Source organism: Anoplophora glabripennis, unplaced genomic scaffold, assembly GCF_000390285.2.
Source record: "Anoplophora glabripennis isolate ALB-LARVAE unplaced genomic scaffold, Agla_2.0 scaffold559, whole genome shotgun sequence".
NCBI lineage: Eukaryota > Metazoa > Arthropoda > Insecta > Coleoptera > Cerambycidae > Anoplophora > Anoplophora glabripennis.
In genome coordinates this window covers 238,528-310,616 of record NW_019416643.1, presented here as the reverse complement: position 1 = coordinate 310,616, position 72,089 = coordinate 238,528, and the positions used below count along the sequence as shown (strand labels likewise).

At 33.1% G+C, this 72,089-nt stretch overlaps 3 protein-coding genes across 8 annotated transcripts; 2 read left to right on the top strand and 1 right to left on the bottom strand.

Moving 5' to 3' along the window:
• Positions 1–16,574: 16,574 nt before the first annotated feature.
• Positions 16,575–41,397, top strand: LOC108911174 (protein obstructor-E). Of its 3 annotated transcripts, none has more exons than XM_018716041.1 (5): positions 16,575–16,683; positions 29,083–29,292; positions 29,351–29,539; positions 32,680–32,887; positions 40,678–41,397. In XM_018716041.1, exons 1-5 carry the CDS (start codon positions 16,635–16,637, stop codon positions 40,730–40,732), a joined length of 711 nt encoding a protein of 236 aa, XP_018571557.1. In that variant the 5' UTR covers positions 16,575–16,634; the 3' UTR covers positions 40,733–41,397. The 3 variants fall into 3 exon arrangements, with proteins under 3 accessions (XP_018571557.1, XP_018571556.1, XP_018571555.1); XM_018716040.1 differs by lacking the exon at positions 40,678–41,397 and adding an exon at positions 35,672–36,146 and having other exon boundaries at positions 32,689–32,887; XM_018716039.1 differs by lacking the exon at positions 40,678–41,397 and adding an exon at positions 35,672–36,146.
• A 580-nt stretch (positions 41,398–41,977) lies between these two features.
• On the top strand, positions 41,978–70,519 carry LOC108911173 (protein transport protein Sec16B). 4 transcript variants are annotated; one of them, XM_018716035.1, is made up of 20 exons: positions 41,978–42,259; positions 42,588–42,691; positions 46,226–46,670; positions 47,795–48,896; positions 48,993–50,058; positions 50,708–50,916; positions 51,379–51,489; positions 53,624–54,017; positions 54,068–54,305; positions 54,359–54,528; positions 54,583–54,918; positions 54,983–55,258; positions 55,314–55,536; positions 60,036–60,178; positions 66,876–67,106; positions 67,164–67,299; positions 67,369–67,512; positions 68,110–68,303; positions 70,135–70,261; positions 70,328–70,519. In XM_018716035.1, the coding sequence occupies exons 2-19, from the start codon at positions 42,596–42,598 to the stop codon at positions 70,210–70,212; spliced, it is 5,592 nt and encodes a 1,863-aa protein (XP_018571551.1). In that variant the 5' UTR covers positions 41,978–42,259; positions 42,588–42,595; the 3' UTR covers positions 70,213–70,261; positions 70,328–70,519. The 4 variants fall into 4 exon arrangements, with proteins under 4 accessions (XP_018571551.1, XP_018571550.1, XP_018571554.1 ...); XM_018716034.1 differs by having other exon boundaries at positions 67,164–67,512; XM_018716038.1 differs by lacking the exon at positions 51,379–51,489 and having other exon boundaries at positions 41,979–42,259; positions 67,164–67,512.
• On the bottom strand, positions 43,324–44,695 carry LOC108911175 (phosphoglycerate mutase 2). The gene is made up of 3 exons (XM_018716042.2): positions 44,642–44,695; positions 44,187–44,499; positions 43,324–43,880 (listed from the first exon to the last, which is right to left on the bottom strand). Exons 1-3 carry the CDS (start codon positions 44,651–44,653, stop codon positions 43,396–43,398), a joined length of 810 nt encoding a protein of 269 aa, XP_018571558.1. The 5' UTR covers positions 44,654–44,695; the 3' UTR covers positions 43,324–43,395.
• Positions 70,520–72,089: the final 1,570 nt, after the last annotated feature.

The following is a 72,089-nucleotide window of genomic DNA, read 5'->3' as shown; positions in this document are numbered from 1 at the left end:
AATATTACATCCTCTCCAAAGATCAAGTCCCATACTGTTGTTAAGTAATAAACAATAATATTGTCCATATAAAGTAGAAATTTGGTTTCGAAATACCTATATATTATCTATTCATTTGCAAAATACAGATTCCACCAATTCCACATATTGCCCAACCGACATTTACAACTCCAACATATTCCTATGATAATTAACAGTGCGGCCACCATCATAGGTCAAATTTGATGACATTTTAATTCGACACAAATTATTTAGGACCGTAGTATTATGTAATTCGAGTGTACGCATAGATTTCTCCGGCAAAAGTTGCAGTTTGCACTTAGATAATCAACCTGCACCGGCCAAAGGTTAAACGAAATAGATATTCATCGAAGCATCGGTGATATATTAATAATATATTAATATTTAATATGTGTGAAATTTCAAACTAATTGATATTATAATTGGCTGTTATGTAATTCATAAAAACTCGTCCATTTGCTATTACATATACACCACCTTTATTTAATATGTTTTAAATACAGTAAATTATTGAGAAAAAATTTATAAAAAGTACTAGTTAATGTAATTTTACAATTATCTTACAGTAAATATGATTTATATATGTAATTTCCCTTAAATTGAATATTTATACATTCAGTATATATTTTTCTGTAAGTTTGACATAGCTTCTATGTAATTTTACACTAGATACGGTTTATGTTGTAAATTTAAATAATTTCCATTAAATTTGTCTTGGAATACATTTTCTTGTAAGTTTAATGTAATTTCACAGAAATTTTACACTAGTGTGATATTACAGTCATTTATTATATCGTCACAATTGCAAGAGATGTTTTCTCTTTTTCTGCATTTAGGCAAGTTTTATTATTGCCACTGTAATATTTTTGACATTGCCAATGTAATGTTTTAAGTTGTAATTGTAATTTTACCTGCGTCAAATTTGTCAAACTGCAATTTATCTGTGAAATTACAATGTATATGTAAATTTACATTTTAACTGTAATTTTACAACGCATATTTGTGACAATAAATAATGCATTTTGTTGCAAGTTTACTGAATCCGCCACTAATATAAATTATTTGAAGAAATTTTTTCAATATCGATATAAATAACAGTAAAAACAAACAAACAGTAAACACAACTGAAATTTTACAGATAATTTGCATTTTTGGTATAATTGTCAAAGTCCATATTAAATGTGAAATTACAGTGTCATTGTAAACAAAACTTTAATTGAAATTTCAGAAGTATATTACTGACAGCAAATAATGTATTTTAATTGATGTAATTTTACTGTATTCCTTTTCACAGTGTACTGCAACTCTTATAACCTTTTGCCAAACGACTACGGTGTAATTTTACTTGGCACTGATTCAATTTCAAAAAGAAATAATTTCATCATTGATTCGAACAGAGTAGCATATACTTATACAAATGTAATTTTTAACTTAGGTAAATTGTAATTGTAATTTCTTTCACAACGTACATTGCTGGCAACAAATTACATTTAAAATTGTTGTAATTATAATTAATTATTTTATTAATTCATTTTCATATTTCTTAAAACATTCTGAAGAATTACTGCAATTTCGTGTACCATTACCACAAATTATTCAAAAAATTTTTTCGTTACCGATTCAAAGAACAGAGAAGGGTATATATAAATGTAATTTTACATTGAATCTTTTGTAAATTTACCGAAGTTCACCTTAAATGTCAAATTACAATGTAATTGAGAATTTACAGTTTAATTGTAATTTGACAACAGATGCTGCTGGAAACAAATAATCTATTTTAATTGTTGTAATTTTATTGTATTATGACACACTACTAGAACTCGCGAAACCGACTACCTGATAATTTCATCTACCATGAAAATAAATTTCTAAGACTATATATATATTATCGATACATATATACCTACAAATGTAATTTTATATTTATAATCTTTAGTAAATTTACCAAAGTCAAATTACAATGTAATTGAGAATTTACAGTTTAATTGTAATTTGACAACAGATGCTGCTGGAAACAAATAATCTATTTTAATTGATGTAATTTTACTGTATTCCTTTTCACAGTGTACTGCAACTCTTAAAACCTTTTGCCAAACGACTATGGTGTAATTTTACTTGACACTAACTCAGTTTCATAAAGAAATAATTTCATCATTGATTCGAACAGAGTAGCATATACTTATACAAATGTAATTTTTAACTTAGGTAAATTGTAATTGTAATTTCACAACGTACATTGCTAGCAACAAATAACATTTAAAATTATAATTAATTATTATTAATTCATTTTCATATTTCTTAAAATATTCTGAAGAATTACTGCAATTTCGTGTACCATTACCACAAATTATTCAAAAAATTTTTTCGTTACCGATTCAAAGAACAGAGAAGGGTATATATAAATGTAATTTTACATTGAATCTTTTGTAAATTTACCGAAGTTCACCTTAAATGTCAAATTACAATGTAATTGAGAATTTACAGTTTAATTGTAATTTGACAACAGATGCTGCTGGAAACAAATAATCTATTTTAATTGTTGTAATTTTATTGTATTATGACACACTACTAGAACTCGCGAAACCGACTACCTGATAATTTCATCTACCATGAAAATAAATTTTTAAGGACTATATCATTATCGATACATACATATATACCTACAAATGTAATTTTATATTTATAATCTTTAGTAAATTTACCAAAGTTAAATTAAATGTCAAATTACAATGTAATTGTGAATTTACATTTTAATTGTAATTTGACAACCTACACGGCTCGAAACAAATAACATTAAAATTGTTGTAATTACATTGTATTTATTTTCATAGTGTATTGCAGTTCTTAAAACATTCTGAAGAATTACTGCAATTTCGTGTACCATTAACATAAGTTCCTCAAAAAATTATTTCATTATCGATTCAAACAGAGGATACAAATGTAATTTTACATATAATCTTTAGTAAATTTACCGAAGTTAACTTCAAATGTCAAATTACAGTGTAATTGTGAATGTACATTTTAATTGTAATTTGACAACCTACACTGCTGGAAACAAATAATCTACCTTAAATGTTGTAATTTTACTGTATTCTTTTCACAATGCCTTACAACTCGCAATACCTCATAATTACATATGTCATTAACATAAATTCTTGAAGATATTATACCATGATCGATTCAAAGAACGGAATACAAATATACAAATGTAAATTTATCAAAGTTCAATTTAAATTACAATGTAATTTACATTTTAATTGTAATTACATTGCAACAAATAAATTTTAATTTTACTGTATTCCTGTTCACAGTACACTACAACCCACAAAGTCGACTATCTCTTCTGCCAATGACATACATGCTTAAAGAAATTATATCATCAATACGAAAAATAGAGAAGCATATATACAAATGTAATTTTACATTTAATCTTAGGTAAATTTCCAAAGTTCGCCTTAAATTTTAAATTACAATGTAACTGTGAACTTACATTTTAATTGTAATTTGACAAGCTACATTGTTGGAAACAAATACATTTTAAATTGTTGTAATTTTACTGTATTTTTACACTACAACTCGCTAATCCAACTACCACACAATTCCATCTACTACTAGAATAAATTCTTTTGATGAATTCGTACAACGAAGAAGCTAACAAACGACGACCCCTGGAGTAATGCATATCGCATATCGGCGTCATTTGAAGTACTCATTTCCTCGTACGTACAGACACAAGGTAGTACGTACAGGCCACCGTACCACACCCAAATCTAGACTGCCTTGATCCGATTCCTTCACATCTGCATTCCTCGGTCACTGCTTGTATTTACGGACGACCATTGCAGAAATCGACGTACCTACGATGGAACCGATTGCGGACGCATTTGTCGCAAACTTGCTGGATAATGAATGAATACATTAAGCTATCGTAGAGGCTGGCATTTTTCGAATTGTTGCTGGATGATGAAATAGCCAGTATGCACTCTACCGTTTTATTTCTATTGAAGCCAGTGGATGCATGTAAATGCATAACCGTTAATTCAGTTAATTTAACACACTTTTGATTTTTAACGTATATGTGTTAGAAATCTTGTGCATTTTAATGTGTTCTATTGTAGTATAACAACCCCGGGTTCGATAAAAAAAATAAACATAGTTGTGGCCAAAAATATGTGATCGTCATGAGGGATACCTACGTTGTATACATCTATTTTTAATTGACCGGAAGGCGCTGGCTACTAACTTTAAAGAGGGGAAGTATGGTTTAATTTTATAAAACAAAAGCAGAATAAATGCACCTAACTTTATTATTTACGTACAACAGTCTTCAAATTAAACATATAACAATTAGAAAGAACAACAAAAACATTAACAACCATTTAACATAAAATGAGAGTGCCAGGCTCACCTAGAGCTCCTGTGGGGAAAGAGCATGGCAGACAAACCCACGATCGTTGCTCTAACTACCCAAATATAAATACAAAACAACCGCTAACCAAAAGGCATAAACTAGCTATAAGTTGCGATTTCGGAAGATCTGTTTTAGCAATTCTTTTTTTGTATTTAATTATTCTTTTTACAGATTCATTCCTCACGGGCGAAAATGTTAGTAAATTCAACAAGGCTGTTATATGCGTATGACAAAGTGAGCACAAAAAATGCTTTATTATTTGTTTTTCGAACAACGTATTCATGATAAAACAAGTTAAACGTGAAACAAAGGAGTTGTTATTGCAATATCTGGGCAGTCACGACAATATGTATATATTTTAACATGTAATAAATAATGAACAATCTTTAACAATAATTGTAAAAATTTTACCTTAAAAAAATGTATGCCCTTGATCATAAAGCAATGGTGGCTAAACATACAAAGAATTATTATCATTAAACATCTGTAACTATCACAATCATAAGATTACACAGAACAATTAACAACAAAATACTTAAAGAATAATTACCTGCTAATTAATACAGGTTAAACACTTTGATTTTTCACTATTTTGCCACACTGCCCGCCGATCGTCTTACTCCCATCTCCACACCGTTCTAACTTCAACTATTTAAGCTTCCTTCTAGAATTCCCCACCTAAGCGTTTGTTTTTGTGCTTCCTTCTACCAACTGTCAATATTACGTTTTCATTATTATACAACACCCACGTAATAGGTGACGTCGAAGTTGATACGATAAGTATGGTTTTGCACAAGTTCATGTAAACTGTGATTCGAAACGACATTGTTATTGTTTCCAACTATTGTTATTATATCTGCATACAATTTGCTATACCTTCGAATGTTCTGGCGACTGTGCAGAATCCCTGTGGACATTGCGGTTGAGAGAAATGCTGAATAACTTTTCCATTTGCAGGAAGTGAGAATCGTATTTGGTTAAAGTTTTTGTTGCAATGTACACAATCACAATAAACTTGGTGGTTTTTCTTGTCTAACAGATAAAATTAAATAGATACGTAAGTTTTTGCGTTAACTTCAGTAACAAATGAAATTATATGGACTTACCATTATACAGACAGGAAACCTAACTGTAACTTAATAAATAAAGGTTTTTTTTGTCTATCATCTATTAAGGTTGGGATATATTGAAGATAATCAATCAATCGTACACATCGTAAACTTTGCATTAGATCATCATAATAACCTAACCAGTACAAATATGTACTTAAAAAAGAACCAATCAATTACAAAGTCCTGATACTTAATAAGTCTGTTGACCAACTTCATTATAGGATGCAATTTACTGTCTACTCTCTTCATCATTTAAGGTTAAAGCATGTTGAAGACGACCGACCATAATCACAAGTCGCTCATTACCTTAATAAAAAATCGTTATGTACAAGTAATTACTTTTTCTAATAAATAACTGCACATACATGCCATTGACATTTGGTAGGTAACATTTAGAATGTTGTGTACTTGAAATTGGCCTCCAAAAAATTACATTGACTGGACAGCATTTACTTCAAGTAGTTACGCTGTTTGAAGTAAGTGTAAGTGCTAGACACCAAAAAACGTCCATAAATTTTGTACAGGGTGATTCCAAAATGCGTAGCCTTTATACAGCGGACATAGAGATGAAAATAGATTTGGAGTCTATGTCCTTATGTATATCCCAAAATGCACTCCTAACGAATTACAGGTAAATTTACACTGAAATGCAAACAGATTTGAGATGTTTCTTTCAAATTTGGCATATTGCTAATAACTAACCAAGAGTATAATGCAGGTGGAGTATTTTTTTATATAACATATTTTCATGGCTTGTACAGGGTGTCCCATTAAACACGCAGCGAAGGTTAAATTCCTGCATTGGAAATTGGTATGCATTTCGAGCATTTTTTGTTAAAATTTAATTGTTCTTTCTTTACATAATAATCAATATATGTTTGTTATTGTTTTCTTTTGTTATTATGTTCAAGATTGTCATTTGCGTGGGTTTAGGTAGGTTCTTTTATAAACGCATTTTGTATGGATTAAATGTCTTTTCGTTAGCGTCGTGTTCCTCAATTCATTATCATTATTGATACATTATTATTGAATGAAATTTTAATTTAAACAAGTTTATCCACGACTATTGTATAATGTACCCATTATACGTCTGTTTGCTCGACCTTATTAATACCCATTAATCACGGCAGTGATTAATGAGTCATTAATCACTACTGTCAGATGCTTCCTTGATTTAGCTATAATATTATATTGTTCTGCTACAAACAATCGGTTTTTTAAATTTTATCGTGTAAACCACTAAATATTTTCAATTCAGTGCTGTACATAAAAAAAAAAATTAAAAAAGTGAATTTTCCTAGACCAGATTCGAACCCGGGACCAGCGGTTGGAAGGGAAGGAGCATCTACACTGAGCCATCAGCGACTTCGTTTGTGCGTGTCGTATATCTGTTGCTTAACATACCATGTTTTTCGAAACATTTCATAAATCTAAGTAGCTTTTAAAACAAAACAAATTTGACTCAAACCTGTCAACATTATTGTTTGTGTGCATAGATTTCTCAGTGTTTTGATATTTTGTGTTAAATTGTGTTAAAAAACGAACTAAAAACAAAAAAAACTTCAACAAAAATATTTAGTAGTCGTGGATAAAGTATAGTATTCTACTCCCGTATAATGGCTATTATCCACTCGGTGATTTAGGCCACTCGCCTGCGGCTCGTAAACTTCACCTCGTGAATAATACCCATCATTATACGCTCGTTGAATAATATACTATTAGCTACACATTTTATAACCACCCTGTATATAAGATGCTTATTTTATATTTCCATCAGTTTGATATAACATATCTTATTTCTGCGATTTGTTTCCATAAATATAAGAAATTATTTGCTTATATTTCACTTTTACATCCTTTATAAGGATATGCCTAACCGTTGTCATATAAATATTTAATTACTGTGAAACTTTTAGAATGGAATGCGCACCTTCAGATAATATCCTTAGTCGACTCTACGACACAGTGCGATAGAATTGCGCGTTTCTGTTATAAAAATTTAATATATCGCAATTAGAGTCGTATTACCCACTGAGGAACGAGCTGCAATGCTTGTCTGTGGCTTTAATAAATACAATTATTGTGGAAGCAACCTACTTACATGTGATACCCAGTAAACGCACATATGTTAGAAAGACGTTTTAATGTTCAAACATCATTAGAGAAACGTGTCGTTTTTACGTACAATCAACTTAAAATTGCTGCTGTTTTACAAATTTCATATAACGAACGAATAAACGTTTAATATTTCTAGTAATAATATTCTTTAACTTTTACGTTTCAAAATAACGTTTGATTTTGGTTGTTTGAATAACCGCAATTTAAATCTGGAAAGGAAGGCTTAAATAACGTGTTTTTCAACCATACTGTTAGAATTCATAATAATTTTCATTGCAAATTACAAATATCTGATTAAGAACTATATTGCTGTAATTCCAGTAGCAGTTTATTAAAAATATAAAAGGAAAAGATACATTATTAAAATTGCTAGACTTAAAAGTAGACCTTTTTTATAGAATGTAAGTTTCTAGTGAAGCCGAAAAAACAAATTAAATACTAACATGAACATATTAAACAGAAATAGATAATAAATACTAATATGAATTTAAACATGGAAAATACTAGAACCAAATTAATGTCTTTCATAAAAAAATATTAAGATATTAAATTAAAACTGAATTTAGTATAATACTGTACTGTAATACTGTGCTAATAATATTGTGTTTCAAAACTCATATTTTTTTCTACTTCAGATTTTAAAAAATTGCTGAAACAGGTCAGATAGAAACTGTCAATATTTTCTATTTTTTTTTAGCCATGTTTGACAGACCTATAACATTACCGACATTTTTTTTAATAGGACGCTCTATACCTATTTTATAGTCTAAATAGATAGCCCTCTAAAGATGAATTCAGCGATATAAGGTCAAAAAAATTTTCAAAATTGTCTTTTTTGTCGAACTGACAATTATTTCAAATAATCATTCTGTACATTAAAAAACCTACTCTTTAAACGTGCATTCATATTAAATAAACATTTATTCCTTTATTATAATATAGTATAGTACTGGTTTATTCGAATATACACATACTAAATACGTATATATACAAAAAAGACCTAAATGCTTCAAAATTTTCCTAAAATTATCACCTATACACGTGTTTATTTTTTTGACGATAACGTTCTTACTTTTTACGATTTTTAATCCCACAATGGCTCATTTTGCAGGGGATTGTAAGGGCTACGTGAACTGTTGAGTTGATCTTTTTTAAGCCCTTCATTTTTAAGTTTGAAGGGTTTAAAGGGCTCGAAGAGGGTGGTTCTCTCATTCATATGATAACTTAAAATGGCGATATCTCGATTAATATTAATTTTAGAGGAATAATAAAAATAAGCAAAATCATCAGCAAAAATAAAGCTAAATTTTTTTACTCTTGTATTTTTTCGTACACCCTTTAATTTTTAAGTTACAACGTAAAAATCGATTTTTTTTTTAAAATTTGAATAATTAACATTTTCAAAAATTAAGTTTTTTTTCGAAATCATGCTTTGTAAGTCAGCCAAAGACCCAGAACATATTCTTAGAACATAAATGAAGAAATCTGTAAATGGATTGCATTTAATTTTAATTCTGTCACCAAAGGCACTGATTTGTTTATTAATTTTTTCTTAAAAAAAATGAGACTATCATGTTATTTCGATCATATTTCCGTTAATTTTGATTCTAAAGACTTTTAAAACAGCTCATTTTAAAGGTTTTTCAAAGTACTTTAAAAAAGGTTCAAATAGTTTTTTTCCTAATATTTATGGTTTTGGCGTTATTTAACGTTAACTGGTTCCAATTTAGTTTTTAGCTAACATATAATAATGTTTAAAAATCCATAACTCGGTTTATATTGCAATTAGAGAAAAACAAAATAATGCCATTAGATTTGTTTTTTATTACCTTTCTCTTTGTTCATTACAACTTTTTCGTTAAATCCAATGGTTATTTGCAAAAAACTGTCCGAAAACGAGCACTTTTTCAGTAAAAAATCAACATTTTCAATGACGAATTACTCGGAAAGTATTGGATTATCCAAAAAACTTTATATAACATTTGTTACTTAAAATTGAGTTGTCTATCGGTTCCTGTGGTTATTTTGGGCGTACAAATTTCCACCCCCAAGAAGGGGTGGGAACCACTCCCAAGGCAAAAGCACACTTCGGCACTATGTAACTTTTGTTCCTTGAGGCATTCCCCACATTCAGTCAAAATTTCGCGTCAATCGGTTATAAATAATTCGGAGGTAAAAATCCTGACTAACTGGACTATTAGCTGTATCTCGGTCAACTTCAACTTGTCGAAGTCCTCAGTTCACATAATTCTGAAGTCTCAAAAGTGGCATCCTTACAAAGTTAACATCTTATAAGAACTATGGGCAGATGACACAGACAGAAGAGTATGGTTGTGCGAGGAAATTAGAAATTCCTTTGAACTTAAAAAAATCTCATAATTTTCACTGACGAAGCAACTGACTATGAAATAGTGTTTCTATTTATGTTTGCTTTGATTGATTCTTGTGGATCAATGTTTGAGCTATTGTTTTAGGTTCCTCATCGTTATTTCCGGTTGTCGAAATTAAAATTTATTATTTATTAACTTAAATCATTTATTACATTTATTATTAAAATTTTATATCTAAAATGTCTTGTAAATGGTTTTTATATTATTAATTTCCTTTTATTAGAAATTTAAGTTTTACTAGTGCTAAAAAGTTGTCCGTTATATGATTATGTAGTACAGATTACAGTAGAGATATGTAATAGCAAACACATTTTTATAAGAATGCGAAAACTACATATCGCTACCACAGTCACTGAATTGCCAGTTTGCAGTACGAAACTGAAAGACTGAGGTGTTATCCTAAATAATTTCCTTGACACATGACTTGGCAATTCGAACATACGCCGCTACATGTAAGAAGATCAAAGAGAAGATACAAATTCGGTGAGGACTACAGATGGACGTCAAAAACAAGCTGTTATATTCAAGTTATATGAAACCTGTCCAATTAAAGATATAAACAAATTAATCGATCGTAAAATGAAGCTTGAATGCTGTTAAGATACACATAAAATTCAATTATGCAGTGTTACTTTCACTGAACGACATGTCAGTGGTTGTTTATTTTAAATGATATATAAACAAAGTTGCTTTATATAAACCTACTCCGTTACGATTATCTAAAATTCATATAACTATGTTTTATGTAGCTCGTTCAAGTATGAGGAAGTACTGATTACGTAATAAACAAATAGATACTTATAACATTTTCTGTATTTAATATTCTTCTGATGCTAGAATAGTGACCACCAAATGACCTTTGCAGATGGTAAAATATGCATGATTGTTTGTAGGTACTATTTAAAAGGTACACTTACATAACTACTCGATATACTTCAGTTATTTTGATGGTCGTTTTACAATATCCATTAGATATAGTAGCTTTTAGGAAGCAGCGTCCATTTTGATCGAAAAAAATTGAATTCATTAACAAAAAGTTTGAAAAATTATTAGATCCTCTGGACTATTTCTATCGCAACATATTATCCATTTACTTTTTACAAATGAAAGTATTTTTGTCGATTTGATAAAAGCAACAAATAAAAAAAAAATTTTCACAATGACATTGGCGCATCCACCAAAAATTCGAAAGTGGACAATTCGAAATAATTAAAATGTTTAAGCCTGTTTAAGACAATAAAGTAAATAAATATTGTCAAGTTAAACGTAACATCAAATAGCAATGCCTTTTTAAAAAAACATATATTCTATTATTAGCTGTCGGCCAAGCAAATTGAAAAATATTTCTTTATTATTATTATCTTCTTTATTACATTATTTTTAGTTATCAAATTCAATATATCAGGTACGTTTTTTGTATTAATTATAATTACATATGCTATTTAACTCAGTTTTTATTTTTTATAAAAAACTCTGATTTATTGCAATTTTCGTAATAATTAATAATAAATTAATATACAGGGTGTCCCGTTGATACATGTTAATGTATGGGCAGGAATAGTGGGTAAAAATTTAATAGGTCCATACGTTTTTGAGGAACGTCTGAATGGACATCGACATTTGGAGTGTTTACAAAATAATTTGAAACCACTATTAGACGATGTTCCATTAGACACCCAAGGAAACGTTTGGTTCATGCACGATCCATTTCAATATTGATGTACGAAATATGGATTGGGAAAGGAGGCCCAATTTCATGGCCACCACGTTATCCAGACTTTAACCCGATGGACTTCCTCCGGTGGGGATACCTGAAAAGATTAGTATACCCACAGTACAGATAAGGGACGAATTCACAAAGAATTAATTTCCATTGTGATAATATCAGACATACCCCGGAAATGCTTTTTCGTTTACAAACAAATAACAATCGTAGACTTAGGATGTGTGTGGAGGACCCGTAATTTGTTAACGAAGGCCTGTATGAAAAAAAATTATATGAAGAACTGATATTATTTGGACCTCGTCTATTTGTACTCGACTTTTTTGTACCGGGACACCCAGTATATAACATCTGCGTATAAGACAAGTATGAAAATTTGAAGCATACAATCTGTACTAGGCAGAATCCGACACTGGTTATTGAATGCATGGTGCCTGGGCTGACGTTCGCTGCACAGACGGTTCTAAAGTAAAGTCCGTGCCATTTTTGAATTGGTATTAAAGATTTTAATTATTTCTGGGTGATGATGGGCATGCGTGGTAAGTGGCGTCTGATTACTTTTAGTGACAATCATGGCTTTGTAACGAAATGGCGGGAAATTTTGGAAACATGCGTGAAAATTTTAGCGCTCTCCCGAGTGGTCGGTTTAGTTTGGTACGCTCGATGGCAGTTGGCGGTAATTGTGACTTTGCGGGGGAAATTCCAGAAATTTTCGAAACTGTAACGAAAATGTATTTTCCAGCCCTGCGCCTTCCGATTTACGTAGTAGGACGTCTATCGTCGTTTGTCTACAGTTTCGGGAGGTTTGGCAGAAACTGCGCTTTGAATGGAGAATTATTTTCGAAAGATGGGCAAATTTCGAACATTTTTTATGAATTTTAATTCATTATTAAAAATTTTCTTTCTAAAGAATTGCTATTTTTTTAATTAACATATCTAGAAAGTTAAAAAATAACGACTGTTCATCACACTTCGGTGATTTAAAGAAAAGCCAAAGAAATTTGTATGTTAAAGTGTGTATAAAATTTTTATTCAAATCTTAGCTGAGCGCTTTCGACTGCATAGTCATCATCGGAGCTATTCCTAAAATATCAACAAGAGGTTGAAATGACATTATATAAAGCAACAAATTTTTACTTACGTTAAATTTTAGATACCAAAAAATATTTAGGAAACGTTGAAAATCTTAATAAGTTCGACATAACAATATACAACATTAAATATAACATCAATTACTGGTAAATAACAAGAGAAAGAAACAGAAATTGACTAACAATGTCGAACACGTGGAGTGAAATAAAGTGAGGTTAAATGTTAAATGAAATTGAAAATTGACATTCTACAATTCTAAGGATTACCAACTAAGTGAAAACAAAAATTTTTAAAGTTAAACTACCAATATACTAATAACAAACTATCAGCTGTGAATTAATGAGATTCCCAAAGATACTTGAATAAAGGTTTAAAATTACAATTTAAATTGACTTGAGTATTAACACAGTTATTAGGGTTCCTTTTAATTTCTCTTAGAATTTCTAAGTCTTCCAATAAATTAATTTTATGAAAATCAAAATTATTATGAATATTATGAAGAATTTTGCTATTGTTTAAAGGTGAAAATGAATGGTTAGTAAAATTAATATGATGCCCAAAAGCTGACTTTTCAGGTCTTTTTAAATGTTCATTAATACGAATATTTAATGATCTAATGGTTCTACCAACATAGGTGACGGGACAATCATTACAAGATAACAAATATATACCGCTATTTGACAATTTATCCTGTGAATCTTTAACTTTAGAAAATTTTGAACGAATTGACTTATTTACTTTAAAGGAAATTTTGAGATTAGGAATACTTTTAGTTAAAATTTTTGAAATATTATCCGAAATACTACCTAAATAAGATAAAGATCTAAAATTGTAATTATTATCAATGTTAACATTTTGTGAACGAAAAGCTAAATTTCTATTTTTCTGAAACAAAATTCTATTAATAGTTCTCTGTACAATATCAGGAGAAAAATCATTATTAATACATAATTGTTGCAATATCTGCACTTCCTTATTGAAATTTAAATTTGACATTGGTATATTTAACAATCTATGAACGTAGCAGCGAATGGCTGCCATTTTATGTTGAAAAGGATGATTGGAATGCCTTGAAATTAAATGATCAGTTTGAGTTGGTTTTCTATATATGGAAAATTCTAAAGAGCAATTATGTTTGAAAATTTTTAAATCTAAGAAATTTAATTCATTATTATGTTCAATTTCTAATGTAAAACTAATAGAGGAATGAAGTTTATTAAGATCAGTAAGAATATTATCAATGACTGTAGGAGGACCTGTCACAAATGCAAGAATATCATCTACATATCTAGACCAATGAAAAATATTATTAAAGCTCAAATTACCATTATTACTAAAAATCTGCTTTTCTAAATTGTCTAAAAATAAATCAGCTAGCAAAGGTGACAAAGGATGTCCCATTGCTAAACCGTTTGATTGTCTATAAATTTTATTATTAAATTTAAAAATATCTTGTGACAAACACAGTTTTAACAAGGCCGAAACAAAAGCAATTTTATTAATACATACTTTTTTAGACTCTAAAATATCCAAAACAACCTTTACTGCCTCATCTCTCGGAACATTAGTGAAAAGATTACTTACATCAAATGAAACCATATGGAAATTATCCGGTAGATCAACAGATAGCAACCTATTGACCAACTCTGATGAATTTTTAATGACATAAACTGGTTTATAATCTAAAATATCTTGAATAAAAGAATTAGCAAATTTAGAAATTAAAGAAAAATGAGTATTTGTAAAACTAACTACCGGTCTAATAGGAAAATTGATTTTATGGATTTTTGGTAAACCGTATAATCTAGGGAGAGAAGGGTTAGATAATAAAATTTTTTTAAAATTAATGTCACCAAAGGAGGACTTATGAACAGACAAAAATTTTTTCAAATCTAATATCAATTATTTAATGGGTTTCTATCCAAAATTGTGAAGTTATTATCAATTAAAAAATGTTCTGTTTTACTAATATAATCGTTTCTATACATAATAATCAAACAATTACCCTTGTCAGCCTTGACAATAACAAGATTGTTCACTTTAACATTATTCAAAATCTTATTAACAATTGACTTTTGTTTATAATAATTAATCTTACAATTATTTTTATTTTGTTTAAATTGTAAGATATCTTTTTTGAGAGACAAAAAACAACTATTCTTAATAACAATTTTAACATCATCATTAAGTCTTACACTTTCCAGAATAGAATCAATTTCGACTGCAAATTCATCTAACAATTTATTATCCAAATTAACTTTCAAACCAAACTTCAAGCCATTACCCAAAAAGTCCAATTCATTTCGGATAATATTTCAAAAATTTTAACTAAAAGTATTCCTAATCTCAAAATTTCCTTTAAAGTAAATAAGTTAATTCGTTCAAAATTTTCAAAAGTTAAAGATTCACAGGATAAATTGTCAAATAGCGGTATATATTTGTTATCTTGTAATGATTGTCCCGTCACCTATGTTGGTAGAACCATTAGATCATTAAATATTCGTATTAATGAACATTTAAAAAGACCTGAAAAGTCAGCTTTTGGGCATCATATTAATTTTACTAACCATTCATTTTCACCTTTAAACAATAGCAAAATTCTTCATAATATTCATAATAATTTTGATTTTCATAAAATTAATTTATTGGAAGACTTAGAAATTCTAAGAGAAATTAAAAGGAACCCTAATAACTGTGTTAATACTCAAGTCAATTTAAATTGTAATTTTAAACCTTTATTCAAGTATCTTTGGGAATCTCATTAATTCACAGCTGATAGTTTGTTATTAGTATATTGGTAGTTTAACTTTAAAAATTTTTGTTTTCACTTAGTTGGTAATCCTTAGAATTGTAGAATGTCAATTTTCAATTTCATTTAACATTTAACCTCACTTTATTTCACTCCACGTGTTCGACATTGTTAGTCAATTTCTGTTTCTTTCTCTTGTTATTTACCAGTAATTGATGTTATATTTAATGTTGTATATTGTTATGTCGAACTTATTAAGATTTTCAACGTTTCCTAAATATTTTTTGGTATCTAAAATTTAACGTAAGTAAAAATTTTTTGCTTTATATAATGTCATTTCAACCTCTTGTTGATATTTTAGGAATAGCTCCGATGATGACTATGTAGTCGAAAGCGCTCAGCTAAGATTTTAATAAAAATTGTATACACACTTTAACATACAAATTTCTTTGGCTTTTCTTTAAATATCTAGAAAGGGTATTATTGTTTTGTATTTCCAAAGTAAATGGTTCCTATTATCTAGAAGATTTAAATTCCTAATGTTAAAATTGCAAAAATATCGTTTTTTATTTCAATTATTAATACGGTTTTCTTCAAAAACATCATATTAGAGTGCGCGATATAGAGTGACGTGTATTTTGTATTTGTCTGATTTTTGTTTTGTTAAAATATTCAATAAATAAAGACAAAAACAAAAGAAGACTATGCCGCAAATGGATCCAACTCCAGACAATATAAACAACTACCTCGACAATCACGTAGGCACCTGTCAAAGCGACAATCAAGACGTCCGAAAAACAACCGCAATCTCGAACAAATCAGACAACCGAAGCGCAGACAATTTTCATCTTGGCACGCCGTGGAACGCCGCCAAGCGGCGAAGGCGGCACGTCCACAGTGGCGTGCGCTGCAAGCAGATCCGAGCGGGTCGCGAAAGAACTCCCAGCGGGGGGACAGCCGCTATAAAGGCCAAGCGCCGTCCGCGAGCCTCCAGTGATCCGTACCTCAGTGAACAGAAATGAAGAGCTTCGCGTGTTTGTTGGTGCTCAGTGCACTCACTATCTCTGGTATGTACTGGTGCATTTTTCAACGCCTGGTGGATTAATATGTGTGACTGTGGTCGCGGCTAGCGGTGATCTCTCGGAGAAGTTCTGGTATTCCTAACAGAGATGCAGGGGTGTACAGTGAAATGTGCCCGAGAACTAGATCAGATCGTCCCCAGGAAAGCCGGAGGCTTTTCTGATTATCGGGAGCTGAAAGTAGAGTAAATTCGATTTCGCTTGTTGTTTTCGTATTTTTTCGCTTTCCACTCAATTTGTTGTACAAGTTCGTGGTGTTCCACGCTGATCGACCTTCGACATTTGAAAGTAACTTCCAGTTCTTTCGACGTAGTTATGCACAAAAAAAGGACAAGTTTCGTTAAAAAAAATCGCAGAAAAAAACGCCGTTAGCTTGTCTTGTTGCTTTTTTTAAGTCAGTTAGTTTTCTGCATCTCTGTTAGAAATAAGGGCAAACGATCGCACAATCGAACCATAATTAGTTATAAGTTGAGAATGTGTCAAATTTCAGGAACGTATTGTTTTTTCTTCAAATTGCGGAAAAAAATCGTAATAGCTGCTTTTTCTAATCTTGTTCTTGCACATTTTTGGAAACTTTAAGGATTAAACGAATTAAATCAAAATAGCTCAGACCATTTAGTTTATTTTGACATCTTTTAGAAGAAGATTCTTAAAATTATATAAAAAGAAATATAAGCTTTATTTATGTCCATTTTAAAAAAGTATTTGCAAGGATTTGAACAAAAAAGTTTGACAAAATGACAAAATATTTGCAAGACTGAAATTTTTGCGGAATATAACTAACAACCATGAAATGAAATATCGTAAAAATATATATTATGGCAAACTCAATTCTTTTCATTATTATGTGCCTTCATTTCCAGCAACATTAAAAAAAGACTTGTAAAAATATTTTCAGAATAAAAAATTGCATTTTAATAATCCATTTAATGTAAACACCCAGTGTATTTAATCATTCCTATACATTCTTTTGTATTAAAATCATTTGAAGTAGCAAATAACCAGATATTGAGAACAAAATATTTTTACCACACTGAAAAAAAAACTAAAAATTGATGACATCTTGTTTCAAAACTTGTAGGTTCTGTTTAATTTATCAAGTAAGGCTTCATTTCACTTTCTAAGGTTCGTAGAATTTATCTTTTAATTAAAGACTTAAATTTTATAAATCTGTGTTTATATTCTAAATAAAACATTATTTTTTATAAAATTTTGAACACCAAATTCGACTTTCATGTAATGACAAAATATTTCTTGTTGCAAAACTGAAATGACTGACCACAAAAAGAATCTGTAAAAAATAGATACTATGACAAAACTATCTCCCAACAATGATAGAATAACTTAATTTTTCTGTCAATAATATCCCATATATTGATGACTAAATTTGACTTTGAATATGACAAAATATTTCATGATGCAAAACTCATGAAATAGCGAAAAAAAATATCTAAAAAAATAGATATTATGGCACAAAAATATTTTACGAAAATTATGGAATTATTAAAATTTTTTATTATTATGTACCACCATCTTTAGACATGTATTATCAAAAAAAAAACAGAGCTTATACAAATATGTAGTCTAAAAAAAAGTATTTTGGCAATTCATTTAATGTATAACACCCCGTATATTTGATTATGTTTGTACTTTTCTTGTATTAAAATCACCTAAATCAGTAAATAACTATATAGCTTTAAAAACAAGAACATTTTTACCATCACATTAAAAACTCAATATGTATGACACCTTATATTTTTAGTCACATTTTCAAAAAAAAATTAAAATAACTTCAGATAAAAAAATGCATTTTGACATTTCATTTAATGTAAACACTACACTTTTTCGTGTTAAAATTAAACATTACGTTTTAATTAAACATACAAAAAAAACTCAAAATATATGACACCTTGTTTCAAAACTACTTGTATATTTGTCAAATATGGCTTTTACTTTTTAAGATTCGTGGAATTTATCTTTTGAAGAATTGTTAATTAAAAATTTCTCTATATTAAAGTGGGTTTAGGAAACTTATGTTAACATGAACACCTGGTATATTCAACTTTTTTTTTGTTATAAAATCATTAAAATAACAGCAAACAACTAAATGCTAATCTAGAAGACTAAATTTGACTTTGAATATAACAAAATATTTCATGATGCAAAACGCCTGAAATAGCGAAAATAAATATCTAAAAAATAGTTATTTTGGTACAAAATTATTTCTCAAAAATTATAGAATCCATAATATTTTCTATTATTATTATGTACCACCATTTTTAGACATACCTGTGTATATTTAAAAAAACAAAAAGGCTTATAAAAATATCCCCAGTCTAACAAAACGCATTTTGGTAATTCATTTAACATAAATATAACACCCCGTATATTTGTTTATGTATATACTTTTTCTTCAATTAAAATCGCCTAAATCAGCAAATAACTAGGTAGGTTTAAAAACAAGAACATTTTTAGTACCACATTTAAAAAACTCAAAATGTATGGCACCTTGCTCCAAAACAACCTATATATTTTGACCAAAAATGAAATTTCAATTTGCCAAATAAGACTTTGTTATAAAATAAATAAATAAATAAGTTTAAGATTTGTAGAATTTATCTTCTAAAAATTCGTTAAAAATTTCTTTAAATTAAAAAAGTGGGTTTATCCTTATCCTGTATATTCAACAAAACTTTTTATTATTAAAAAAACATTAAAATCAACAAATAACTAATTGTTAAGAACAAGAATAAATTTTTACCAACACATTTTCCAAAGAAAAAATTTCTTCAATTTTTAAAAAAGTATATTTAAGGAAGATTAATTACAACTTTTATACCTTTTCATCATTTATGTAAGCAAATCACCAGGCATTCCTTTAATACGAATAACGCTCCCAACAGTGTGCACGCTCCTTAACGAGAATTTTCGCCCCGATCAGCCCCGCCTATGAATTTAAATATATAGATCTTTCGCTCGCCAAACGAGACTAGTACGACTGCAGTCCACTAAATCAATTTTTTTATTTCTCGCGACTTTCAACCGCCGATTTCTATATGTCGTTTTGTGAAATGCAAAATTCCACTCCGCCTCGGTTTGCTCGGTGCAACATTGCGTTGTGACACACAATCCGCACCAACGTAACTTTCATGTGGAAACATGGTCTTTCTCGAACGGATTCTGCTGTCCATATGTTATACGATTTTTGGTGATTTGTCGACAGGCTTTCTTCTGCGACTGTTGTTTACCTCATTGTTTCATTTTTAGAGTACAGTTTGCTGTACAACTAAAAAAAGATCGGAATCCGATACCGCTTTTTGAATTTTTAGTATTTTTTCTAGGACTAACAACTCCGCAACAAAATTTCTCAAGATTTCTCAACTAACAAAACACAATTTTAGCTATGTGAAAAACGTTATAGTTGCACAAGTGACAGTAAACCTATTGTTAAAGTTACGTTGTTAAATTGACTTTTTTTTAATGAAGTTATTGTAAGCCACTCCCGAGCGTTTTGTACAGAGGTAAAAGTGGTGTTGAATTATTTGGCCTTCTAGAAAAAATGTATGAAACTCGAGCATATGATTCGTTTCAAGGCGAGCACATTTTCCTCAATTCTAAACACTTACAAACGTATGACGCGGACTAAGCGGAGCTTGAAGTAAACAGTGTTTTGTTCCCAAAACAAAAGAAGGGAAGATATTCAATGACAACTAGACAGCTCTTCAAATGCGACGATCCCTTTCAAGCAATGTTTAACCGAGCTTGTTTTGCGACATTTTTTCTACCAGTTACGATAGTAAGTCAACCATTACCTCTCAATATTTACATCTTTTACCCAAGAAATATTCCTCTACTGTTCGAAAAAAAATGTCTGCACCTTCAACAGGCTCTAATTATGATCTACAGTTTGTTCGATTGCCGAGTGCTTGTTTGGAAAACATGATAATGACCTTTTGTATCAGGAACTGCCACATTTCAGTTATTTTGCAGCGAAAAAAAATCGTACCAGTTAACCTTCGGTACCCGGTGGAATTTGTTGAGCAACTTACCGTTTAGTTATTCATTTGTTTTATTTATCACGCAGATATTTATGCCTACAATGTGCAACAACGGAAAAGAAATGCGTATGGAGTGGTTACAGGATAACCTTGTTTAGTGAGTTCAGCAGGGGATAGTCCATACGAGGCGTTTTCTCCGTGCAACTTCAGGAAGTTGGTGCTAGCATTTTTTTGGGTTAAAAATATTAGAAATATTCTTCAAATATACACAAATGAATGAAACCTCGTATTCTTTGGTGAATTTTAAGTGGAGTCTTTCCTATAAATTTTTTATCTAGGACGCCTTGTTTAAAAGATACAGTGTTAAACTTCAAAAAATATTTTTAATTCTTTTAAATAATTTAAAAACTAGTCAATGAAATATTTTGAAATTGGGCACATGTACTTATGTAAACATTGTCCAAAATCTGAGGGCTTTTCCTAAAATTTACATGCTCCAGTAGCGGAGGTACAGGATATCGGTGGCATATTTTTCTAAATAGACCATGATATTTTCGGATTCTTCTTTCAATTTTCTACAAATTACTACTCTCTTACGTTTTTCGAAAAACGCCTGATTTTCGAATAAAACTTAAGAAACCAACTGAGAACACACTTAAAATTCGCCAGAGAATACGAGGTTTCATTTTTGGTCACCATTTGTGAATCACCCTGTATAAAAAGTGATGTGGTGTGAAACTTAAGCTTATGCAAAAATTTACCAAAGTATCTGTCCACCGGTGACTCGATGTAAGTAAAACATGGAGTTTTGGAACAAAATTACGTACTTTGTTTATTGCATAATATAAAAATCGGTTAGTTTTATGCGTCAGATATTGATTTATAAAACCGAAAGTTGTATGCAGCGTTACATAACAAATTGTCGGGTACCAAAATATTTCCTAATAATCTGCCTACATATGTCTGTGTTTACAATTTCTCCAGTGATTTAATTAGCGGTAATAATAACACCGAGTCAATATTTACAGATTTTCTATTTACTTTTACCTAAAAAGTAGGAATATTTTCTTTTTAATTGGCATATATTTAAAGTGAAATATTGTTATTTGTTTGTTTAAATTAATAACTTCAGTTAATAAATATGTTTCTACATGTTTGTAAGGAATATGACGATGATATACAAAATAAACCTATGTTTTTGTTTAAATATTTATTACAAATTCATACTTTTACTAAATTTTTCCAAAAATCAACGATTACTTGAAAAATATTAGTAAAGTAAAGCTTTTTCCTATTTCTAGTGTTATTCCTAGATATTAAAAATGAAATAAAAAAACCTCTTTTTAGTACGTGTTTTCAGTGAATTTTCTGTCTCAATCTGGCATACATATAAGAAATAACAATAACAACTTTGAACACTTTACGCTTTCTTTGAACAGAAAAAATATTTCACACGTGAAATATGCGCAATTGTTTAAATAATAGCGTTCAATTAAAGCAAAGCTATTTCTTACCTCGGTGGTTTCTAGACTGCACAAAATTGCTTTCTATTCCACCTATTCAAGGTTGGTATTTACTGAAACGACAGCTTACATACAGGCAACCGCTTAATCTAATTTATTTCAAACGTAATTTCCACATTTTTGGCCGTAAGTGCGTTTTTTAGCGAATGTACTTTTCTCCAAACAAATCGGCGGTGTCGAATTCTTAAGTAGACAACACAATTTTTTACAATAATTGCCCAAACGGATTGGGTTAATAGCCGCTTTGACCCATGGCTAATTGCTTTGCCTCACCAAGTCAGTCACTATTCAAAAAACGGATTGATGTAAATAAAACATTATTTGTTTTTTTGTTAAAAATATTTTTCCAATGATGTCAAAATATAAGTAAATGTTTCTTCTTATTCCAGACATCAAATTTAAGGTTAAATTCACCTTATCATAGACAATTTTTGGCTATGCTTGACACAAATGAAATTAATTATGCTTTAGGTACTGCATAATACTAATATACTGGATGTTGGCATACTTGGGAAGGATATTTGAAGAGAAAGCTCAGTTGGCAGAAAAATTTTTTGCAAATAGAACCTTTTTTAAACACTTATCACACTGATACGTTGAAAACTTTTTTGGAACCGCTTGTTCCGCCACACCTGTTTCAACGCAGTTGAAAGGAAAAACCTCGAGAAATAAACGACTTAATCTAAACATTTATTCATTAATAATATTCACAATAAAAGACATATGTTTCTGTAACGAAAACCAAACATTTTCTGGCCACAACTATCTGTCACTGTTTATGTAGTATGTAGGTCATATACGATTCCAGGGGTTCTGAAAAAGTTTTAACAATTTTTGTTTCGACGATTCTGATTATTGAAAATTCTTATATTAATGCATGCAGTTTTTGAGAAAATATATGATTTTGACTACACTTATGCGTGATTTTAGTTTTTCATGTACAAAGAAACATGCATAACCTAAATACTACCTAAGTAGAGACACCAGAAACGTCTTAAATATCATAAACATTTCGCGGCACACTTTCCAAACACCTGCAGCAACGGCAAATAATTCAAATCTTACAATCAGGTAATGAGTTGCGTGAGTAACATAACCTGCGACAACACATTTTAAATATTTCAAAAATCGCACTCGGAATTACATCATTGCCGCAACTTTCTCACTTCTAGAAAGCAAGGAACCAGAATATTTAAGTACTGTACCCCAGTTATCGGCTAATGTCGCTACAGAAAATTCGTGTGTCATTTGGTAATTGTCAATGCTAATGCAAGACATTCCTCTGGTGCTCGATGCTGATGTAATCAAAATAACAGAGCGACTTGTAGGTGCGCCAAATCCCAGCGACCTTCAGCGACAAAGGTAATGGTGCACATTATACATAATTTAATTGGAATATGATTTCTTTGACATTCCTGAAAGCCTGACTTAACTTTTTCAGAGGTGTCGGTGGCCGAAGGTCGGTAATGGGTCTTTCACGCCGATGCTTTGGGTCAGGAATGTAATTTACGTGAATTAGTAGAAGATTTAAAAAAAATGTTTACTGCATAAGGCGAAAATGACACAGACAACCGAAATAAAAAATACGCGTGGTCATATAGAAGAAGTATTTCATATTTGTAATCCGTAAAAGCGATACCAGAAATACCACATGGGCGTCGTTAACACGGAATCCAAAAGGGGGCAAATTCATTCAAAATACATAATCTCCTGCAGACGGTATATTTTAAATAGCGACTGGTTTATTACTGTTTGTTTTGCCACCAGTCGTAGATAGTTTCTAGTTCAAATGTTACATTTTAGTATTGATTTTCTTAATTATCAATAAAAAATGTTCGATTTCCTTAATTACATGTCGTTTTTGTGTACAAAATTAATTTTCTATAAATACGTCTATTTTTCGTCACGTTGTGTAAAAATCAAGTACGACACTGGAATGTACGATTTACATTCGGACATTACAGAAAAACGTAAATACTTTTTATGAATATTTCGAATAAATAACACATTTTTAATGTAACTTTTGACTAAAAATTGAAAATTCACTATCTCAAACTATACATTTAAGAGAAAATATGAAGGTATGGAAAGCGTTAGACGAAATGTGAAACATATATTTTCAATAGTTCTCCAGTAAACCAAAACTTGTGTTTCCTTCATTGAAGAATCATAGAATCGTCAGAAACTACTTCGGGAAATAATAACTTACTTTTTTTACTTGTTTAATAAAAGTTTGTCGCATTATTCGCCCTGTATGTCCTTGAAAAATTCGTTTAACGTTAAACTTATTTTCCCACAGCAACAATTTAGACCCCAACAGACATTTGCACTCTTCGTTGCTGATAAGGTCACAGCAGGCCGAAATGCAAGCACGTAAAGTAATAAATTTTCATAAAAATTACACCCAGTCAGTTCTTATGCGGTTATATTTCTAGTGCGCGGACCCTTCCGAGTATTATCTTGTTGCAAGCAAGAAGTAAATGGTACTTGGAAAAGATTTACTCGTTGGAAGTAATCAAAGAGCAATAAATGTCTAAGTAATGTTTATATTCTTCAGACGACGTGTCGCTTCATGGGCGATAGTCATCCTTATATATCTTCTCAGTAATAAATATGGCCATTAAAGTATTTTTTGGAATTTTACAGTACGATTATCGGAACGACTCTGAATCTTTAGAAATGACTGACACACCTACACATGCAAATGTTGTAATAACAATGTAATTGCTTTTAATAGCGCTTTATACATTCAGGACAAATAAGTGAAAAGGACGTGGTTATAACTGTACATGCAATTAAATTATTATATCCAAAACGTTTCCTTGATTTTTTCCCAAGGTGACTAGTCTTAATATCTCAATTTCTTTCTATCAGTTAATTATTTTATGTTAAGCGCACATTGTTTTGAAATATAATCTTTTATAATAATAATGTTATCAATAATACAAATCAATTAAGTCCTAGGGTCCTTTTACTTCAAGTTTGAACAAGGAGTATTTTCAGAATTGTAAATGTGCAAATAATGATATCTGCTATACATATAGGCGACAGTTTGTCATATGTTCTGCCAATGTTTGCCTGTCTGTTACAATTCAATATAGTCCGTACTCATAAAAGATTTCAAATCGTTTATAAAAATTAAAACATTAGAGGTCCTAGTGCGGAACTTTGAGGAATCCCCAAATTAACTTATGTTCTGTGGAGTTGGTCTGATTTACCCTTACAAAAACTTCGCTTTGCTCAAGGTACATGGTTCTAGATCTAGAGGATATTCTTCCATGCAGGTTCAAATAGTCTAATAAAATCGAAGAAAAGAGATCCAATCTGCATTAAGATTTCGTACAGATTCACTAAACGTCGATCTTTCAAAATAGAAACCATTCTGGTATGCTATTGTTAACCTATAATTTTGTAAATAATCGATAATTCTGTTATACGTATAATTTTCAATAATCTTATATGTCTATAAATATTCGTTAATAAAAGGTCGCATTTTTTTGTAAATAGGTGTTACAAGACCTAATTTTAATTCCTGGGGATATTTTCAGAGCTGCACCGTTCACAGTCTTTGTAGATATGCAGTAAATTCCCACTACTTTAGTATTTTTCATGTTGTTATTTCTTTCACTCCCTAATCTCTTACAGAAGACAAGTCTACAAAACCGAAAGCATAGACGTGACTTTAAAAATAGTTATTTATTACAACCAACCAGTCGGCAAGAATACTTTCTCTATGACTCCTAATAAGATTGCACAGTTTTTTAAACTAGAACATCCTGAAACATATACAGGTCATTCATTCCGAAGAACATCAGCAATGTTACTGGCTAATGCAGGAGTTGATGTATGTATTAGCAATCAAGAGACATGGTGGGTGGAAATCAGGCACAATTGCAGAAAGTTATGTTGCTGACAGTTTAAGTAACAAAAATGAAATAGCCAACAGGATTCTTTACAATGACAATTCAACTCCAGGTTCTAGTAGTACGTCGCATCATGCTGTTTTGCTGGATTAGTCAGATAATATTGTGCCTCCGGTGATTGAAATGGAGAGGTTAAATCATTTTTAAAAAAATGTGACAATTAGTAAACGGGAGGGGAATAATCATCCAGATTTTATAAATGTTGCTAAATGTAATAACTGTACAATCACTATAAATATTCAGTCATAATAATGTAATTTCCATCAAATATTTTTATTTATTTGTTTATAAAATACTCAACTTCCACTTCTACGGTAAAATCCACTGACCTCCTTAAAAACAATGTATTAATATTCTATTTACTATAGTGGGAGCAGATAAAAATACATACTGTATTCAATTGTGACGTCACAGTCACGTATTTCTGGTATTGAGCGCACCTCTTGCATTATTCTTGGCCAGACATGGGCTTGGGGACGGGTGAAGGACCGATAACTGGGACACTTTTCAAATTCGCTTTTCGCCTCGGAAAAAACTGGCCCCTGCTTTCAGTTCAGAAGCCGCTTGTCCCGCCCGCGTGTCGTAATAAGTTGTTACGCCTGGACATGCGGCCGTAATTTAAGATTCCACTTTCCTTTTTTCACAGGCAGGGGCAAGAGCGATCGTAAAATGTCAATAGTCGTCGCGAATGTAAAGTTTATGTTCATTTGTTCGCGTTGCGAGATCCTCGCGTTGTCGGGTCTCCTTATTTAGCAAATGACATCGTGCTTCGCAGGATGCTATTGTACAACTGACTAATTTATCCTGTTAGAATTGCAAAATTCACGAACCAGTAGATGGCGCTGTTAATTTGAAAGATGTCAGACGTATATTTGATCAAGAATTTGTTTAAAGTTATTGGCAGATGTTTTGTAGCCCGGTCAAATTAGACATTTCAAATAACGAAAATTCCGACAAAGCTAAATTTTGGTGGAGACCTTGGCTACACCATTAGAAATAAAGTGTCAAAAGTCCCCATCGATCCCATGTATGCTAAAAAAGTTATTCGGGGTCAAAGGTCAAAATTTGAGGTTTTTTGGATTTTTTTCGAAAACGGTAAGTTTTATAAAAAAAGTAGCCCGGACAAATATTATAGATCTTAAAATTATCTACAAAAATGGTCCTTATACTTTTTCTTAAGAATCACCATTCCTGAGATACCGCAATTGTAATAGTTGAAGAAGTCACGTTCTACATGATATGCACACATTTCCACACCACCTGTGGGGTAATGTACTTTGACGCGTTTTTTTCACGTGGTTTCCCCGGTAGGCCTACACCACGAACTGTTATGACGGAATTTTCAGGGACAATACTCTTTTAACTGTATGATGATTATTGATATTGATATTGGTTATTGACTTCAACTGTAGTTCTTATTTCTTTTGATATTTTAATCTGATTCATACTCTTCAAAGTCGACTTCAACAGTAATGTCTTCTTCGATTTCTTCTTCTTCCTCCTCTTTTTCTTGCTGGATGTTCATAAATTGTTCAAATGAAGATGAATCAGCTGGCTCTTCATCGAAATCACATGAATCTTCGTCTGTTGTATTCAATTGGACATTTGAGCAAGACTGGCTTTGGCAATTAGTACACGCTGGAGAACACAGTAACCCTACTCTTCTACAGCCACATTTAGCACTACAACCGTTTTTTGCAATTGCATAAAATAGTGTTTAGGAGTTTCTCCAGAGCAGGTGGAAATAAAGTTTGAATCGGTTCCAAAGTATTATCTGTTAATTGCCAATCCGAGTCTTCTGGGTTTAGTTGAGTGCCTAGCCATGTCTGAACTTGATAGTATACTCGATACAAGTGTTGATTAGCAGAAGCCGATGTTGGAGGAAGACAAGATAGTTGTACTTGTTTCTTGTTTCGTGTATTTTTTACAGAAGTTAAATATCTATATTTATCTATACAATCAATTTTTTTTTAGCTCCTTAACAGCGAGGAGAAAGCGAATTCCTTTTGTGATTATTGTTTGAGGTGAAGAATCAATTTCTGCAATCAATCAAATCGTTTTTTCCAAATAATTTTAATACTGATGTTTTACCCCCTTCTGAACATTGCTGATGTAGTATCGCAGCCGGTTATCGCATGTAAAGATAAGATATGGTTTTGGCATTTTGGATAAGCAGATAAACTTTTTGAAGAATATATTTCTGTTAGCTGTTGAGCCATTCCATGTTTTAAAAAGTATATTATTTTATCAATTGGAGTCCTTGCAGTGAGTAGTATTAATAAGTCAACATCTTCACCAACTACAAAGTTGTATTTGTTGCATTAAATTGTTCTAGTGCTGTTTCAATTATAAGGACATCTGCGTCATTTTGACTAAGGGACTGAGTTTCTTTTGAGTGTATATTCTCAGAATAGTATAGTTTATACATACAATAGACACAAATAGGCATTTTTACTTGCATTAAGTGCCTGACTATGTTTATACGTGGCATATATGTGCATATCATGTAGAACGTGACTTCTTCAACTTTTAGAATCGCGATATTTCAGGAATGGTATTCTTAGAGAAAAAAGTATAAGGACCATTTTTGGAGATAATTTTCAGATCTATAATTTTTATCAGGGCTACTTTTTTGATAAAACTTACCGTTTTCGAAAAAAATTCAAAAAAACCTCAAATTTTGTCTTTTGACCACGAATAATTTTTTTAGCACACATGAGATCGGTGGGGACTTTTTAGCTGTGTCGGATTTTTCGTTATTTGACCACTATTTTTATGACTAATTTGACCGGACTATTGGTCCAATTCTGAAGATACTACTTCTCAAAAACATACAAAAAACATAAAATATTTACAACATACAATAATTTGGTCGCTTTTATACTGATTTCGATCTATTCATAGACGGTGTGTCTCTATTAATCATTTTCTTCTCCTTTTCAGCCTATGGCCAGGACAACTTCAAATGCCCCGACGATTTCGGCTTCTACCCCCACCACATATCCTGCGACAAATACTGGAAATGTGATAACAACGCTGCTGAACTCAAAACCTGTGGAAACGGTCTAGCATTCGATGCCAGTGACCCGAAATTCTTGACTGAAAACTGCGATTATATCCACAACGTTGACTGCGGAGACAGGTCACAGTTAGGTAATTAAAGATTACTCTACACCTTCCAGTAGCAACAAACATTCGTTTCCATTTCTAGAACCCGCGATCAGTACCCCCCACTGCGAGCGTCTCTACGGTATCTTCGCCGACGACGCTAAGTGCGACGTCTTCTGGAACTGCTGGAACGGAGAGGCCTCCAGGTACCAGTGTTCTCCCGGTCTCGCCTACGACCGCGAGGCCCGTGTCTGTATGTGGGCCGACCAAGTTCCAGAATGTAAAAGCGACGGTCAGTTTAAGCTAAGAGTTCGATTTTTGTTTAACACAACACGCTTTGTAGTTAGCGATAATTGCACAAATTCAACATGGTTTATAAAGCTTAACCCAAAGTATTACTGGATTCAGTGACCGCATTGTTGGTCTAAAGTCTTTATACTATGATATAGTAAACAATAAAGAAAGTAGACTTAATATTTATTGCATATCCAAACATTGTTAAAGCAGACAATGGAACTGAGTTCAGTAAGAAAAACGTATGTCTATATTACGTAGTTTTTGTTAAAAATTAACCAATGATAATTGATTTAGTACTGCTTTAAATTTATAAAATCAACTATCATAAATAACCAGTGGTGTAAAGTAGTATTAATTAAATACAGTCCATCAGAAATCATCAAAAGTTGAATGACCTTTAACTGTGTTAGGTTCATCGTTAAACACAAGCGTATGTTTTTTTTTTTTTGGAAACAGTTATTGCAAAAAAACAAGAAAAGTGGCAATTTTTTAATTTGCTTATAACTATCGCATTTATTGTTAAAATTTTATAAAACCTATGACAAGTTGAGGGTTTTGTCATACTTTAACAGTGTGCCAAAAGTGGGCGTTGTAGGTGCAATAGTTTTCGCACAATTCAATTTGTTTATAACGGAGGCCCCACAAGTTATGAACTTTAAGCCTCTGTACAGGCGTAAGTTGAAATTGATGCGCGCTGTAAAATTTTGCAATATCTCGGCTTCTATTCATCGTAGAAACTTCTGTTTTTTTTTAACTGGGGCAGCTCGACGAAAAAATAACAATGGTCATATTTACGAATTCGTAGAATAGCCCTGAACCCCAGAAAAAATGCATCTTTTATACTTAATTTTTTTTAATTTACAAAAATGTCACAAAAATTATTGTTAAACGAAATATTAATTAAAATTCAAATTTCAGAATTATTTTACTATTATTAAATAAATAAATGAAGCTATCGTTCATTTAAAAAGTATTTTTTTTACATATTAAGCCAAAGTATAAATTTATTTTTTCAATATTTTGTTAGTTATTTAATTATGATTTAAATGTTGGTCGTACAGGGTGCCTTTTTTTAAAAAAAAAAATATTTTTTTGCCAGCTATCCATTGAATCTGTTTTCGTTGAGATAGCACAAATAGCAACAATTTTATTCAAATTGTTTATAAGCGAAAACCGCACGGTTTTTAATGCACAATTTGAGAATGTTAATGTCAAAAAAACGGTGATATTTTTTAATAGGTCGCTTAGTTGCGTCTTTAAGATTACAATGACGCTTTCAGAATCATGTTTGGTTGAAAATTAACGCCTTTACAGAGGCTTAAAGTTCATATATTTTGGAGCCTCCGTTATAAACAAATTGAATTGTGCGAAAACTATTGCACCTACAGCGCCCACTTTTGGCACACTTTTAAAGTATGACAAAACCCTCAACTTGTCATAGGTTTTATAAAATTTTAACAATAAATGCGATAGTTATAAACAAATTAAAAAATGGGCACTTTTCTTGTTTTTTTTGCAATAACTTTTTTGTTCATTAACCGATTTTAATTTAACAAGTCTCATTTTGTAGATAATTTTATTCCCTACGAGTCTGCGAGTCACTTTTCGCTAAAATTAATGGTTTGCCCTGCAAAGTGAAAAAACTATTTTTCCTTCCTTATTTGTTTCAATAGAAAAGTTAGCTAATAACATTTTTTAGACAATTTTACAATATCGCGGATAGGAATTTTTTGAGTTTCTCTTTTTTTTCGCTAATTTTCCTGGTCTATTATGTCGCACAAATTGAAACACCTCACAAACTACAAAAAAGAAGAAATACAATTTCCCTACTAACAGTTGGCAACAGCTGTGACAGTTCATCAGTAGGCGGCGCCACCTACTCCAATACACATCGATGAACTAAATAACGGGGCGGGAATTTCGAATATTTTATTTGTACATATTTATTTACTTATAAATATAAAAAAAAATCACACCAAAATTTGCTGAAAGTATATTTGTATTCACGAATTTCCTTCAATACTAAACATTTCTTTATTGTTTTATTATACGGTATATAATAAATTAAAAACATTAAATAAAAAAACAAGCTAAACATATCAATTAATTGCATTTCATGCGTAGATACGAAATAAATAATAAAACTGACACACTTTCCAACTAAATGTAAAATATAGAGACAACACTATTCTACTCAGAAGACATTTTTTCCAAGGTCATTCAATCTCACTCTAGATGGACTAATTAATAGACTAATTGTAAGTAATGGACCTCACTTTTAAATGTTAATAATATACAGAGTGTTCTACCAGCTTTATAACAAATTTTGACAGATGGGAGCTAGGTTAATTTCAAACATTTTTTCTTATATGAGCATAGGTCCTATTCGTTTTTGTTTAGACGTTACAAGCATTTGCTACTTTGATTGAAATATGGAATTATATTTTTTAAAACGCTTGAAATTCATAATCATAATAAAAAATTAACCCATTTGTCAAAGTTTGTCATAGAGCTTGTAGAATTAAATCAGCAACTTGAAGAAAATTTAGGAGCTTATTGTGGTATATTTAGAAGCCGATATTTTTGATAACCTGTGCATGTTCTGGCTTTTAGTATAGCAATAACTTTTATCTTGTCACTGTACTGTTTCTTTTCCTTTTCCCTACAAATATTCTTTATGTTTTCTCCTACATTTTCACATACTTATATTCTTCTCTTATTCTATATCTTATACTTGAACTTCGTCGATAGCCAATTGAGCAAAAAGGAAAAGAATACAAAAATCATCATCAATATCATTCAGAATCAAAAAATCCATGTCAATCATACGTAAACCATCCCATTTTCATTGACACTGACAGACGACTAGAACAATTCGAGCAAAATTTCTTGAAACCTCAATTGTTGAAAAAAAAATGTCACAACCAAAACAACGGAAACATTTCTGTAAAAGAAGTACAATTAGCAGAAGAAAAGCGTGTCGAGGATACCAGAAGAAGAAAACTTGTGACAAATTTGTAAAAATTGGCTATCTCTCTATCTTCTCTCAAGACTTGCGGAGCCTTCCGTTTTCCGTTTGGCTTTCAGACAGACCGACAGAACTATCATTTAAATAGATTCATCGCTCATTTACAGAAGTTGCAGGAGGCTTTACTTGCCCCGCTGACATAAATAACGCCGGCGGCTCCTTCTCAAGGCACGCCCACCCAGAAGATTGCAGGAAGTACTACATCTGCTTAGAGGGTCAAGCCCGTGAATACGGCTGCCCCATCGGCACCGTCTTCAAAATCGGTGATGCCGATGGCACCGGCAACTGCGAGGACCCCGAGGATGTGCCCGGATGGTAAGTTACCTTCGATAGGGACCGGTTGTAAATATTACTTAAACTTCCCTAACAAGATCACCCCTTCGTACAAACCGATTCACCATTATTTTTCGAAAGTCACGAGCAGTAAAAGATATTTATTTTATATTTTGTACATTTGTATCTGTAGTTTGCTAAAAATCGTAAAAATCACTAATTTTCTTATCGCCTTACATTCGACTTTGTTTACTTGTTAATTACAATTTCAACAAGATCCGTGTTTTTTTACGTTTATATTAATGTAATATATCGTGCCTTTGCACGGTTCGTTTATACTTTGATATTTTACTACACTTTCTAATCATTTTTGAAGGCTAGAAAAAAACATGAAAGTAAAAAGTACACATTTAGTGTTCAAGAAAACGAAACACACAATAAGTGGACATTAAATGAAAGGAAACATTAAAAATATTGTGAAATAAGCATTATGAGCGTTGGAAACCTATCTGTGATATTTCAGTGTTTTCAAGCTTTACCATTATTACAGGAAGACCTTGAAAGATCTATTTAAAGATTTTATTGTAAAAGGAAAAGTATCTGCATATATCAGTCACGGTTCAGGCATCAATTAGTCTGTAATGAATTAAGCATATCTAGTTCATGATGGTGAATACGTTTGTATATGTATATAGCATTTAACAATTTTATGGTTATGATTCGAAGTCACAGTTTATTCACATTATAACCTGTAGAGAACGAGGCCTTTTACTGCATGAGCATGGTCTGTTTTCTGATAATTAAAACATTTCTGTCACATGTACATAGCGTTTTTTCAGATATTTCGTCTGAAATCACGATTTAACCACTAATATGTCTACTTTCTTTTCTTCTTTCATCCTGTACCTCAAAATGATTCACCTTTCTTTCCATCCATCATTTCCTAGTTTTAAGTTCATTTATTTTTGTCATTCACATATTTGTAATAAACATTTTTATTTCATAATATCATTTGAGAATAACAAAGTAAATTATTTAAATCAGCAGAATAGATATTCTGGAATTATTGTTTTTACTCTATTTTTAAATTTAGGATATAACTTGAATAAGTTGTATCTTTAAATCATTTGGAATTATTGCTGGTACTACAGGACGTTCTGGGATTAATTGGCCAAATTTTAAATTTTAGTTTAAGTGCTCAAAATTAAAAAAAAGGTTCTATGATCGCTTACGTACGAATTTGGAAACGAATCCCAAAAATTTGGCGCCACTGCACTAGTGGAAAAAATGTTTATACCAATTCTAGACTAGAGTGATGTTAGTAATGAAAGTTTAATAAAATAGTACCTAACTATAGCCCATTTTATAAAATATAAATTGGTAGTTATTGGTATCATCTATTTCATGATATTCTACGTCATACTTTCCTCTGAAATAACGTTATTAAATATCGCAAATTTTTTTCCAAGGGCACCAAACAAATCATATTAGGTAAAAAGAAATTTACTTTTTACGTTCATTTGACCAAAAACATGTTTTCACAATTTAACATGGCCAATGAATTGGATATTACGTTTGTAGATAGTAGGATTCAATGATATTACTTTTTTGAGCTGTAATATTTCTATATAAAAAAATTGACTTCATATAACCTAACTTTATAAGGAAATTCCATCTATACAGTGTTACATTAGGAAATTGGCGATATATTGGAGGAAAAATCTATCTATAAAAAACACAATCAATAGATACAGTATTAAATCAGTGATTTTGTGACAAAAATACTAGTAGCAAATGGACTGTGCCATCATATAGAAGACAGTCTGCAGGTATATACTTATACATATGTATGTATCCTACTCCAATTTACCATTAATTAATTTTTCATAAACATTTTTATGCAAAAAAAATTCAAATTGCAATTGTGACAAAACTAATGGTCTTACAGCACCTGCTTTGTGCACACTTAAAGTACATATAATTCTGTACTTTTGTGCACAGGGTCAGCTCTACTTTAAAACTTTAAAACATATGATAACATATATAACTTTAAAAAATGGCTTAGTAACGAATTAAAAAAAAAACATTAAATTTTCTGATTTTTCCGGGTTTTCTTCGTTACTAATTATCCGATCGGATCGATCGATCTCTCGTTTTATTCGTATTTCGATTCTCTATAAATTGTCTCTTTATAGCATTCATATTGCTTCGTTAGTTTAGGCTTTATAAGCAAAAAACTAAAAAAAAATGCGTTTTTTGCATAAAAATGTTTATAAAAATTTAATTAATGGTAAATTGGAGTAAGAAACATATAAGCATATATCTACAGACTGTATTTTATATGATGGCACAAGTCGGTTTGCAACTCGTATTTTTGTCACAAATAAAACCTCTATTGATTGGTCTAATATCAAAAGGGCTGTTTTGTACTGATTTATTTGAATATCCCAAAATTCTGATGTGATGTGACAATTTTAGTTCCGAATTTAGATTCAATGTGAAAATTTGAGTCAGAAAACATTATCAGACTCAAAAAAACCTTCCTAACTTTCGATGCATAATGAACTCAAGTTTCGTTACTCCATCAAATAACTAAATTGATTTTTTTTTTGTTTTTTTCTGATTTTGACGACCTTAGTTCAAATTTAAAGTTTGGCCAAAAATCCTAGAGTACTTTGCGTATCAGCATTTTATTTTTTTGCTTTGTGAATGACTAATATTTGCGATTCCTTCCCACCCGTGTAAGATCCTAAAAAAAATCGGGATTGCAAAACCGTTATGCTTGCACTATTGCTTAAATTTTCTAAAATCCTTGCTGGTTCACAGCGAGGACTACTACGGCGACTTGGACCTGAAGAGCATCCGCAAGAGCGAACTCTTGGCCGGTCTCCAAAGCAGCGGAGCTTCGAGGGCGGCCCCCTCCCCAAAAAAGCCTAGGCCCGCCCCTGCGTCGCGTAACGCCCCAGAACCCGCAGGAAACTAGACTTTCGCATATCTGACCAAAAAACCAGTTCCGATAACTGTTTCCACTTTTTTTTTTCGAAAAGGGATTTTCGAAAACCTTTAAATCTACCGCACAGACAGTGAATCGGATGACTTGATCCCCCACCTGTACTTATTTAATTTTTAGAGTTAATTTTAGCGAAATGGGCATTGGAATTGTCCCATTGACTGTCTGGTTCCTAAGTAAATAGTGTAATCTAGAAATGAAATTAGGTACGAAGTCTTTTAGAGCTGTTCACTGTTCGTTTCATAAACGGTACAAAATTTTTTTTATACAAATAAAATACGTTTTTTATAACGTGGGTTTGTTTTTTTCCCGACCCCTCGATCCCTCCCCTGTAACCCTTCTATGGACGTGGTCTTGCAGATATTTCTGTGACCTAATCTCATCTACTTCACATGTTCTAATGGTAAGGAACTTTTAACCTCACCTCTCTCCTACATATTCAGTCTAAACGTTGTATGTATTAACATAACATGATTGTATAGAATTTAGATTAATATTATTCTTGGCGTTGTTACTAATTTGGTTCGTCTAATTAAACTTAAATACTAATTACTCGTGTAATTGTTAATTAATTAGCATGACAAATAGGTGGAATATTTTGTCATAGTATATGCCCACTGTATGTAAACCAGGATTTCACTCCGCTGTCGGCACTTTGATCTCATTCCACCAATTTAAGTGGCCTTGGATTGAGAAGCGCTTACCAGGGCCGTAATAAGAATTTTTTGCTTGTGCAGGAAAACGTATTAAGGCGGTTTTCCACTAAACGGACAAAACAAAAACAAAACACAAATTTGTGCCGAATAAAACAGAACTGTAACTTTTCGCAAACTTTTTGAGGACTGGCGTGTTTTGCGACAGTTGGAGTTTCGTTTTTCGGGTTCCGCTCGAAAGCGGTTTCGACGTGTTTTGAAACTCAAGTCTGTTTTTAGTGATCCAACCCAATATCTATGTTGGCGTTTTCTTCTTTCCAAAAACAATATTTTAATCATTAATGAATTATAGCTATTAAAAAATATATATGTGTACGGTTAAAGTGTTTACTTGGCTAGGATACAAAGTAACCAAGTAAACACTTTAACCGTACATATACCACGAACTCCATCGATAGATATCTGGGAAACCGCTCGAAGGACTTTGAAATTATGATGGCGTGATACGGACTGTGGAACCTACCAAGCTTAAATATTTTCAAGGTATCGTATTTCCGGTTATACCAGAAGTTGATACTAACTTTCTTATTTTAAATGGAACCCTCTGTATATTATTGCAAAAAAATTAGGGGTTTCCATTTAAAAATTTCGAGTTTTCCACATATTCTGAACCTCATATTCGATAAAAATTTTTTGACCACCCTGTATAAAAACTGGAAAATTTTCATGTCAATTTCGATAAAGTAGGTCTTTCTCTACAAACTGTCCAATTTGCACAAAAAAATAAACCGGGGAATCTAAATTTTGCTGACAGTCTGCATCTGTCAATTTTTGTTAAAAAATCGAAATATCTCGGAAACGGTCAATCTTTAGTATGGAGTGTGCTATATGTTTTCAACATAAAAATGGATGTTTCCAAAAATGCAATAATATACAAGGGGTTCTATTTAAAATAAGAAAGTTAGTATCGACTTCCAGTGTAACCGGAAGTACGATGGCCTTGAAAATATTTTAACTTGGTGGGCCCCACGGTCTGTATCACACCATCACAATTTCAAAAAAATCCTTAGAGCGGTTTCCCAGATATCCATCAATGGAGTTCGATGTGGAACACTCTGTAGTAACAATTTTTTCCAAGAACTTCAGTATAAACCAGCCATAACTAAGAATAAATAAATCTTAAAAAATAAATATATAAATAAAATAAATAAATAAATCTTATCTAAACATGTTGGCTGGTTATTGAAAAAATGTGTTCTAACTTCCTCGCGACAATCAGTGGAAAAGGACTGAAAACAAAAACAAAACTCGAACAAAATGTAGCTCGCTTGGTGGAAACGAGAGTTTTGGGTTTGTTTCAGTTTTGTTTTTGTTTTGTTCTAGAAAACACAAACAGGACATAAACTCAATTGTCCGTTTAGTGGAAAACCGCCATTAGAATTCATAATAATCGTGATGAACATATAATTTTAAAAAACTAGCTACTACAAATTAATTTGAAGGATTGATTATAGTTTTATTACCATTCACGATCTTTTTCTAGTCACATTAGGTAGTTTATTACGTATTTGCAAGTGGCCACGTGTTATATTATAAATTATAGGGTTTCAAAACCACTTTAAGGTAATATCTTACTTGTACGATGCCTCTGCGTTTACTGATGTTATATAACAATGAGATTCTGAAATAAATAGTTCTAAATCTCTCTAATAATTGGTATAAATACATTTTACATCAAAATGTTAAAGGGTGTATATATATTACTATGGATGAAACCCTCAAAAATTATCTTTGTATCATGCTCAATGAAACTTCTTAACATTAATGTCTGCAGCTATACAGGGTGTATCATAATTAAGAGCGCAAATTGAAACAGCTGTAAGTCCACGATACAAGAAGCAAAAAAGTCTCAGTAAACATGGCTCCGCAAACGAACCAGTTTCGAGATACAAGACATAAAAAAAAAAATTTTTTCGTTTTTTTTTTTTTCAGGAACCATTTGGGATACAGAACTCAAAATTTTGTACACGTATTATCATTAAACATTAGCTAATTTTGTGCGCTAAGTCAACTTTATTCATTTAACAGTGGCGGAGATTTTAGAATTGCGCGGGATTCTTTTGTTCCTAATTGTTTACGACTCCGGGAAAATAGGAATTTTGAAAGCATATTATGAACCGCCCATATTTTCTACACAAAAAAGGTACATATCAAAAGCTCTAACGCGAACCGTTTTCAAGATAAATGGCGTTCTATTATGGAAAACATGAAAGAAAGTACCTAGCAACAAGATAAAAAATATATTTCAAAGCTAAGCAAATAAACACCAAAAATCCACAGTTGTTTAAAACAGCCTCCTCCTACGGTAATACGAAAATGAAAAAAATATATATTTTTTTTGACACTATCTCGAAAACGGTGTGTTTGCGGGCCCATGTTTACTAAGACTTTTTTGCTTCTGGTATCGTGTACTTACAGCTGTTTCAATTTGCCCTATTAATTATAATACACCCTGTATTTTATATTTTGTAATATACAAGCTTTTATCATTTTAAATATCTTCAGCATATTATTTACAAAATTAAAAAGGTATGACTGTAGGTACATGTATGCTGTGGTATTTGTTAAAAACAATTACAGCTACCAAAAAATGTGAAATTTCCATTGTACAAAATGCCTGTCGAATAAAAATTTTATTCTATAATGCCCTAGGTGATATAAATAATAAATTTGAAGTTTATATTGTTATCAAAATAGACAGCAAGAAATAACAATAGGTCTAAGCGAAATAAATGCTTAAGCTTGTGTAAAAATATACTGAATAATGTGAACATAAAAAAAAATAAAGGAATTAAAATGAAATCATTAAGAAAAGGAAAAAATGCGGTAAATATAGGAGACATACCTATTTAAAAATAAAAGATATGATAACATTAATTATAGTGTTTACAGTAATAGTAAAGATAAAAATAAATGAACCTAGAATAGAGCAGAAAAAGAGGATGGCGAGTGGCCAGTTCGATTTTCTTTGCTAGTGCGACTCAAAGATCTAGACAGGTCAATTTTAAATTCTTAATATGATTTAAGTCTACACACTGAGGAAAAACGACTAATAAGAGTTTTGCTAAAATAATCTGTATTATAATTAATAATTATTACAATATCATATGTCAAGTTGGGCCTAGCTAAGTGCACATAGTTATACCAAAAAAAATCATTTATTGATATCTAAGTCACATGGGATTGTAACAATAAATAAAACGTTAGAAAAAAACTATTTAATAATATTTTTTATTATGGCAGCAGCGTGACCTTTCTGCATGGAGCCTATTTAACACAGATATTTTAGTATTTCCCTCAATGTAGTTTTTAACAAAATGTTATGTTTTGAGTATTCAATATTATGTACAAAAGTACATATTTGTTGATGCATTGACCAAATAACCCTATATGGAAATCGCCAATGATTATTAGAAGTTCGTAATTTTTATAAATGTTTTTACATTTTGCAAAACAACTGTTTGAAGAAGATGACAACATTAAAATTGGAACATATCTACATATTATGTACCTATCTAAAACTTACCCAAAGTTGAGTCGATTTATCTCATTCCAGTCATTTCATTGTTAGATTTTATAGTAAAATACTCTTATTTATGTAGTTATATCAGCAACTATAGACATTAACACTAGTCACTAAAAAGTACCTAGGTATTTTCAAAAGGCTATTCTTTCACATTTTACAGAAATCATGTAATGCAATGAGAAACAATAATAAACAATTACACGACAAATAGCTTTAATTATTTAGAAAAATACACAATTCACAACTCATAGGGAATTAATACCAAAATAAAAACAGGTTAAAAACAGTTGAAAATGCAATTCGCCAGCAGCGCCGCCACAGCCACAGTCGACTGGATCCAAAACTTTGTTTGATTTTGGATCAAACTATTAAGTGATTTTATTCCAGCTTATATTGAAACCAACATGCCAACATGTTATTTTCTGTATAAAAAAATGCATAAAATAGATTGTGGGATAATTGTAAATGTTCAATATTTTCAATCCATATGATCCATTTGTTTCTATAAGTTCTATATAGTAGGGAATTGAGATATAACATTTTTTTATTCCTTTAACTGACATGTATATGGATTTGTTTTTAGTGAGGATTACTACAAAGATGTGGACCTCAAAGCACTGAAGAAACTGGGATATTAGCTAGAAAAATTAGTAATTTAGGAGTAAAACATTGTACAGGAGTTATAAAACATTAAATAATAATGATTACAAGGCATGTGTTATAATGCCGTTGTAACGAAAAGGGTCCTTAAGTTTTTTATAGTTTAAATATACTAATATAACCTAAGATATTGCCAAATAAATTAGGAGTAAGTTAATTTTAGTGGCTCTTTTAATCTTTATTCTTCCACTTTTTTTATTAGACTACATTTTGATATTTCATAAAATACATATTAACTTTAAGTATGATTTTGATCAATTAAAAAATATCCGTAATCTAAACATGATTTATTTAAATTTATTTACTAAAAAACTTGCCAGAAAAGTGCTATGCAGTATCACAAATTGACATTTACAACAAATTTTATTTACTGGAAATTATAACAAAATTATTTATTAACAAAATTAACATATTAAATTTACGGTTTACATTTTTCAACATTCTTTTCTCAATTCAAAGGACCTTTTTCAAAATATTTTTATAAATACATACAGTGTGGCCTAAGTTTAAAATTTTAACTTTGTACAAAAAAATTTGTGATGACCGTTCTTAATGGGCCACATTGTGTGTAATTTACTTAGGTATAAGACTTTGTTTTAAGATTGACTTTAAGGTAGGTACCTATTTGAATAAATATTGATATTTTGTTATATCTATGTTTTTTTTTTTGTTTTGTGTTATGTGCTGTTTAGTGATATACAATGTATCTGTAACTATTTAACTTATGCGATACCTATTAATTTTGTACTTGTTTGAAATATAATAAACTTTAATAAAAGTCTCTGCCTTATTTATCTGTCACTGAAAAATACTTTTCTATGCCCGTACTCTGAATTCCTAAAAAAACTAAGCCTATAACAATTATCATTTAGTTTAAAATATTTAATATATTTAAAAAATCAAATACTTATATATTTTTCCCATTCCCTACTCAACCCGTTTTTATTAATTCAATCAATGTTGAAAAGGGGCTCCCCCTTCCTTGGGTAGAAAAAAAATAACTACACCTCTGTAGCAATGCCACGTATTACACTCAAGTGGTCGATTAAAGAAGGAGAACAAATAGGTTAACGATGGGATAAAAAGAGATAACAAAAGTCAGGTAAAAAAAAAATTGCCAGTAGAATATACCCACGTTATTTTTTCTCTATTCAGGCTTTCCTTTTTCTTCCAACGTATGGCTTGTCACGAGTTAAACAGAGATAGCAACTCTGAATTGTCGAGATGCATTAACTTCAGTACCTAGATTACTTTTTACATACCATTGTGATATTTTGTGAATATATTTATACTTTTTACGAATTACAATTGTTAATAAATAATACCATTGAACGTAATGGTAAAATATTTAGCTGTGGCCTGAGATTTTCCATTTTTAAAAAGCAAGGAGCTAGCCAACACGTCAAGAACAAGAATTCCCAGGGTAGGCAAAATGAAAGTCACTACAGAGATCAATGTTGGGTGCTTAATTTTATAACATATGTTTCGTGTATAAATAGATTAAGGTAAATATTAAACAACTAGTTTTTAAGTACTTATTAATTTTGGATTATCAAATATCCCTTTCCATCTTGACGTATGTTGTAAATGTGATAAAAGTACTCGATTCAATCAGTGAATCAGTATATTTTCAAATTTCATTTATGTATACTTGTAGATGCATAGTTTTATATTTAACACATTTAATGTTTTTTAAAGCATTTTTACTAAATAAATTCGCAAAACTCGGGAATTTATCCTTCTATATTACTATTTGAGGTGTTGGCAAAAATAAGTTAGGTTAGATAAGTGTCATTTTGTGACAGTGGTGAAAATCAAATTTTTTTTAAACAGGTTGAATTATGTCTTGGATAAAAAGAAGAGGCCCTAGTACTCCCAGTCCTGCCCCTGGGCCGCCTGTGCAAATGTACAACCCCAATCAACATTCCACGCAAGAGGTAAGTGCTAAATTGTGACGTTTTATTTCAAAAATTTAATGCTAGGTAATAAAGTTATCGTCTCATAGTGTTATTAAGCAGTACTTACCAAGAATTAATTATCAGTATGTTCTATTTATTGTTCTAGTTATTATCGCAACTGCTTAACATATGCAGTTTAAATATTTTAAATTTTCTCCTATATTCTTAAATTTTTGCCGATACATTATATACAGATGTACAATACTTGTTTATTTTTTATTAATAAAAAAGCAAGTATTTAATTATTTCATCTTGCTCTGCGTGTGTTCATAATTCTACATTTTATTTAGTACCAATATTTTTTCCCTGTGACAAACGTTATTTATTTTTCACTATCTCTATAATTATGTTGTTTTACTGATATATGAATTACATATAACAATGTAACTATAATTCAAGATCAGTTTGATTGATTGACGTGTCTATTATCAACAAATACAATTATATAGGAGATGAAGTTGAACAAAATTAAAATGTAGTAAAATTTTAGAACCAACAAGCTCAGATAACTTTTTTTTAATAAACGTCAAAGAAGTAGTTCCAGACAAATATATTTTCCTTATTCCAGGGTGTGTTATTGTGCACAAAAACCATATTTACTTAAAGCCTATATATATTTTTTTACCGCGTATACAGAAATGAATAATCCGTTTCTCAGAATAAAATAGCATTCGTTATGTACATTATTTCTTCTTTATCTGATTCGCAACCTCTTCCATGGCCTTTCTAACAGTCTCGGGATCCCCCAGAAATTGCAGGCTGCCCCCAAGCACAGGCTTCAAAGTCTTCTTGTCCAGTGTATACATAAACGGAATACCAGTGGGCAGATTGAGCCCCATTATAGCGTCGTTGCTCATCTCGTCCAGATGTTTCACGATACCTCTGAGACTGTTACCGTGCGCTGCTATCAAAATGCACTTCCCGGCCTTTAGTTGTGGTATCACGGTCTCATTCCAGAAAGGCAACGTCCGTTCGATGGTCAGTTTTAGAGATTCGAACATGGGGAATTTGTCTTTCGGTGGGCCTTCGTCATAGATCGGGTCGTTTAGAATCGCATTGTAATATTGGTTTTCGGGGGTGATCGGTGGGGGAGGTACGTCGAAGCTTCTTCTCCATATCTGTACCTGCTCTTCCCCGTATTTTGCGACTGTGTCTGTCTTGTTTAAACCTTGAAGAATTATAAATGTAATAGAAAGTATCTACAGAAGAATTTTATAAAGCAATAAGGTCAAAATTTGTCTTAATGGAAGCATATTTTCAAATTTCATAAAATGCATTTCCTGGCGGGCAAAAACTTTTTATCTGGTTTTAATAAGTAGCTTTAAGACATTTCAAGGTTAACAGGATTGAATTTGTTGTATTTCTACAAGACATAAGTTGTTTTTAGTGAAAGCAGCATTATCTATTATTTTATAAAAACTATTTATCTTTTTTGATGTAATTCTTAGTTGTATAAAAAAGAATCGGGTCTTACCTGTTAGACCGCCATAATGTCGTTCGTTTAAACGCCAAGTTTTAAGAATTGGAATGCACTCTTGGTTCAACTCCTTGAGAATACCACTCAAAGTGTCATTCGCCCTCTTTAGAACCGAAGTGTATGCTATGTCGAACTTATATCCAGCGTCTTTTAATGCTTTTCCCGCTTTTACTGCCTCGTCTCGACCTCTGTCGCTAAGCTCGGCATTGTACCACCCACAAAATAAATTTAGCTTATTCCACTCTGATTCTCCATGTCTTATCATTACGATTTTGTGATTTTTTGCTTCGTTTATGCATTTTTCTTTTACCTAAAAAGTATATTACTTATTTTATGTAACGTTCTTAAAATAAACTCCTAAATTTAGATTTGAACTGAGGTTATGTTTTGTGGGATTGATTATTAATTGTTCAAAATCATTTTTGGACCTTATTGAATCATATTCATTTTACCGGACAAGTCATTCTAGGTTTTAGGTTGGGTGAATCAAACAATTTTACTGCAAATTTTTTCCATTTCATGACATTAACTTGATCTCAACAGACATTGACATATAGGCACTAGATAAATTTAACTCCAAAGCGAAATGGGAAAAAATACTTTATCCAGTCACCTTATAATTGCACTTTTATCCACACATATGAACCTTCTAAAGTGATACTTTATCCGCTAATGGAATAAAGTAACTTTATTTCACTAGTAGAATAATGAAAAAATAATAAACCTATAATCAAATTTAATTTATTTACTTATTAACATTTTTATCCACTTAAGAATATTAAACGCTCGAACTATGTTCTCCCTTTTAATCATGGATAATATGCTACTTGAAACATGTATACAATAAATAACTATTAGTTCTATAGAGGGTGTCCATAAATGAAACTACCGTAGAAAATCGAATCAAATTACTTTACCTTTTACTTCCTTAAAAATGTTAACAACTTTTAAAAAATCGCCTAAATCGCAAAAAAAAATTGAAGTACAGTAGAGTCGTGATAACGTGAACACTCAGTAATCTGAACATTGACCACCTTATAACATGTACAACCTAAACCATCGATTATGTGAATATGCGTGGATGATGCAATGTTCAGTACACTTTATGCATTATTCCAAGACGCATTGTTAAAATCTGTGTCTACACTTGTCTGTTACTAGTGTTTATAGGTATATAAAAGTATCTACCGTGAAATGAAATGAGCAGAAAAATCAACAAGACAGCATACACTAAAATCTGCAGAATTCCCCAAAATGGAAAACATACTTTACAAGTGACATTATAAAACTAAAAACTCTTCAGGAAAAGGCAACTGTGGCAAATCTAGCTAAAAAAAAGTTCAGTAAATAAAAATAATTTTATTCAAACTGTTTGTTTCTTGTACATATTTAAGAAAAATATCGTTTTAGATTTTTATAATGTTTAAGAAGAAATAAATTGACTAAATCCTGTGTAAGTTTTTTATACCTTCATTAGTGTAAACACCCTCGATAGTTTGAATAAGGTCAGATTTTTCGTGTTCACGTTATCGCGACTCTACTGTAGTTACAAAGTTATTAAAATTAAGTTTAATTAGACCAGAATACTTGGCTGTCAGTAGCTGATAACTGCAGTAGAAAATTGACGCTGAAATCCATTTTCTCTCACATACAACAGTTATAATCTATTTTATTGTAAATTAAGTGGCGTTTAAAGAAATACCTGCCTTTCCTCAAGGTACTTACCAAAAAATATATTACAAAAAATAAAAGGTTCTTTAAGTCAACCTCTGTTTTAGTAAAATATAAATTTGCATTTAACTGCACCCGAAAACCTTTTTTTTATTACATTAGCAAAGGGAAACTTTATTCAAGGAATTCTATCTAAATAGGTTTTTGTTTCTGAACATACTGTATAAAGAACCAAGAAAACAAGTTGTTAAAGATTTTGAATATAAATTTTAATAAATTTGTTAGACATTTTTTCTTAATAAATTTATCCTAACGATTTCCCCTGTCTAAACAAAATTCTTTTCGCCGCTTTTTCCTACCCGCAGACTCAGTGGCAAAACCAACAATTGCACGATAACTGGTACAGTCATTCCCAACAGCAGCATCAGCCCGTCACGCAACAAGAACCGCAGACACAGCTGCAGCAGTACTGGCAACAGTCCTACACCACCCCCCATGGCGGTTACAACCAAAACGCCCAACAACAGCCCCCACAACAACAACAACAGTATACCCAGCAGTATCAGAACCAATCCGGTTATTACCAGACGAACACTGGTTACAATCAACAGGCCTACGGGAACCAGCAATACAATCAACAATATAACCAAAATAATCTGTACCCGAACACGAATACCCCCCAGCAAGGAGGCCAGCAGAACGAAGGGGATGCTTGGAATTGGGGGTGGGGCGATGAGGACAATTCCAACGTGCAACTGATGTCCCAGCAGCCTCCCACGAATAATGTTAATCAAGCAGGAAATAATATAGGTTAGTATTTGTGTAATTACCGCAAGCACAAGAAGCTGATGCTCATTACTTGTTTTACTTATTTATTTTTTTTGGTCTCTTCTTCTAAAATGTACATTTGATCTCATATATCGTATCGTAATTGTGGTTTTATCTAATTTATTGTAAGGAATGTGGATTTTTAATTTGAATCGCTGTAAATACAGGATGTTTTGTACTGAATAGGCCAATTTGACTCAACTAACCTTAATGCAGAAGAAATTGTTTTTCCTCAATATTTTATGACACGTGGATATTTGAACTAAATCTTTTTACCCCCTGTTGAGTTAAATTGGCCTATTTTGACTCAAGGAACCTCCCATTACAGTATGGCCCATTCGTAATTAAACACTATATTTTCTTATAGATATGTTTTATGAAAAATTTTGGTAATTAATGGAAGAAAGGTACAGTTTCAAATCTTGATCATTCTTTACCTCTCAGGCAGATATCGAAATTTACTTTGAGGTGATTGAATACTGTTTTATGAAAAATTCACAAAATATAAATCAACATAATCCATCATAACCTAACCTATTTTCTGAATATGTAATTCCAATTTAATTTTTTAGACAGCACCAATTCAAATCCTAATAATTTAACATTCTGCGGTAATTTGGTACTATTTTCCAATTAACTGGACAATTAAAATGCAGATACTTCTCTTCCTCGACGAAAAATGGTTGAAACGGCTTAGGTTAGGTTAGATTGGTTTGATTTAGTTGTTCGGTTTTTTGTAAAATTATACCCTACCACCTCAAAACAACTTTATGCAAAATTCATATACTTGAATTTGCAAATACTGTTCTGATTAGTTACTTTATAAGACAAGTAAACTTTTTTACTTGATTTTAGTCTATCAGAATATTCACATTTCACAATTTGGATATGTCAAACTTGTCACTTGTGCTTTAACATGTAATCGTTAATATTGCAAATTTTTCTGGAAAAAACCATTCAATCCCCATAAGCAAATTAAAAAATGAAACTCTGGAGTTCACAATGAGGATTTTTACAAAAACGTATGAAGATCTGAAGCTCCGCCATTGTTTCCTACAAAACTAGTAAAATTTTTATACATTTCCCATAAAACTATGTATCTGTAGGTGACGCTTTTGCAAAGGACGAATCTTGGAACTGGGGCGTAGACGATACAAAGCCGATAGCTAACCCAGTACAAAATATCCCCATAAAGGAAGAACCGACTGACGTTGATACGCCATTCCCTAAAATGGAAAAGAATTCCAACCGCCCCGCAAAAGTGGAAAATGACTCCGAATCGATAAAACCAATACCCCCTCAAGATTTACTGAAAGTAAGTGGTAAACGTGGCAAATTAGAAACCCCTCAGTGGTCCACCGAATCCCAAATGTCCCAAGAATCATCCGACGACATTCTACACACATCGGAAAGCGACAAGAGTCACATCATGTCGAGAAGTTCCACGATTAGCCATTCGCCGCTTTCGGGTCAAGAGCAGTCCCAGAACCTAGACGATGTGCCTAGTCAGAACAACGCTTACTACGAGGACTTAGCTTCAAATCACCAGTTTGAAAACAAAGAGATCGTTCCTAATATCAAGGCAGAGGTACAAGAAAACCGACCTCCCAAAGCAAATCCTACCCCTCCACCCCCCAAAAATACTCAAACTCCTCCGCTGTTGCCTCCAGGTGGTCCTGCAGATGACGGTAAGAACCCTTATAAGCGATCCACCGGTTTATCTCACAAAGTGGCGAACAAATTCAGAGCATCAAACACTACGCCACCCGAAAGCCGGCAAAATTTGTACCAGCCCAATTTCCACAGCCAACAAGTTAACTTGGAAACGCTACCCGATAATTCAGAACAACCCGATCCCGTTCCAAGCCAGCCGGTGCAAAAATCTAAGCCCATAGCTCCGTGGCCGGACAATAACGAGGCTCCAATCAACGATAGGAATCAGTATTTGGAGACGGGACAACTGTCGGGAGCGAATTCTCAAGATTATAGTCAAGGTGACGCAAATATTAAACAGGAAGCAAACGATACGTTGCCACCGCCTGGTTTGAGAAGGATGGTGCCCGGACAAATGGAACAGAATGAGAGTTCGAGCAGTGCGGGTAATTTCGGAGACGAGCCGCCTCCAGGATTGAGTCGGATGGTATTGGGTCAGACTGGCACTGTGTCCAATCCACAGCTGAATTCGCTTCCAATCGACGAGGAGATCAGGTACGACGCAAAATATGTGTTTATTTCACTTTATTCTATTAGATATTGAACATAGACTACTTATACCCTGTTTTAAATTTTGTAACACCATTTTAGACTACAATACGAAGCCACTGGTCCACCAGAAGGCCTCCGCCGGATGGTCCCGGGAGAATCGAGCTCCCCAGAATCCACCCTTCGCATCCCCCAACAGAGACGAGACGAGAACGACTCGGAATCCGAACTCGATCAACTCTCCCAACACGTTCCTCAACGTAGATCTGCCACTATCGGCGCGGACACTCCACCCGCCGTGTCTAATTCGCCAAACATACAACCCGCTACGCTTGGTGCTAATCGATCTGAAACTATAGGAGGTGGCGACAGTACCGCCTCTAACCAAGACGGCGGACGCACAAGTAGTACCAGCGCCGCTTCCAACAATAAAAGTGATAAAACCAGGAAGAGCAAACCAGATAAAAAGGAGAGCATCGACCAGAAGAGCAGGAGAGATTCGATAGAAGGGGAGACGCAAGAGAGCGAAGTTTCCAAACTGACAAACTCCGTGCGGAACTTAACCGTAGGCGAGAACCTCACCGACGGACACACTTCGAATACTAGCTTGCCTGAGCCCTCCACTAGGCGGCTAAGCCGGCAAGAGAGCAGCGATAGCGACAAGGACGTCAAAAAGTTATCGAGAAACTCCCGTGAAAAGAGATCTGCGGAGAAAATTAAACGGGACAAAGATAGAGAAAGGGAAAAGTATCGTTACAGCCCAGACAGTTATAGAGACAAAAAGTATGACAGGCGTAGGTACAAGGATCGAAGATACGAGGAGGACACCGATTACTTCAGCGACAAAGAGAAAGACAGACGAGTGAGAGACGATAGGGAGAGAGAATACGACAGGAAATACAGTAGTTTGCGTAAGGACAAGGACAAGGATAGACGGAGGAGAGATCCGAGGGAATATGGTAGGGATAGGAGGGAAGATTATTATTATAGGAACAGATACGATGACGATTACGAACCTGACAACAGGTCTAGACCGTCCAGTCGGTCGGATTCCATGCACGAGTCTTACAGAGGAAGGGATCCCGAGAAGGATAGGCGTCACCGTGATAGGGAGAGAGATCGTTATAGACGGCACAGGGATCCAAGGGACATGTACAATCCTTATCAAGTAAGTGTGTCATTTACTAAAACAGTTATTTCATAGCTCACTATTGTAAGAAATTATCATTTACCTGCTACATAATGTATTTGAGGCCATATAAGCATCCCTGAGGTACATCACTTTTAAGTTGTTGGTTCAGAACTTTTTTTTTTAATTGTCAGTGTTGCGAGAAACAACTACTCCGAGGGCTATATGCCCCTACCGGCATTGAATTATACTCGTAACACCTAGTGCGATAGCTAGGATCGTTCATCAGTTTAACCCACCAGGCACAGACCGGTTACGGACTTATTGGTCCTTATCAGTGTGTCATAGGTGAGACAACCGACGAACGAACCAGCTGTTTTGCGTCGTATCGTCACGACAAGGAAATACATTGTACGCGGGAGCCCAAATGGCTCCATCTGTCGTGCTGACTCCAAATTGAGCTATTCAAATGGCTACAGTAGGAGGCGACCTGCTATATTGCAGGTACTTGTTGCATGACTGCCATCCACAGAGGACGAAGACAACAATAATTCATAATTCAATGCCGGTAGGGGCATATAGCCCTTGAAGTAGTTGTTTCTCGCAACACTGACAATTAAAACATTGTCTTCTTGAACTTCTTTGTTAAATATTTTCTAGTTACAACATTGTTTTTGGTATATTGTAGGGTTTCGCTTATGATCCTTACAATCCCTACTACCAGCAGTACCAGTACTACGAGAATCTCCGGAGGACAAACCCGCAGGCGTACGCGGAATGGTATCGGAAATACTATCAACAGGCCACGGGCCAAGCTTCCTCGTACGGAGGGGCCGAGGATAGAGCTTCGGTGCATTCGGGGAGGAGTTCCGCAAACGATGAGTTAGCTAAAGATAGGTAAGTCTGTTCCAAGGTATTCCGTTGAGGGTTTGTTTGGATTTTTTTTGGACGTGTGGCTAATTTTTTGTGTTAAAAATGCTGGTATGTGGAAATTTGTATCAAAATCGTAAATTCTGTTGTGAGAATTAATTTTTTTTTGAACTTGTAAATTCAGTTGGACTAAGATCTGGAGAGTATATCGGTGGTAACAAATCAAACTTATCAATTTTAAAATAGTAACAAAATAAACGCAATATTCCGAAATACATTTTCCACATATCTCGCTACAAATATTGTTTATATGTAAAATACATCTACACATTTTTTCCACGACACCGCAATTCTGCTAACATCTCTTCTCTACCCTCTGTTAGTTTCGTTAACTGTCCCCCCTCCCCCATCTAACACCTCACAAACGACACAGCGCCGAGACACGACTGCAGCTCTTTTCATTTAGGTGTGCTTTATTCACTTGTTTAGGTATACACGGCAGAGTTTTTATAGCCAGGCGAGCGTATCCCACTTGGGCGGTTACTACGGAGATACACGTACGCATAGTGTATCGGGCCAATACGGCCTCGATAGTTCTAGGTGAGCCCCTTACAATATTACGTCTATGTAATCTCTTTCCTTGCTAGAAACGGACTTGTCTGACGGCTTGTTGTTCTGACGTAGGTTCTACGAGAAAACTTTTCGTAATTTGAAATCGGGACGGGATTTTTCAAATGTAATTCGTTAGCTGCTAAATTATTTTATAAAAAATATGTAAAAAAGTAAAACATTTGAAAGATTTTCAGAAATTTAATGAAAACGAAAATAAGTATGATTATCTCTGTTCTTCAGGGAAGTGAATTATTTTAAAACACCAGAATTTTTTGCAAAAAAATTTGATTGAATAAATTTTGTCAGTAAAAAACACGACATTTTTAATTTAATAATAAATGGTAGGCAAATTTAGACTGTTTTTTATACGGGGTGTTTTGGAAAATGGTGCCATAAATTAAAGGATCGGCTACACATTCAGAATCATCAACAGTTGTAAAACCCCAAATATTTCTATGTTGTTATCAAAATAATATGAATGTGAAAATATCTAATTTCGTATTTGATATGATCTTGTCCGGATTGAAAATCAACCCTTAATATCCCTAAAGGGGTGAAATCATCTCCTTATCGCCTAAAAATGCAAAAAATATATTAAAAGTTACAATTTTTTTTTTTTTTTTATACGTGATAATTGAACCGTTAATAACCCACAATCACTAGATCCGAAGGAAAATACCCCTAAATGAGGGTAAAACCATCCCTAAGTTCAACCATATACGTATAAAAGAAAAAGAAAAAAAATTGTAACTTTTAATATATTTTTTGCATTTTTAGGCGTTTACGGGATGACTTCATCCCTTTTGGGATATTAAGGGTTGATTTTCAGTCCGGACAAGACCGTATCAAATACGAAATTAGATGTTTTTACGTCACATTCACAATATTATTTTGATAACAGAAATATTTGGGGTTTTACAACTGTTGATGATTTTTAATTTGTTTACTTTTTTTTCTTTTCAACCCCGTTATTTTCAAAAATTTTCGAAAAACTGAATTTCATTTTTCATGACAAGTTTTTGGATTTTTTAGAATATTTTTAGGATTTTCCTTGTCGCCTCTGTCAAAGTCTTAAAAAACAGGCGGAAAAATGGCTTTGTGAAAACACCTCGTAAAATGAAAAATTCGAAAAAAATTAAATTTTGAAAAACGTCAGAATAAAAAGTTGTTAAGAATCGTAACATTTCCAGAATTTACATTTAATAGTGAACCTAACCGGACTTTTATGTAAATATTTTGAAAAAAGGGGCTAGTACCTTTAATATGTAAATAGCAGTCTTAATGCCATTTCTTTTTAACTACCTGTACATTTTACCTACCGGTCTTAAATCTGTCTAACGATATGACATATTTTTCATAATCGTAACTGTCTCTAGTCCATTTTAAAAATGAATCTAATGAAAGGTCGAATGACCTTTTAATGTTACGTATTCATCCTTTGGCAGAGGTGTGTTTTTTTTTTAAATGTTACAAATGATCAGTAAGGCTGTCAGAGAGAGCCGCAATTTAATGGCGTGCCAAGCGGGTCAACCGAGACATGTGTGAACCGTTGTGTGAGAATGCTTTTCATGTTCACGTCACGTTAGTATACTGTTGCCTTTGTTATCGTACGGATGTTGCGTAATTAATTCCTATGCGTTGTTTACGATTATGAAGATACAAGAGTAAGATGGTTCACGTTAAAAAGAGATGGTAACAGTAGATGAATCATCATAGGCTTGCTGCATATTTGCTTGCTTATTGCATGATCCCGATGTGACTAAAAAGTCGCTTTATTTTTCTAATCCCGTCAAAATATATAATTACTCTTCTATAGCAAACCATTTATAATGTGATCTTCATATGTCAAGTTTTATTCGTTATTTTTCTAGAACTTTTTCCACATATGGAGATATTTGTAAATGTTTTAAAATTAGCTCTTAAAGTTAACCAAGTAAGATCCTTTTTGAGACCTGCAACAAATTACAAATATTTTTTCCTTTAAATCGTTCCAAGTTTAATATTTTTTAGTCTCCCAACTAACACACCAAAATATGATACAAAAAAAAAATTGTAAATATAGCGGTGAATTTCCTAATATACATCTTGAAAATTTAACTTAGTTAAGCAAGGCATGTTTCAGTTTTGCCAGGCCTTTCGACCATACAGATTCCTCGGTGAATTTCGAGGACAACAGCCTCGTCGCGCAGCGTCTAACGCCCGCCAAGTTTGCGACGGCCCACATAAAAGCGTCCATCGCTTCTGGAAAGCTCCTACGGATTATGCCGCACTACCCTATGGATGGGCAGAACGCCGTAGTGGAAGTTTGCAATCTACAATCGCTCCTCGTTAACGATGAAGAGTACAAGGAGCTGAGCCAATTCCCGGGGCCTTTGGTCAAAGGAGTGACTCACAAGAAAACCATTATTGAATACTGCGAGAATAAAATTAGGGACGCTAATTTTAGTCAAGTGGGGGATACCGAGTCGTACGTTTTGATGTGGGAGCTGTTAATTTTGCTCATTAGGCAAAACGGGGTAAGTTTACGTGGTACGAATTGATAAAATATGACTGTGCTCTTTCTTAGATGGTTGTCGGGACGGATATAGCCGAACTTTTATTAAAAAATAAGCCGGACGTTCCTCCAAGGCCATCGTCGGTAATTTCTAATTTAAGTAGTTCTCCTGGAGACGTGAATCCCACTTCTGAGGCCAGCAATTACCAGTCTGAAAATAACGGTAGTACGTTGTCTGTTCTCAAAGAGGAAGAGGTTACTAATAAGTTTAGGGAATTTTTATTGTACGGTTCCGGAAAAGAGGCCCTGGGTAAATATGGCGTGAACGAATCTACACTGTTACTCACTTGTTTTTTCTTTTAGAATGGGCGATGCGTCATGGACTCTGGGGCCATGCACTATTCTTAGCTAGCAAATTAGACAAAAGGACTTACGCCAACGTTATGATGCGTTTCGCTAACGGATTAACTCTAAACGACCCCCTGCAGACGCTGTATCAGTTATTATCCGGGAAAATGCCCGCTGCTGTGACGGTAACTGGAATATTATCGTACAAAAAAAAAATTGCTAATCCGTTATATTTTTAGTGCGTATCCGACGAGAAATGGGGCGACTGGAGACCGCACCTAGCGATGATCCTGTCGAATTCAACGCAACGCCCCGAGCTGAACTGTAAGGCCATAACGACACTCGGGGACACTTTGAAGAACAGGGGGAGTTTGTACGCTGCGCAATTTTGTTACCTGATGGCTGAGGTTGGGTTCGGCAAGTTCGACGATCCCGAAACGAGATTGGCGTTGCTCGGCGCCGATCACAGCAGGGGTTTCCCGTCGTTCGTGTCGAACGAGGCGGTGCATATGACTGAAATTTATGAGTATGCCTGCGGATTGAACATCCCTGATTTTATTATACCCGAATTCCAGGTAATGAGTAATAAAACGTGATAAACAAAAACTATACAATGTAATTTTTAACGTTTGTTTTCAGATTTATAAATACTTGTTAGCCACCAGACTGGCGGATTACGGCCTGTTAGAGAAATCCTTGCAATATCTAGAGAAGATATCCGCTTACGTAGTTAATAACCCGGCGTCGGTTCAACCCAGTTTCATAGGCAAAGTGTGCTCCCTGGCGGACAGGCTGAAGTTCTACGATCCCGTCGGGGAGATGGAAGACGAATCTGAATTTGGCGGCATCCTCGAAACCAGTCGGCCCGACAACTCCTGGCTCAAAGACCTCAGGGCGGTACAAAGTGATTATCAGGTACTGCGTACCGTAAATTTCGATTCAAAGTTGTTAAACGTAATTTTTCTTTCAGTCGGGGTTGATAACGCATGAAGTCGTTAACGCTGTTAGTTACACGGCTTCGCCTTTAGAAACGGACCTGATCCAGCAGACCTATGAACCCAACGGCCAGGAAACATGGCAACAGCAGTACGATCAGCAGTACCAACAAAGTGTGGTACAGCAGCAGCAGTGGCAGCCGGAGCAACAGCTGGCTCAAGTCGAGTACCAGCAACAAGAGGCCCTACAGCAAAACGGTGAGTTTTTGAAATATCCGTCAAATACAGGGTGTCCGGTAAGTACCTCCTAATCTCTCGGGAGTGTATAGGGGAGGTCAAAATAAAATCAGTCCTTCCTATAATTTTTTTTCCTAATGTGCCCCCTAACGGAGTTATGGGGGTCAAAGGGGTACCTAGAAATTAACGTTTAGGGTTATAACTTTGAAACCACCCTGTATATTTTAATAAAATTTTCGTACGTTGTATTACACATGGAGCTCTACGATTTGATGCTAAAATCAACTTTTTGCTATTATCAGGTGTCCAGAAACGGACTGGCCCTATCACAATTTTTCTCAAAATTTTGACAGAAGTAATTTTATCAAACTGAAAATATTATTATTAGATACTCTGAAGGTTTTTCTTTAAAAATGGTACTCTTTATTTATTTCGAAAAAATGAACGGTTTGCGAGATAAATCGGTTTTGAAAAAAATTGGTAACAAATACAACAACAATTAAAATTTATTTTTTTTACATATTATTTCATGCATTTAATTTCTTTAACTTTATCAAGTCCAGAAATCTTTGAACGGGTTGGCTATACTTTATGAGCAAGTAGTGACCAATTAAAAATAACATTTGAAAAATAACTTACTTACAAGACATGCAACAAAGAACATTCAACAATGAACAAAGGTACCTAAATGTTACTTCGGTAGATGTTCAAAATGAGCACCCCGTACTTCAATGCACTTTCTAATCCTACGAATGTTTTCCCGGTGCACTTGAAATAATATTCCGTGATTATTGCGGAGATGGTCACAGTTCTGTGTTAGCCTCAGCAGAAGTTCCTCTCTACTATTTACGGGTGTTGAATAAACGTTATTTTTTAAATGACCCCACAGAAAAAAGTCTAATGGGTTTAGGTCGGGCGACCTAGGTGGCCATAATACAGGTCCGCCTCGACCTATCCATCGATCACCAAAAACATTCGTCAGATGTTGACGTACTAAACGATCAAAGTGGGGTGGTGCACCGTCATGCATGTACCACATTTCAGTTCTTATTTGAAGGGGCACTTCTTCTAACAAAATATTTAGATTTTCCTCTAAAAATTGCAAATAAAGAGCACCATTAAGTCTTTGCTCCAGAATAAATGGACCAATCAAATGATTCCCGATAATGCCAGCCCACACATTCACCATAAACCTTTGTTGGTAGCGAGTTTGAACTAAAGCGTGAGGGTTTTCTTCATCCCAGACATGTAGATTATGCGAATTAATTATGCCGTCTCTTGTAAAACCTGCTTCATCGGTGAACAAAATAGATGTACCAAAATTATGATTCCGAATATGATGCTGTAAAAACCAATTGGCGTATTGAAGTCTTTTTGGATAATCATCTGGAGACATAGCATGTACTTTTTGGATGTGGTACGGGTAAAGCAATTGTTCTTTCAGAGTTTCATGTACAGCCCATTTTGTAACATTGTTTTGCGCCGCAAGCTTCCTTATGCTATTTGAAGGATTATTAGCAACGTCTTCCAATATTTGTTCCTCTACATGAGGGTCTCGTACTCTCCTCGGGGCTCCTGCTCCACCACGGCGTGGCAAAAAGCTTCCTAAATAAAGGATTCGGAAGAAATTAGTTTCACTAACGTTTTTCACTATTTTTTTTTACCTGTTTCTCTTAAACTACGATCAACTCTTTCAAAAGTTTTTGGACTCGGCAAATGTCGACCCGGAAACCTTTCCTCATAAAGTCTTCTTGCCTCCACGGAGTTGCATAATGCTTCCCCATAAATTAGGTGCATATCAGCATATTCTGCACAGGAATATTCTTCCATTTTTAAATGTTATTTCTAACGGCTTAAAACGAATACCACAATAAAATTGAATTTTTATTCTGTCACGCGCCTTTGACAAGTACTTTAAAATCAACAGGGTCTAACAACGAAAACAATAGAAAAGAACTCCATGGAGACAAGAGCAATAATAATTTGTAGATGTATTTTGGTCATAGATGTTGATTTTACAAGAAACGGCATTATTCATTCCCTTAATTCACCACCAGTAAATGTTTATGGTGAATCTGTAGGCTGGCACTAGCGGGAATGATTTTATTGTAAAAAAATAAATTTTAATTGTTGTTGTATTTGTTACCAATTTTTTTCAAAACCGATTTATCTCGCAAACCGTTCATTTTTTCGAAATAAATAAAGAGTACCATTTTTAAAGAAAAACCTTCAGAGTATCTAATAATAATATTTTCAGTTTGATAAAATTACTTCTGTCAAAATTTTGAGAAAAATTGTGATAGGGCCAGTCCGTTTCTGGACACCTGATAATAGCAAAAAGTTGATTTTAGCATCAAATCGTAGAGCTCCATGTGTAATACAACGTACGAAAATTTTATTAAAATATACAGGGTGGTTTCAAAGTTATAACCCTAAACGTTAATTTCTAGGTAACCTTTGACTCCCCATAACTCCGTTAGGGGGCACATTAGGAAAAAAAATTATAGGAAGGACTAGTTTTATTTCGACCTCCCCTATACACTCCCGAGAGATTAGGAGGTATTTACCAGACACCCTGTATACAATTCCCCTGAATACGAATCGGAAATTGTTTTTTTAATCAATAATGGTCCAGTTATTATTAGTTTTTTTTTTAAATGCACTTTAATACTTCTGTACGCCACCACTGTATTACAAATACATGAATTGTAGGCAACTTTCAGTGCGTGTGGAGGGAGATAGTGTGGGTCAACAGTGACAAAGCGAAGGGAGTCAGTTGTTCCGCATTTTGAGACAAAAAACAGTACATTTAACTGTGAATTTGAATGTTTTTCATCACTGGAAGCATTATCAGACATTTATTTCTGTGTATTTCATTTATTTTTATTGATTACTGCTTGAATTTTTTTGCTAAGTACTGTTTCTGTAGTGAACACCCACTCGACAAAAGTATCCTCCGTTATTTGAGGGTACCTAGCCTGCCCAGCGGCGGGATACAAAAAATATTAAAAAAAGTTTAAAAAAATTAATGTTACAACAGAATTTGAAAAAATAAACTATCGATGCGTGTTTCTAAAGGTTAAAGGAAACCTCCGTATAAATATGACCCCCATTCCTACGTCCTGTATTTTGTGAAAAATTTTCAACTCTACGTATAATGGTTCAAAATTAGGGGTCGAATCGAGGGCTTCAGCAATTTAAACTCCAAAATGCCAGACATTTAGTGGCTTTCCCGTGATTAATTCCGAAATATTTTTAATAAACTAGAAATAAAATTGTTCAATTGTTGAACCAAGTGGAAGCTATAGCTTGGTACATTTTGATTTATTATCATAATAACATCACTTAAAACTTTTGGGCGACACTGGTCATAGTACCTGCAATACAGGTCGCTTTCTGCCATTTTTTCGCCTACTTGTAGGTCTGAGGCAGTTGGCAGCATTGGACGCTAGATGCAGCTCTGAGTTACATCCTTTCATTTGTAAAATGGTTATGTCAGGATGCCGATAGACGTCTCTTAGATCTGTACAGGGTAATTCACAACTTATCCAAAAAAATTTGGGAATAGATGCGGCGTGAGAAATGGAGTCAATATCGTAAAAAAAAAAATTTGTAAAATCCTTATAGATTCCGAGAAAAAAATTATTGAAGTTATAGTACATTCAACCACTATATAGCTGGACAACTGTAGTCTCTAGCGTCATACACAATACGCGTGGAGAGCCACGTGGCCAAAGCGACTCCAAATACTGAAATTCGATTTTGCAATCGTCGTTGCGATAGTGTTTACCTGTTATCTGTGGTGTTTACAATAGTTTTTTAATAGTCAAAACTGGTTAACTTGTATAGCAACTCGGAGTTGATGGATATCGTTTTAATTTATGGTGAAGCAAGACAACATTTGTATTATGGTGAAGCATTTGTGTTCTATTTATTTCTTTCCTTGCGATTTTTGTCCGTTTTTATCACACCGCCATGTTGGTCAAATTGTGCCAGGTCAGGTTTTACAGTGGACCAGTTTCCAGTGTCGTGCAGAAGTGTATTTTTAAATCATTTTCGAACTGCCCTTTTTGATTTTTTCTATACAAAATTGTATTCATAAGAGACCCCTGTACATCCAGAATTTGTTTTGGATAAATTCTGAATAACCCTGTATAATTGATAAATGAGTTTAAAAAACGGTTTTTTAACGAAAGATATTTTCTTCCTGAGTTCCGGGGTTTAAAATCCTTGATCTCAGAATCGCGAGATTTAGTCCCGAAAACTGAACTCGTCATAGGAAACCTTAAATTGATTCCATAACAATTTTTTTTTTTTTCACGTCAAATATTTATTACTTAACATTAACAACCGAATCAATATATTGACTTGTTTCCTCGGCCGTTATCGAAATAGGCAATTTGACAACAGTTCATTCCCTAATTCGTTTCATGCTGAATTATTGACAGGAAGGTCCTTACACCTTCATCAAATATTCAAAACGATTGATTTAATAATAATCGTTTATTTGTTTTGGGCAGCACAATACCAAGAACAGCAGAACTACTGGTCGAACCAACAGCAGCAACAGCAGCAGCAGCAGTGGGGCGAACAGCTCAACCAATTCCAACAGGAAAGCGTCGATCAGCAACAAAATTACTACGGATCTAATGCTCAAGTCGAGGTAGGAGGTTTAAATTTTTAGTGTGGGTATGGTGTAGCGATTTGTGTGTTAACGTGTCCGTCAATAGACCGCTTTTGAATTTAGAACACGGGACAGAGTTGTTTGTTTCATATCATTCCAGGGTAATTTTTTTTAATGTTTCCGTACTTCCCGCAGTATGTTTATGTATAAGTAGCACATAGTACCGCTATTTTTTTTTCTAATGTGTGTACTGGACGTTGTAGGGAACGATAATCACAGTAGAATTAAATGCTGTGCTTTTCTTGGGCTTCTCAGGATTTTGTTTGGTGTAGTAGCGAAAAACGGTTAGAAATGTTGCAGTATTTTTAAATTTGCAAATCATTTGTCGATTTTTATATATATTGGTGCCTGTAACTTGTAACTTGAGGTTTCGGAATAATTATAAAAATCGTTATGAATAATTTAATCATCTATTCACTAAAAGTCTATATTGACCCATAAAAACTTTAAAAACCTATGTAATATAAAATTTTGGCACCAAACATGGTAATTTTTGAGTTATTGTATGTTTTATTCTGTGGGAAGAACTGCTTGGGCTTTTAAAATTTTTCGTACAACATAAATTGTTATGGGACATTTGAACTACTAGGTATGCACACGGAACTAAGGCATAATAGTTTGTTGCGTGCTTCCGTTTCACAACTATTTAACCTATATTGAACATTTTATGAAAATTATATACATTTTTTTAATAAATTTTAATGAATTTTAAGCAAATTAATTGTTGAATCTTCTGAGAAAAAAATATAGTGCTGTTATAACTTCTTAGTTAAGGACTAGAATAAAGACCATAGTGAAATCATTTCAAAAGTCGTTTATGAGTTCTGTTTCATTATATTTTGTATAAAAATGACTGAACCTAGTGATATATTCCATGTGTTAACATGTAAAAACCTTGTAGCAGAAAATTATGTGGTAGTCAGGGAATATAGTCGCAAATTGCAAAGTATTATTCTGATATCGCTATTCTCAACTGTATGAATTCCACTTTACATGTTTCAATTACCCATGTGAATATTTTGAGAATCACCGAGAGTTACAGTATATAATTTATTACACAGGGTGTAAGAAGTTTGACTGCCATAGATAGAGAGAACAAAAAAGTTGTATATTACAGGGGTGTAAGATTAACAGTTTTCAGAATACAGTGAGTATTAATATTGGGGAGTTTCATCACAACGTGACAGTAGCACGTAACCTGTTGATGCACACCACGTGTACACGCGGCAGATTTGTCCTACGGCAAAAATGTAAACGGCTATTATTGTGGAAAAAAAGTAAATTTAACTTAACTTTTAATCAAATTACGTATTTGAAAAATTTGTAATTGAAGTACTCAAAGATTCACGTAATCCAAATAATTATACATATTAAAAATAATTTAGGGACGTACCAAAACGCAAAAATCAGTCATTTTCGATGCACGCACGACACCTTCGAATCCAATTTTCGCACACTCGCTGAAACACATCTCAAGAAAAGGAAATAGTAGTACGCAAAAAACACTCCGACATGGTCGAATCCAGATACCAACTGAATTGCATATTGGTGGTTGCTGAACACTTCAGTACCTCGTGTTAATAAACCGCCGTGTCGTTGTCACATTGCTCGATATAAATTTTATTGAATTTTACGCTAATTATGTTTTAGAATTAAGCATAAAGAACTTCAAAAAAGAGACAAACATTGTATTTTATAGTATTCTGTGCACGCAGTTATGTCAATATTCCTTAATTGAACTTTTGTACGCCAAGTTGGAGATATTGATAATATTTTCTCGGATGTTTATTTATTTTAATGTATTCTGTTAAAATTAAGGCAGTCAAACTTTTAACACCCTGTATTCACATCTCGGTAAATATCGCAAGTTTATTGCATGTGGACAATAAAATTTGAAGTCGAAAATAGGACCAAAACTGTAACAGACTATTTAAAAAAATTTTATATATAATTTTACTTAGAACTTATTAGAAGCCGTAGTTTTTTTGCACCTATTTTAGGCGGCTGTACAGTGTTTCATGTTAAGGTACAAGCTATTTAGTAATATACAGAGTGTAAGTTTGAATGGGGGCATTTTTGTACCTGCCTTTGATCTTTAGAAATACATAAATTTGTTTTTCCAAATTACGTTGTGAAAATTGAAGTTTTCCCGTTTCTTCGTAAATTTTCATATCCCGCCACTGCTACTCCCGTTTCTCTGAATTAGTGCTTGTATTTTACCCATTTAGTGTCCTGTTGTCATATCTCATCAGGTGGATTGATATATAATTTACTTAAATTATGTTAATGTAAGGAATCATTGAAACAGTGCTTTTAAAAAATTGTAATAAATCCTTTATTTAAAAACTAAAAAAAAAATTTTAAATATTTCAATTCTATCAGAAAAGTGAGTATTTTTATTTATTTTTTTATTAAACACAGTTGATAAAACAGCAAAAATAATTATTTTAAAACACATTAGTTTTACTTACAATTAGTAATATTAGTTAATATTTAATAAATCATTAAAAAAATATGGCGACCTTAAAATAACTACGCAAAAGCACTGTTTTTATGAAATTATTTTCTATTGCAATTTCGCTCTCTATCACTCCGTTAGATTTCTACAATTGGTTTAAAAAAGTTTCAATTGATAAGTGCGCACATACAACTGGGTTCGGGACTGCCCAGTGACGGCGTAGACAAGATTTTACAGTTTAAAGAAACACGCTCACTTAAAGTTATACTCTGTGTAACAATTTGCTGCTGGTTTTCAGTTCAAAATGTTGGATTTACAAATTAAATCACTTATTTTTTTAATACAGTAAGCTTTGTAGACATTTTAAATGCAGAATATCAGTAAAAATGTATCTTTCTATAAATTCTTCATATTTTATCTTTTTGCTTTTTTACATTTGCTTCAACTTTTATACAATTTTTTACTTTAGCATTTCTGTCAGCTTGTACACTTTAACTGCAAACAAACGTACAGAACGTCCTAAAATCTCGTAGCACTGACCGCTTTAAGTAGAGTAGCCCGATTTGTTTTCTGTGATCTAACTAGCTTGTTTTTTGTGCCCCGTCCGGACGCAGCCGAAGGAGGTACAAAAAGACTCCCCAGAAGTAAGTACATGTCGCACAAACCTCTCTCCATTTTCTCTGCCGACGAGCTCGTCTTCTTCCTTGCGCAAACGCGTAACAAACGCACAAAGCCCCGCTCGCTCTAACAGCCCCCCGTTGCATGGCGACGCTATAGAACTGCAAAAACTGAGACACGATAGTGATAACGACAAAAAGGGTTCCTCGTCTTTCAGTAAAAAGTACAAGGTTTATCCGTACAAAGACAGTAGCGCCGAGGACTTTGATTACTCGAAACAGGATAGTTTCGATAGGAAGAGCTCCTCGAGAGAGAGCTCCGACTTGGAGTTTGAGACTTACGTAGGCAGACGTAGACAGAAAAACGTGTCGTACAAAAACGAGGAGAAATCACAGCTTATCTGTTACAAAGACAACACCAAAGTTATCACGATAAAAAACGATTCGAAACACACCAGATACAACACGTTCGACATGAAGTATAACGATAAAAGGGGGAAATTAGTCAAGTACAAATCCTTAGACATCCCGGATGTTTCCAAAACCGTGGTAAAATACTTAGAACCGAATAGTAAGGTGTCTATATCGGCCGAAGATTTCGATTCCGCCTACAGACTGACTAAATTCGATCGGAAAAAACACCGGCACGACATCATCACGGATACAGTAGACGCGTGGGCCAAAAAAGGCGGCAGAAATGTCTTTTCCAATATAAAAAATTCGCTTTTCAAAAACAGTACCACTCCCGACAAGGAGGTCGTTTATAAGCCTCTCGTATTCGGCGGCACTTATCCCATAGACTGCCCCGTGTTAGAAACTAGTACCGTTAAGAAATCTGAACCTGTCAAAAACGAGCAGGAAACATTGAGTAGATCGCAAAGTAGCATTTTGAGTCAGTCGCCCAAAATTAGAGAGTATGGCCCCCCTAGAACTTTCGACATAGATCAACCAATATAATTAACGCTAGATAATAAGTAGAAACAAAATACAATCACTGTTACGTCATGGCCTACTAGATTAACAAAAGCTGTTTGCCTTTCTTATTTGTTCAAACTTTTTTAATCTTTAAAGTCCGTAAAAAGAGTAATAGTTTTCTAGTATTATTTATTTTGATATAAATAAAGAAGTATTATGTTCAAGTAAGATCAGACAACTAAAAAATTTGAAGAAATTTGAGTATATTTTTATTTACTTGTTCGCAGTATTATTTATGTATTTATTTTTTATTAAATATTCTTTGTTTTTAGTATTATTTTATTTTTTTTATTAAAGTATTTGTAACCCATATTGGTTTTGGTGATTGAGAAAAAAATATACAGGATGTAAAACTTTTGCTAAAGTTATTCTTCACCTAGTTCGTCGTATTTGCTCGTGTCTACCATATTTGCTTCCAAAGAAGTCTTGGTGCTGTGTCATAAAAAAATAAATTTAGTGTTCTATTTACGATTATTTTTAGACAAAAAGCGTACTGGGAATTGTATTATAGTGTCAATGTAAACAATTTGGGAACTGCAATTTTTTTTTAAATATCCGGATTTCGTTTCGTATCGACAAATTTTAACATCTTTATTCATATTATTTACGTGTCTGACAATAAATCTACTGTGACAACTTTTTTTTATCACAGATGTATTAAAATTTACTAATAGGCCAGTCATTATAGCTTTTTTTCGGGAAAAAAATACTATTAGACGTTTTTTTGCGGAATATTGTTCAGAAAAGTGTTATAATCAAAATATCAAAAAATCAACTCGAGACTAGTTGGGAAACTTTGTTAAAACAATGGTCAAAATTATGGAAAAGTGGTTTTTTGACTCGCGTAAAAAAATTGTAATTCATAGAGAAAAAAGGTTTATACAAAAAAGGTAGGTATTAAATAAATCTGTAAAATAAGACAAGTCCGATTAAATTAAATGGTTGAAAATGGCCGTTTTTTCAATTGCTAATAATTAATGCAATTTTCATCACAGACACTTGTAATTCAAGGTTTTTGAGGCTTTTTACACCCTTAATAAGTGGTAAAAATTTCAGCCCGAAAGCTTCATTAGTTTGGCGTTGGCAGAATTTGTTATCTAAGATGCTATTTTCAATTCATTTTCCCCATAGCTCTCTCCAAATTTCGGCTCTTAATAATTAAGGTCACTGAGATTAAATAAAAAAAAAAAAATTATCAGCTTCTAATCAACTTTTTTAAATTCGAAGAAAAATAGTACTCACTAAACTATAGAGGTTACTATTTCATTTTATAACAATTACTTTTCTTAACAATTTAATAAATTTTAACATTTTTTCAGCCATTTTTACACAAATTAAATTTAAAAAATTAAATTCTCAGTAAATGCATATGTTAATATCTAGGTACAAAAACAACTAATGATCGAAACTATACAACGCCTTAGAGCTTGGGAAAAATCAATTGAAAATAGCATCTTCTTAGATAACAAATTCCGCCAACGCCAAACCAATGAAGCTTTCGGGCTGAACCACTTATTAAGGGTGTAAAAGCCCTCAAAAATCCTGAATTACAAGTGTGTGCGATGAAAATTGTATTAATTATTAGCAATTGAAAAAAGCGGACAATTTCGACCATCTTTTAGCTCTCGCGCATAAACAAATTATCGGAATTTAATCGGACTTGTCTTATTTTACAGATTTATTTAATACCTACCTTTTTTGTATAAATTTCTTTTTTTCGCTATGAATAATAGTTTTTTTACGCGAGTCAAAAAACCACTTTTCCATAACTTTGACCATTGTTTAAACAAAGTTTCCCAACTAGCCTCGAGTTGATTTTTTGATATTTTGTTTATAACACGTTTCTGAACAATATTCCGCAGAGAAACTTCTAATAGTATTTTTTTTCCCGAAACAAGCTGTTTTATGTCTATAATAACTGGACTATAATGAATTTTAACCATATTTCCGTAATTTTAAAAATCATTAAACTTTAATCGACAAAGTTATTTTTCTTAATCTATTAGCCCATGAAATATATGCATTTGTAAGAACCCAGTTTTAAACCTAGTATAAAGAGATGGTTGTATTGTTTATTTTATACCAATCGCCTAATAATTGTTAATGTTGTTGTTAAATGTTACACCTTGATGGAATTGTTAACAATTTTATGTGCAATTGTTGTGTTATAGTTGTAGAATTAATGTTAAACATAACTGTAGACGATGTTAGATGGAATAATACTTTATTTTTATGCATTTACAGCTTGTAATTTTTTATTTTCAATAAAGGATGGTTAATAATATCAGTGTTTGTCAAGTTATTTTGGATAACCCTGGTATATTAAATGTGAATATGCAATAATCGAGCTTGGGGCAACTTTAAAGTAAATCTTTCACAACGATACTAATTTTTTTTATTTGTTGCATAATAACTTAAAAAAGTGTACATATGACATTTATTTTGCTGTTCGAAATGTGCTGTGAGAAAAAATGTAACATCTCGCAAGTATTTCTTTTTAGTTTGTCATTATTATTTCTTTCAGCTGTGGCAAAGTTTGTTCCCTTTGCTTTGTTTTCCTTGCATTGTGTATTTAACCAGCACACCCACATAATATAGTAAATTGTCGCTCTGTACTGTTCCGCAGGAAACGCCTCAACCCCAAATTTCCATGCCGAACCAGTCGAAAGGACCGAGCCCGTACCCCGACGAACCCAATCGAGAGCCATCCGAGAAGAAACCGAGTCCCGTCAAGCCTAAACCGCAGAGTCCCGCCCAGGACAAGACGCAAAGCACGGGTTGGTTCGGGGGGATATTCAGCAAGCTAGCGCTCAAGCCCAAGAACCAGATGAAACTGCCCGACGATAAGAATCCGAAGGTACAGTAATCCTTTCTTTTAGAGGTAATTTTTTCTACGTGTAGTTTGTGGTTTTAGATTGTGTGGGACCAAGACAAGAAGAAGTGGACCAACGTTGACGAGGATCCCAGCGATCCGGCAACCGAGTTCAAACCTCCACCGAAAATGGCCGATCTAATGCCTAAATCGGGTCCATCTGATCGTTCTCTGCCAGGTACTATCCCAACGTACAACCCGAATGGTACTCTAGCGCCCGTACATAATATTCCTGCCTATGATGTAGGTCAAGTGGCAGAGCAGCCGTTTTCGCTGCCCGGTGGAGCGGTTCGAAATGGTTCGACGCCTGTGGCAAACGCTTCCGCCGAGGAGGCCGTGAATGCTGTTAAGTCGAATCAGCCGAATATGTTCAAGCTTCAGAGGGGAAGAAGTGAGTTTTTCATAGTTTTTTTGATATTTTGACCGTAATCTTAGAAATTATTTTTTAACGATCCATACAACTGCCTGGTTTCGCTTCCCGTTAGTTTATCTACTTACGCGATCTTTGCTATATTTTCCGATGTTTGAGTGTAATCAAAATTAGAGAAACGTGGTATTTTCGAATTATTTTTTGTGATTTATAAGAAACGTTAAATGTTGAATAAATTTAAAATATCTCCAAACCGTTATTATATTTACAAAAAAAAAAAAAATGTTACATAGGTATTTTTTGTTCGAAATAGTTTTAAATGCAAATTTAAAAAAAAATTGGTATGGAAATGCTCCATTTTTTGGTGGCCTTATTCCTTCGATTTTCCTTGGATAACAAAAAATTTCTTTCAGAATTTTACCGTTAATTTATTCACATTAGCATAAGTTTATTTGACTTACGTCGAACATATTTACCGATATTTTTTTAAATTTCAACACCTTACATCTCGAAAATCAGTGTTTTTTAGCCCAATTGAAGACTATTTGATCTAAAGTGATTAAAATAATAAACCTGGAATTAAAAAAACGTCCCGTATCGCTCTATTTTGCTTTTCAGATTTGAAAAACTCGTACGTCGACGTATTTAACCCTGGTGGTAAAAGCGGTGGGCCTAGTTCGTTGCCACCCATCGACAATCTGCCGTCTGCCGTACCGCAATTGAACTTTTTCATACCTCAGCCGGTGTCCGACCCCAACGCACCTGTCGACTTTCTAACGCCCGGCGGGGTGCCTCAGATGGCGGAGCAACAGGTAAATTAAATATTTCCCCCGCGTCGCACCGCACAGCTCGTAATAATCGCATTAATTCCTCCATACCAAGTTGTGAGAGTTTATTGTACATAGTTCTTTATTTCTATACATCACAAGATTTGTAATTGTCCTGGCGATATTTTTAATCTTTGTATCTGTTTATTAGAAGAGGAAAACTAACATTTCATAAGGAATAAAAAAAAGTAAGGATGTGTTTTAACGTTGCAAGCATGGTTTTTATTGGTATTTTTTAAGAATTTTGATTGTGCAATGCATGCGACTATTGTTTGTAACTTTTTTTTTATAAAGTAGGTGTGTGCATATTTTATACATTCCAATATATTTTAGGACTGTGTTATACTTAGCGTTTTTAAATAGGAAATAATTGTGAATAAAAGAATAGTCGTTAGCAATCCTCATTTTTATTTCGCTAAATCCGATTCAACCTTTCAACTGTTCGTAGTTTTCAATTTGTTAAAATCACAAATGTTTTGCTAAAAAAATATTCTATCCATGGATTTCAGATTGGGTAATTGATTTTTAAAAATATTTATGGAGAAAAACTATCTAGAGAGTAAACATTTTTGACATATCTATTTTACACACCAAATTCAAGACAGTCGGTTGTTTCCTTCAAAGCTAAGTAGATCATTTTTTAACTTCCTGCATATTGTACAAAAATACTTTGAGCAAAAGTTCTTCAAAATTCAAGGCTTTATTTTTTATAACTTAAAAAAATATACAAATTATATACGTACAGGGTGAACCAAATTTGATGGAATTTGGAGACTAGTTTTCTTTAAATCTCAAGAAACAGGTAAACATACTTTTTGTTTCAATCCAGTACTTAGGAGATGCAGTGGTTAGACAAAATTGTCCTTTTACGAGCACCGCTCTGTATCTTTGAAATGTCAAGACAACAGACTGCGGTTTGCGCCACCATTTTTTTCTCTAAAATTAAAACCCAGAACCAGTTCTTTTTTGTATCGAATGACACCAAATCCTATCGAATTTGATCCACTACGTACTGGGTGTCCAAATAAGAAATTACATCAGTCATATCTTAGGAACGGTTCATAGTTGAGCATCGAGAAAAAATGTATTAGTCCACCCGAACAGCCTTAGCACCAACGAAAAGAACCGAAATGAACATCTGGGTTAACGTAAGGGTTCTGATGGCAGGTTCGCCTCCACAAAGCCTAGCCCAAGAGCAGATCAAAGATGCCTCGTTAAGGCTAATTGTAAGTCTGTAGCTGACGTGACCAACAGTAGCATAACAATCCGTAAAACCGTCCTACATTGAAATTAAAGAATTTTTTTATTCAATTGTTCACCGTTCTACCTTCATTTGTCAAGTTACACCAAAAAATGATATAAAGTTTACGGGGGATTGCGCAGTACATATTATTAAAAAGATGTCTTTGTAGTTAACCATACCTCGTACGCCATCTTGTGGCACACCGAGGAACTCAAAAATAAATCCCAACGACATCTCGTGGCCGCTTTTACTAACATTTTTTTCTTTCTCAGCGCTCTACGACGAACTATTCCCAAGATCGACGTTCTTTTTTATTTAAACACCCAGTACATAGATTCTAAATATAAATCACGTTAAACAGATTATGTTTTTCGCTGTTTCATATTTTTTGTAATGAAAAGTTATTTACATCATCTGTTTAGCAAATATTTTGCCTTGCATGCGTTTCGCTTGAATTTCCCGCCACGGAATGGCGGAATTGGGTTTCCCAAACTAAGTAGCGTAGACACAAACAACACATAGATATTAGTTTATATTTGGTGGTGTGGCTTACGTATTTGTGGTTATGGTTAGATGTCTAGATGGAGTTCCACTAGTTCATTGTCACGGGAGGTGCAATTCTATATGCGAACCAAACCTCATCCTCGGTAAACCATTGCTTACTGACAGCTTGCGCACTTTCACCACCATTTTTTCTTTGGTATGTAGCCCATCGCTCTTAGTCGTTTAGATATGTAGTTGTCACACTGTACGTTTTGATTTTCAGCTCTAGGATTGTAGCAAAGCCGGAGACGGATTAGGGATTCTACTGGGGGAACGTCAGCGCTGGGATGTGTTAACTTTTATCGATATATTGGTTCTGTGATTTGCAGAGTTTTCATATTAATGCTATTATGTAAAGACAATATAATTAAAGTGTATTTATATTTTAAGGGAATAAAAGTTATTAGTCAAGTTTAATAAGGTTTTTTTTTGGAAAAACTAAAAAATCAGCAAATATATATAGGTATATAAGTATACAGGGTGATTTATTTAAATTTAAAATTAAAATAAATCATAACCGATTATATATGTGTTGTCCTTTAATATAATTTGTTTAAGATTATCAAACACTGCCAAAAGAAAAATATTTGAAGGTTTTGCTGTTTCATTCGAGGCATACATTGCTCATGAATCGTGTTTGCGGTATTGTTGATGACTTGCAGTAGGTCATGTTCACTACACGTAAAGCATATAGCAGACTCTATATATTCCCATAGAAAGAAATTCATTAGTGTGTGGTTGAAGAAATAAAACCACCGTGGCATATAGCGGGTGTCCCAAAATTAATGCAATAAAATTTGGTCAGATTCTTAAGACAAAGGACCCCACACTTTTCTTATGGGAAGTGGCTTTCGGGTAATAATTTTGAAACTACGCAGATTGATAGTCCTTAACATGTAGATCAAAAGTCTCAATGGGCACAAATCCCCAAATCCACCCCTTCCCCCCCAAAAACTGACTCCAAGTAGCGGGGAGTTTACTTGTCGTTTTATGAAAAAAAGTTTCAAATAAGTTTTTTATTTCAATGAAATCTAAAAAAAAGATTTTTGTGTTTTCCTGACCCGAATTCGTAAAATTGAGTTGCAGATTCGTATTCAGCGTGAAAAAATACATATGAAAAAAATATATATGTGCAAAAAATACGTGCAACTATAAAATACAGTAATATGGATAATCCATAGGCTGATTCATGGGGTGCGGGGTCAAGACGGGTAGTTTGATAGTCAAAAATGTGGTTGTTTGGGGTCGTTGTTGGGTTGACCCACCGCTACTTGGTGGCAGTTTTTGGGGGGAAGGGGTGGGTTTAGGGTTTTATGCCCATTGAGACTTGATCTACATGTTAAGAACTATCAACCTGCGAAGTTTAAAAAAAATTGGCTGAAAGCCACTTCCCATAAGAAAAGTGCGAGGTCCTTTAGGGACCCGATTTTTTATTTTTGCCAGGTGGCCCCCTCTTCCGGAGTTACAGCTCCTAAGAATAGTCTTTTCTATATCTCAGAACCCTGTTGTACGAGAATCAGTAAATTTGGTATAAGTACAGGGGTTTTATGACATATGGAATTGATAGTGCTAAGCTTTTTGGCGGGGAACCCCCTTAAGACACTATTTCGTGGGCCCCCTTGTCTTTGGAACCAAAGAAATTTGGTCGCATATTTTAATTTCTTAAAACTTATTAATTCCCCAGAAAACCATTGCATTTAGAAATTTTTTTATCTCTTGATATTTTTTTCGTAAAACGCAATGTTTTTGAGAAAAAAGGGACAAAAAAAGTGTACTAATATTTTTTAAGAAATTTAAATATGGGGATTCCCCGCAAAAAAGCGTGCACTATCAGATTCCACATGTGATGAAACCCGTTTGTACCAAATTTAGTGATTCTCGTACAATAGGTTTCCGAGATATAAAAAAAAAGACTATTCTTAGATGCAGATTTCAGGGAGCTGTAACTCCGAAAGAGGGGCCCACTTGGCATTAATTTCGGGACA

Excerpts from the sequence above, each read along its gene's own strand:
- LOC108911174 (XM_018716039.1), top strand. The coding sequence starts at position 16,635 with ATGAAGAGCTTCGCGTGTTTGTTGGTGCTCAGTGCACTCACTATCTCT. Across the intron at positions 29,293-29,350 it reads CGGAGACAGGTCACAGTTAG|AACCCGCGATCAGTACCCCC; the intron begins GTAATTAAAGAT and ends TTCCATTTCTAG. Across the intron at positions 29,540-32,679 it reads TCCAGAATGTAAAAGCGACG|AAGTTGCAGGAGGCTTTACT; the intron begins GTCAGTTTAAGC and ends GCTCATTTACAG.
- LOC108911175 (XM_018716042.2), bottom strand. Across the intron at positions 43,881-44,186 it reads ACATTATGGCGGTCTAACAG|GTTTAAACAAGACAGACACA; the intron begins GTAAGACCCGAT and ends TAATTCTTCAAG.
- LOC108911173 (XM_018716034.1), top strand. The coding sequence starts at position 42,596 with ATGTCTTGGATAAAAAGAAGAGGCCCTAGTACTCCCAGTCCTGCCCCT. Across the intron at positions 50,917-51,378 it reads GATGAGTTAGCTAAAGATAG|GTATACACGGCAGAGTTTTT; the intron begins GTAAGTCTGTTC and ends TCACTTGTTTAG. Across the intron at positions 67,513-68,109 it reads CAAGCTTCAGAGGGGAAGAA|ATTTGAAAAACTCGTACGTC; the intron begins GTGAGTTTTTCA and ends TTTGCTTTTCAG.